Source organism: Gymnodraco acuticeps, unplaced genomic scaffold (genome assembly GCF_902827175.1).
Source record: "Gymnodraco acuticeps unplaced genomic scaffold, fGymAcu1.1, whole genome shotgun sequence".
NCBI classification, from domain to species: Eukaryota; Metazoa; Chordata; class Actinopteri; order Perciformes; family Bathydraconidae; genus Gymnodraco; species Gymnodraco acuticeps.
Window position 1 is genome coordinate 160,710 of NW_022992310.1, and position 71,048 is coordinate 231,757.

Here is a 71,048-nt window from a genome sequence, read left to right on the forward strand (position 1 = left end):
TGCGGTCCATCCCGCCGGAGGGGAAGCGGTCGATTCCTCCAGTGGAGCCGATGCGGTCGAAGCTGGTGGGCATTCTGTCGATGCCGGTGTTGCTCATGCGATCCATTCCCATCGGGGAGCTGAAGTCCAGGCCAGAACCCATGCGATCCAATCCGGAGGGGCCAAGGCGGTCAAATCCAGCCGGGCCCAGGCGGTCCATGCTGGAACTCATGCGGTCCAGGCCGGGTCCGAGCCGGTCCATACTGGGTCCCAGACGATCCATCCCTGAGCCCATGCGGTCGAACCCAGAGCCGATCCTCTCCAGGTCAGACCCGCGCTCCATCCTGTCCATTCCTCCCATGCGCTCCATGCCGCCTCCCATGCGCTCCATGCCGCCTCCCATGCGGTCCATACCAGAACTCATGCGGTCCATACCCTGGGAGTTTCCTTTTAAAAAGAGACCAAAAATGGGAAAAACAGTTCAAATCTACTGTCTGAGCCGAGCATTACACCTGATGATCAGAGGAGCTAGAGGGAATATTTAACAAGATCCTAAAAATAAATACTGACCCATTCCTCTTTCAAACGACTCTCCAAAATTATTGCGAGACATTCCCATATCATTCCGCCCAAACTCCCTCTCAAAAGCACCACCAATCCCACGCTCCATCTCTGACAATGCAAGAGATGAAACCATTAGAAACGACCAGAAAACCGCGAAATAGTTCCACGCTGGTTTGAGAGGGATTAACGCATCCCCTTACCGTTAGCCCGGCCCATCCCGGAAGAACCGAAACGCTCCATGTTGTTCATTCCTCCAAAGTTGTCCATTCCTGGAACAGATGGGAAGTCTTAATGCCAAACGGCAGAAAAACAACGAAAACGATGAAAAGCTGATGCCTTAATGATATACGAGTATGGGAGCTTAAAACAAAAATTATGAATTATACATTTTTCCAAGCTGCTGTAATAATGATGTTAGAGAACATCTTGTTCATGTATCTGAGTACAATTATTTCAGGGGCTTCAATTAAACTATGAATTGTTCTTCAATTATATAAAAAGGTAGCGGTAGTATTGAAAACAATATAGCCCACTCTACTAAAAAATCTTCAGGACATACCTCCCCCACCACTGCCGCCTCCCATACGACCGCCCATGTTGCCAAAGCCCATTCCATCCATTCCTACAAGTGACAAGAGTGATGATTAGCTACTAATTCCAAGGGTATCTTTTATTCAAGGGTTTAACAAAATAAATACGACAGCTAGTTACCTCCAGGGCCCATGTTGCCCATTCCTCCGCCACCTCCTCCTCCTCCTCCTCCTCCTCTATTCAGTTGGGTCGCATCAATGGGCTGGCCATTAGGTCCCAGACCCAGGCCAATGCCACTCAGGCCACCTGGGCAGAGAAAATGCATGTCATTACATTTTTCGCGGAACTAAGGGGATCCAAATGTAGATGTGTAAAATAAACGGCAGAGGTTGGACCACTGTGAAAGGTCATGTGATCACATGTCAACTTTCTAGATAGAAATGTTGCATCGTTTTTTTGTTGATCAAAAATATCAGAATACGGAGCTTTAGCCATCACTCTTTTGTCTGTGTCATGTGATCATTCCCCTCATTGAACAAACAAATGTAATATGTGGCAGAACCAAGGACACTTTTGGGTGTATTGTTAGCACACTTATAACAATATTAATTAACGTACAATATGAAACCCTTGCTAAACTAACCCAGTAAGTATCTCAGGATATGTTTGTGAGGTTAGTTATTTCGACAAGGTGTATTTACTCGATACAAAGCTATATCACAGGTGAAAGTACTTATTAAACTTTCAAGGACAACACGTTTTTAATACTCAACCATTCTATCCTCCATTTAAAACAATGTCTTTATGTTTTTTATCTTAGTGAAGAAAACTATGTTTCTACTTACGGGGAAGAGCAGAAGAAGCTCTCTCAGGTGGTCCAAAATCTTTGGGCAGGGATTTCTCATCCTGACAAAAGCATACAGACAGATTTAGGCTTTATACTTCAATCATAGATAGATATATACTTTCCCAAATTGGGAACTCTTTAATGTGCTTCAATCAAAGTAGATTAGGGGTTCAGGAACATACCAGTTTGACGTGCATCAGTCTGTTGAATAAAAGCTGTCCATTGAACATGGCTGTGATATCATTAAGGAAAAGCCCACCAGACCTTTTGCCACAACGTGATTCTAATGAATAAACATTTCATGCATACACACAGAGATCACAATCCAACATTTTTAGAAAGGATACAGACAGCTTGGACTGCTTCAATGGGCATATCGAATGTGACTGTGCCCATGCCCCTGCTTTTCCCATCCTTGTCCTCCAGGATGTCGGCCCTCACCACGATGCCTGCCATGCTGAAAACCTCCTTCAGCTTCTTCCAGCCCACTTTGTAGTCCAGCTGCAGGGACAAAGGACCATTTAAGAGCGAGTTTTCTTGAAGGCTTCAGTAGAAGCTGCTGGGCTACTGAAGCCTTCAGAGTAAATCGCCAGAACACCGACACCTCCTCATCACTCCCATGTTTTCTTTTGTGTTGCCATAAGTTAGTCTCTCTCCGTTTGTGCGCTGGGCTAATGTTAATGCTAATAATGCGAAGAAAATCAAATGGCGGCTTCAAAAACCTTTTGGGAGCTCTAGCAGGGACTGAAAAGGTTCTCATGAACTAAGTTCCGGATTTTTTTGGTGTGAACGCACATTTTCGGAACTATATCGGAATTATACTGGGAAAAGTACTCCGGTGTGAAAGCGCCTAAGGATGAAAATACAAGGTTTCTCTTCTCGTAATGACGCATCAAAATATTATGTTTATTTTTGGGAAAACTCACATTAGCCACAAAGACAGTGCTGCCAATCCTGCCGGCCTGGAGACCGTGGATGACCTCGTTGGGGATGTTGGGGTTGTTCATCAGGCTAGGAGGAATGTTAACGTTGCCATTTCCTGGTCCTGGGCCCATTCGCTCCATGTTAATGCGATCCATTCCCCCCATTACTCCCATGCCTCCCATGTTGCCCATTCCCCCCATTCCACCATGGCCTCCTGGATGTCCTCCACCTTGAGTCTTGTTGATTTCTCTCTGAGCAATCACACCATCAGGGTCCTACAAATAAAGCAAGAAAATATCAAAGGTTGTAGAAATCTGCAGCTGCCATTTGGATTTGTTTTTCTTGCTTTGACATACTTCTTTCACTTTAAGGGGACGTCCATTGAGATTGTGCTTGTTGACTTTGTCCACGGCTTTCTTCATCAGCTCTTCGGTCCTGAACTCAACAACACTGGAAGGAAAGTAGAGTACATCCCGTCAGAAAAATCTGTAAACTCCTAGAACTTTATTTCTGATTTGTCAATTTAAATCGGATTGTAAAAACATCCATTTTGTTAATCTGAGAAGCACAAACGAACAATTTCAATTAAATACATAAATGGATGGATTACTTACGCGCAACCCTTTTTGATCCAAGACATAGGGACAGGACGCACCCAAAGGAGTAAAGAATGCAAATTAGCAAAGGCAATGGTTGAATAAAATAAATGTTTTGAAAAATAAAGAATTTCATGCACAATAAAAAGTACATCACACAGGCTTACCGTCTTGGCCACAAATCTGTACCATCAAATACATTTTTAAGACTTCACATTTTACACAATACAAACAAGTCTGTTGAATATATAACAATATTTTTCCAACTTCCAAAGGACCGGAAATCCACAGGATTCCCTACGACTAAGATAATGGAGGGAACGATTCCAGAAAGCAGTTCTAGTTTTATTTAACAACCCTGTAACAGCCTTGTAACAACCTCTTCCAGACTAGACTCCTTTAGTTCATGAGGAGCAAATCCAGCAACCAAAGGGATACTGCAATACCACAGGATTGGCTACAAAGAAAGCTGAAGTCCTTTTATAGGAGCATTAACCCTCGGGATGACCTCAAGTCATCGAGTGCCACAGACGACACCGGATAAAACACGCCTGCGGGACGTCAACATCTCACACACTCCACCAGGTTTCTGAAGCTTAACCATTCCCAACAATGAATACAAAGACACCAAAAGGTGACAAACACAGGTTTGTCTAGGATTATTCATGTTTTTATTTGTATGTATTTGCACTTACCCTCGATTTGCCTTCTGTGTCCATTAAGTGTTCCACGTACGTTACCTCACCCACTACAAATCAGATTCCAGAGACGACACACACCAAGGGGAGAGAAGCCGAGAGAACAATGGGGGTTTAGAGCGGAAACACAAGTAGGACGGCTGGTCACAGTGAGCTCAGACGGCCAGTCCTGCGCCTTTCCCCAGCACCTCAGCAGCAGCACAATATGGTACAGGTCTACAAAAGGCAAGCTTGGTTCTTTTCAAAAAAGTGAAGACTTCTTAGCCTGTCCTTGTTGGAATTCTCCTGAAGCACAAGAAGCAATAGACTGAGGACAACAACAGTTGAAATGGCCATCAGCCTTCCTATTTGGATGTAATGCCGCGAACACCACCTTCTACCTAAGATAATTGACCCACTAATTTCAAGTAGGCAACACCTTTTCAATGTCTCCGTCCATTTCATTGCAAACCTGTGCGTACTTTGTCAAATGTCGCCATTTTAAAAACATCAGGTACAATGCATCTTTACAGTCGCCCATCAACTGAGGTCAAAGAGGAACATAAAGCTAGAAAACTAACCATAATCTTAACGAAGGTAAGCTCTTAGGGGAAATTGGTCCTTTTCCTTAAACGCACAATATCAGAATTTTGTTTTGGCGTCGCCCAGTGACGCCTTCTTTCCAGATCTCAGGTCTGTTCAACAAATGGACATCAGTGATCAAACCTCTAGAGACAAGGACAGTGCATAAGAAGTTGCTTCATTTTGTAGACCTGTACCCCAAAGAAATCCCCAACGCATGGCCGTGTTTGGCACAACATCGAGGTCTGCTGAGAAAACATTTGCTTGTCAAGGTCATACCTAAAAGAGAAAATGCAATTTAACTCCACAGTCAGTTGTCACAGAACGAATACCAGGCACTCCTTCTGAAAAAGGGTTGTGCCTTGTACACACATGCTTTAACTTCAAGTAAATGCATATTTATGCATTACTTAAAATACATATTCCACTTTCCAATACCCCATAACTACAAGTACTTGAGAAATGAGTAACAGCACATGTAATCCATGTTCTCAGAGAACTTGAAATTGACTGCATCCAAAATATTATTGTTTTACTTGGCTCCATTTTTTAAAACTTGTTTATAAAACATGAGCTCAGACTTTCACAGTTGATAACATGTCGCAACAGAGCAAATACATTTAGACACAGAAATGTTCTTTCATGGATTTCTGTGAGAACTCTCAATATTCCACTTATGATCCCAACTATTCAATTTCCACGGTAATGGACCGGATTGACACATTACAACTCACTTCACAAAGATCACAAAAGGTTTTAGTAATCTCTGGAGAGATTAAATGTTCAGTCAAACATCCAGGTTTGCAGCTCTTGTGCAAGTCTGCAGCAACTCCTAATTGACGGACAAATGAGGGGAACCTCGTCCAAAACCTTGGTTCCAGATAACTCTTCACAAGATCTCACACCGCATTGTACAACTTAAAGGTTCTGCACAAAATCCCCCAAAAAACCTCAAAGCTGCAGTGGTCAAACGAAATTGATCCTGGATGCTGCCTCTTTAATTATGTCCAAATGGACAGAGTCCACCCCTTATCTAAACACCTTACCTTTCTCTTTCATCAAGTCTTTGAGGGCCTGCCATTTGACGTCGTATGGGATGTTGCTGACGAAAACCCTGTATCGCTTGTTCACGTTTCCATAGGGTTCGAAGCGACCACCTCCACCTCTCTTCTGGGGTCTCTCCTTCCTGCCTGAATTGAGCTCAAGCTTGATTTTTCCATTCACTTCGCTGTATAAAGAGGACAGTAAGATAGTGAGTAAAACAAGCTTTTATACCTGAAAGGTACAGAATTGAGCATGATCAGATTATGGGAGTGAATTCACAAATGAAGGACATAAAAGGGATAAGTACAATATCTGCAGACATAGGTTCTGGTACATGTTTTTTTAAACAGTTTCAAATAAAATGTAAACTACGCGCCACCATTTTGACTTTTGCTGAAAATGAGGCCACTGGTGTTACCAAATCTAACCAATAGAGGGCCAAGGGGGATTATCCTCATCCTGATGTAATAATCCTCTTCAAACTTGATTTTAAAAAGAGATGAAGGATAGTGGAAATAAAACCTAACCGGGCAAATAATTGTATTTTTTAAATCCCATTTCACAATTGCCGGAGTTATAATGATAATCTACAATAGTTTTCTACCGGGACAATTCCTTATCAGCCGCATGGCAAGGCCGCTCTTTGACTAAAGTGGTCCTGGCTCTATAACGTTATTTATTTTACGGCGGTTTATCAAAGTTTAAAGAGTTAACAATAGTTTTTCTTTTAAAAACTGAAGTTATTAGCTAGCTGAATAAATGCTAACGCTTAATTACTGCACGTAGAGTTAAATGGAAATAATCTTCTTCCGGTAAATAGACGGGTCCCAAACACGCCTCCAAACAACGTTGTAACACACATAACGACAAAGTGTAAACGTTTTTAAGTGTATCAAAGTTGAATTTGCTCAAAAAGATGCAATCAAAAAGGAATAGTTTTTATTGAATACTGGAAGTATTTGTAGACCTCCCCGTGGATTTTAATCATTGGGGCTAACAAGCTAGCATTAGCTGCTAGGAGCCAACAAAGGACCCTCGATGAATGGAACTAGTTATTATTGAAAACTGGAACTACGACATGCAAAACAAGTTATTAGCAGAGGCCAAAACAAATGCTAACACTGAATTACAGCACATAGTACATGGGAGGAATTTTCCAGTAAATACACGGGTCGTCAACGTGTGCGTTACACACAAGTAATCACAGTTAGGACTTGTTCAAAGTGCCTAAAATGAATTTGCTAATAAATGTGCAAACCAAAAGGGATAGTTCTTATTTAATACTGGAATAAAGACATCCGTGTGTATCTGAATCACTACGGCTCACTATCTAGCATTAGCTGCTAAGAGCCAACAAAGGACCCTGGATGGATGAACCTGGATAAATCCTGGATGAATTAACTCACCCCGGCGGCGGCTGCTGCTGCTCCGGCGGCGGCAGCTGGACTGCTTTCTCGGTCACCGTAATGATCTCGGCCTGCTCGGTGGACATCTTCTTTTTGCAGTTTGGAGTCTTGTCAAATTAAATAATGTAATAGTAGACTATCGTTGTTGATTTTAACGAGTCAATAACGGTTCACCACTGCGACACCAACAACCGAAAATGGCGGAGAAAGAGCAGTTTGGAATTTAAAAAGATGGAATGGAAGCGTCTTCATCCGATTTTTAACTTTCAAAGTAAGAGTCCTTGCAAATCACAATGGGGATTTTCAGAATAAGAGTGCCCAGAAGCCGACAAATGAACATAATAATGTAATTTGTTTGCGTGTATAAGAACATTTTCTTAGTTTGCTGATTGATAATAATGTGTGTCTCCTTTTTCATAATTTCATTTAAAATGATCCTTATCTAGTTTGCTATTAAACAACAATATAAAAGATACAACTATTATGTACACTACTAGCATTACTGAACATTACATCCTTGAACTGAAGCATAATGTGACTCATTTTAAAACATTTATTAGATATGTTAATATTGTATTTGTTTTATATTCATTGATGTGAGAGACAGATAATCAGAATCCTCTATATTGGTCAAGTATGTGTTCAGAATGTAACTTTTTTGTTTGTGTTTCCCTCAAGGTAATCAGATGTAGACATACAGGTGAAACACAGTCAATCAACCCCAAACAGGAAAACAATGACAATGGCTAGCATCACATTTGTAGCTTAGTTTCCTGAACATGTCATTAGAAAAAACTGGACTTAAGCCTCCGTTGTTTTCTCACTGACTTTTCATTTCCGTTTATTACACAACAATTACCACCTCGTTAGTTCCATAACATGATGAGATGGAATCAAACCACAGACCTTCAGTTTGGTAGACATCTATTTACCCCTTAAGCTAAAGCCACCTGTAGGTTTCATCACAATCTACAGTTAGGATTCTGAATTTAAAGATCTAATCTGACAACAGGGCATGTTTGGTTTTTTCTTTGAGGGAAATAGTTTTGTTGAAGCTGTTGTTGGCCTGTGGGAAAATGTAATCATAATAAATCACTCTGGAAAAGCTGTAGATAGAGCCATAAGAAATGAATGCAACTGATTATTTCATGTTTAATGTTGTTTTTATGGGCAATAATTTAGCTTTGTTAGTTCCAGGTTTAATATGTGCAATGAGTTCATTTCAATAAGTTTTGCAATAAACATTGAACCAGTCCGGCCCTCGACTAGTAGCGATTTTTTTATTTTGGCCCACTGTGTATTTGAGTTTGACACCCCTGGTTTAAACAACCCGGTATCACGGCAAGACGTGAACATGTGACGATTTACCATGCTGGGAGACGTGAACATGTCACGGTTTCGTCCCCTTCAAACGTGACAGCTACACGGTATTGTTAACCCATGTTAACCAGTGGAGAAATAACCGGAAATACCAAGCAAATGCTACCCCGACGTAATGATTTATTTTTTAATAGTCACACTCGATTACAGCGATTTTCTTGTTGCCCCAGCTGGTCGACACCTCTTTTAGCAGAAACAAAGGCTACATTAATGTATTAAATCGATGTTAATCCATGCGTGTGGATGTGGAATTAACGGACGTGACGTTGTGCGATTGAGTTGCCAAGCAACAGCTTCGGTTCATGTTAATTTACAAACTATTCAACTACAACCGTAGTTATATTTAAAAACATGTTAGAAGGCCTCACGAAATACTTTAATGCACATTAAAATGTAAATGTGAAGGAATGTGTGTATAACAAAATACATCGGTCATTAAACGAAACCGGAAACAGACGTAGACAAGATCCTCAGCTCGATGATTGGATGGTTATCCGCAATGCATGCTGTGATTTGGTGTTTATGTGATGTGAAATCTGAAAACGTTTTTTAAAAATACAATAATACTTTATTCCGAGTGTGCTTGCTTTACTCTTTGAAAGTCATCACATAAAGGCATTGTAATACACGGTTCGGCTGCATTAAATATGACATATCTGCCGTAGTTCTCTATGTATAGAGCCCTGCTGAGAAGACTTCTGGACAAACAGGAGAACTGCCGCCAAAACTGAAGATGTGACGTGGATCATAAATATATAAGCAATTATACAACATCTTACATTTATTTTTCACACAATGCGTCTCCTTGCAGTATCAACACTAATTCGGCTGACTTTTATATTTGATCCCATTGGTATATAGGCTGTATTTAAACCATAACCGTGCAGAGCTGATAGAAAGGGACACCTGGTGGTCAAAGCACGTTATTGAATTTTATTATTTTATTATTAGATATTAATAGGATCTCTATAAAGTATATTCATTACTCGTTATTCTCTACTAATAGTTCATTAAAGACTGTATATAATGACTAGTTTGAACATCCCTTTCAAGATTTCAAGATTTTATAAGCTAAGGTTCATTATATATTATACACAACTACTGTGTAGTTATGCAATGAATGAAAAACTTGGGTCGCAGGTTCCTCAACAGTGCATTACAAGACATCTATCAATATGTGTGTATACTCCACCATTAAACTGTCATTCTGCACATTTATTATACTATCTACATACATCTTATAAGAGTATAATACATATGTATAATATCAGTTTAATAATAAACAAATAAGTGCTTAAACATAGTTAACATTGCAGGAAAGCAATATATTAGACGTTAAGTACTTTGTCAGGCTTAATATTTATCTGTAGATACAAATGTCACTGTGTGTGCTGTGTGCTCTGCATGTGTGACCATTAAAGAATCAGAATCAGAATGCCTTTATTAGTTCCACAGAGGGGAAATGTGCAGCATTACAGCAGGAAAGAGCCACAGACAGCTTAGTGTTGCATATCTTACATGCGTTAAAAAAGTACTAAGTTAGAATAAAATAAACAATATGCTAAAAAAGTACTAAGTTATAATATAATAAACAATATGCTAAAAAAAGATAAAAAGTTACATAATTTTCAAAATTACAGATCAAAAACAAAACGGCATATATATTGATTTAGTGGCCAGGTATAAATTACACAGTTATTAATGGCATATATATATATTGCACATATAGCACATATTGCACAAAGTTGGTTTGTATTTAGCAGCAAGGGGTGTTATAGTCTGTGTTGTGGTGTGTGTAGGAGGGTCTACTAGGGGCAGTGCTGGTTGTAAAGTCTGACCGCTGCAGGAAGGAAGGACCTGCGGTTTCAAGAGGGTTTCATCCCTCCATATTCTTCTTAAAGCTTTTTTCTTATTCAAAATAAGACCTTAACCTAAAGTACTCTTTAATGTTTAAATTAAGCCTTATTAGTTTGTCTGTTTTGCACATCCTCCTATTAATATCTAATAATAAAATAATACAATTCAATAACGTGCTTTGACCACCAGGTGTCCCTTTCTATCAGCTCTGCACGGTTATGGTGTAAATACAGCCTATATACCAATTGGATCAAATATAAAAGTCAGCCGAATTAGTGTTGATACTGCAAGGAGACGTATTGTGTGAAAATAAATGTAAGATGTTGTTTAATTGCTGATATATTTATGATCCACGTCACATCTTCGTTTTGGCGGCAGTTCTCCTGTTTGTCTAGAAGTCTTCTCAGCAGTGGCCCATTCCAATAGTCCATTGAGCTTAGGAACCTTCCTAACCAAGTGAAATGACCCGGAAGTACGTCACTGGCAGCCATGATAAGTGCCGTTCCAATTCTCCAAATGAAAGGAAAGGAGGTTTCAAACTTCCTTTATAACCTCCTTTAGCTTAGGAACCACTGGACCTCCCTAACCGAAAGGAGAGGAGAAAATGCTGCCCCACAATGCATTGCAGCCGCAGCATTTGCCGTCACTCAACAGTCGGCCGTTCACTATGGAGGACGGAACATGACTTAAGTATAAATAAATAAATGTATGAAGAAATACAGGAATAAATAAATTACGTACATAAATACAGGAATAAATAAATAAATACGTAAATAAATAAATAAATACAGGAATAAATAAATGACGAAATAAATACAGAAATAAATAAATGTTGAAATGAATACACAAATAAATAAATAAAAGAATAAATGCATAAATAAATATGGAAATAAATACATCAATGTATAAATAAATAAATGTCGAAAATAAAACAGAACACACGTTATTATTATATATCTTTCATTTATTTCTACATTTACGCGACATACATTTATTTATTTATGTATTTATGTGTCCGTATGCTAATGAGGTGGGCGGTCCTAACCTCAGTCTGAAGCAGGATTCGCCAATTGTTGGAGCCAGGCAGAAGCAATAGATTTGTGGCAAGTCACATCATGTCGAGCTGAGCCAAGTCCTCTATACATCGTTCCACACGAAACTGGACATAATCTTTTGGTTCTCCGTTCTCTAAATGGTCCGCTAATGATCGTAAATGATCTCCAATGGCTCTTAAATCAATATCCATAAATAAACCTTACAACTGTGGATAAACCATGGATGTATAAAGATAAGGGCTAAACAGTAAAGCTCCTGCATTCGAATCAGCGCGGTTATCCAGGCGTTAGTAGTAGAGCCCTCTGCCAGAAATGATCACACACTCCTGTAACCAATCCTGCTTCAGACTGAGGTTAGGACCGCCCACCTCATTAGCATACGGACACATAAATACATAAATAAATAAATGTATGTTGCGTAAATGTAGAAATAAATGAAAGATATATAATAACGTGTGTTCTGTTTTATTTTCGACTTTTATTTATTTATTTATACATTGATGTATTTATTTCCATATTTATTTATGCATTTATGTATGCATTTATTCTTTTATTTATTTATTTGTGTATTCATTTCAACATTTATTTATTTCTGTATTTATTTCGTCATTTATTTATTCCTGTATTTATTTATTCCTGTATTTATTTATTAATTTACGTATTTATTTATTTATTCCTGTATTTCTTCATACATTTATTTATTTATACTTAAGTCATGTTCCGTCCTCCATAGTTCACGGACACAAACGATAATGGGAGAAATTATATCATGAAAGTTACGGTGCTTATTACGCATTTTAAACCCTATGTGGTAAGTTACCAAAGTGCTTTGTTTTGAACGTTCATCAGTATTATAATCAAAAAGAGAAATATGAACGTTAGTTTTTACTGAAATGATCAAATAAAGTCAACATTTCACAGTCTTTACTGAGCTGTGTGGGGTTTGTTCAACTTTTAAAAGATGTTTGAATGGTGATATACACAGTGATAGATGTTAAGGACTAACGTTTATAATAAATACATTTGTATTGATTTTAAGATCTTTTAATAGTTCATACAATCATACGTATTGGGATCATTTGTATTAATGTGGACCGGAGGGAGAGGGTGACGAGCATAAGTTTCACTTTCCTTTTTTATTTCAATTCCAACTTTGGTCATGAAGAATCTGTTTCTCTGTTGTCCACGTTCATAAAGCATAAAGCAACAGCATCAGAGCACGGTGCAGAGTCTCTAGATGAGTTACAGTAGTCCCTCGTTCTTATTATACATCCATGTTGTAGTCCGCTGTATAGAAAAATGTAGTTTCCATAGTTTCCCCACAGCAGCAGACGCACATTCATGACGTCCGCTGGCGCATCATAAACACGTCGGATAGTGAAAGTGCATTCGGATTCTCTAAGCACCGCAGTCTCTTCTCCTAAATCCTTTTGAATTCTCCTATCCACTATCCCTTAACCCCGTGACGTTTCACTCAGAGGTCAAGGAATAGGAGATAGGGTTAGAATTTAGGAGCTAATTTTTGGATTATCGGAACGCAACCCTGGGCTCTATAAATAGAGAATTACGGCAGATATGTAATATTTAATGCAGCCGAACGAACCGTGTATTCAAATGCCGTTATGTGATGACTTTCAAAGAGAAAAGCAAGCACACTCGGAATAAAGTATTATTGTATTTTTAAAAAACGTTTTCAGATTTCACATCACATAAACACCAAATCCCAGCATGCATTGCGGATAACCATCCAATCATCGAGCTGAGGATCTTGCCTACGTCTGTTTCCGGTTTCGTTTAATGACCGATGCATTTTGTTATACACACATTCCTTCACATTTACATTTTAATGTGCATTAAAGTATTTCGTGAGGCCTTCTAACATGTTTTTAAATATAACTACGGTTGTAGTTGAATAGTTTGTAAATTAACATGAACCGAAGCTGTTGCTTGGCAACTCAATCGCACAACGTCACGTCCGTTAATTCCACATCCACACGCACGGATTAACATCGATTTAATACATTAATGTAGCATTTGTTTATGCTCAAAGAGGAGTCGACCAGCTGGGGCAACAAGAAAATCACTGTAATCGAGTGTGACTATTAAAAAATAAATCATTACGTCGGGGTAGCATTTGCTTGGTATTTCCGGGTATTTCTCCACTGGTTAACATGGGTTAACAATACCGTGTAGCTGTCACGTGTGAAGGGGACGAAACCGTGACATCTTCACGTCTCCCAGCATGGTAAATCGTCACATGTTCACGTCTTGCCGTGATACCGGGTTGGTTTTTGTAGATATACTACGTCCTACGTTGTGGACCAACGTAGTTATTACACGTTTTTTTGTGAGACTGGGTTGGATCAGAGCCATATAATAGAAGAGTTACGACAACGGAAGTCCAAAAACGGTTATCGTCACGTGGTTCATGTAGAAGAGGATTGTTCCCCGGAAGTTCATGGAGGGCAATGTGAATGCATTGATAACAGGAGATAGAACTACGATTTTTGGTAATTATTAGTGAATAAAGGTTTTGATTTGCAATATTTATACAACAAATCGATATGTGTATGTATTTACATCAATATGTTTTTAAAAATAAAATAGAATTTGCTAATATTAAGTGATATTAGGATTAGTGTGAACAACTAGTTTACATGTTAGGCTAACAGTGCCTTGGTTAAAGATCCTGTTGCTGTTTATTTATAGCTTTGAATTCTTTAAAACCAATATTATCTTCTTAAACCTGTATGGTAGTCAGGAGCATCACTTTCTAATGTTTATTGATATATTTAGAGGGAGGGGATCTAAAGTAATGCTTTAAAATTCAGATTAGATTAATGTCTACCATTTTCTTAAATTCATGGTAGTTTCAGTAATCCCATGGTAATTGAGGACACAAGTTATCTAAATGACTAATGTCATCTTTATGGCTTTCAGAAAGGACAGGAGACCGACAGGTGACTATCAAAGGACTAGCAGCAGCAGCATGATGATGTTAAATGTGTTGTTTTAGGAACATCCATTGCAAATACATGGAATTCAATAAACATTGAATAGCATATCATGCAGTTTGTCTGTGCCTTTTCCTCCTTGTTGTCCTGGTTTGCTGTGCTGCCTCCTAGTCGCCACCATGGTTTGCTGTGCTGCCTGGGGATGCTCCAATCGCTCAGAGAAAGGAGTACGAATGTACAGCTTCCCCACTGACACAGAGCGGAGGAAGCAGGAGCAATTTCACGACCAACAGCAAAAAAATATGTGATTTATATACAAACACTGCATTTGCACTTTTTCACAAAACGAAAACCACACCATTGGGAAAGCTTAATGTTTTGTTTAATACAAAAAACAGGGAAAGGCTTGAAAAACACTGAGAGTTGAGACTCAGGGTGCAGGGTGAGGGTCTCAGTGCAGGTATTCAGGCTCCATTGAATCCCCCTCTGGTTCTTGTGCTGAAAGAGGGATAAACAGACAGGAGAAAGGGTTATACACACACAGCACACCTATTGGATGGGGAATTGCCTTGGGGAGATAAGGTGTGGTCTTTGTTCCCAACTGAAGTTATGGAACTTTATTATTTGTGAGTTTAACAAAGTATGACAAATGGCATCAGTAACATATGTGATATGAATTTCTATAAAGTTGTCTCACATTCTTGGTCATATTGTATATACAGTATGTAATGAGTATAACATGTCCAGTAAGTATAAAGTGTTTCCTAATACTGTGTATTCAACCACTATGGAATATGTATGTGGGCAGACAAAACTGAGTTGTTCTGTGTGTGAAGTAACCTCAAGTCACTCCGCAGGCACATTTTGATGCAGACCAGTTTGTCAAGACAAAAAAGGGCAAGACTAGGCTGAGAGCAGAGGCTATACCCACCATCTTCGTGCATCGCCCTGTGGTCAAAAAGAGAAGGGCCCCTGCACCACGATTCACCCCGGGACCTGTATCTACAAAGCCCATAGCTCATGATCACAGTGATAGTGTGAAAGGTGACACAGGTATAATAAGTATGAACTCTTAGTAACAAAAGTAATATTTCTTATTTTTAAGTGGTATAATATTTTAAATGTTCGAACATTTACAGTGCCATGTCTTCTACTTACATTAGTCTCAAAGATTGAGGGAAGAAGGGAAGGGATCACTGCCATCCACCTGCCAGAGGAGCGCAAACAACAAAAACAAGCAAGGTGTCCCGTCATGTACCTGGAAGTTTGGGTTGGCAAAATGGAGTAAGAGAGGGACTTGAAAAACCTTGGTGGCTGTCTACTCATGTTGTTACAGTTGGCTTGGTTACAGCTCTCAAGTTTTTTTTTGTGCCATTTCCACATCTTTAGAAAATATGAAAAAATTGAAGTGAAATCAACCTCATCTCTGGAGAACAAACTTCGATTTCTCTGTCTTGTGAGTTTGCAGTCTTGCAGTTTTGCTCCTCCACCTGTAACATCACTGCCCCTCCACCTGCCATACAGTAGGTTACTAACAAGATTACTTATATAATACAGTGATAGAATACATGTTTAGTATGCTTACTTGTATAAAACAGTCGTATTAAACTTACCTTGTGTTTTCACACTCACTTAAGTCCCTCTCCCTTTGCCATCAATCCAAAATCAGCTGAGCTGCAACATTATACAGGCAGGTAATAATCAACATAATCACAAGGACACAATATGGCTCTGCTAAAAACACTCACTCTTACACGCACCAAAGTTATATTTATCTAATATTTAACTCCCTCCACCCCCGCATACAATCCCGTTTAGAAGCCCCTCTTCTCTAATTCAACAACGTTGGACCAAATAGACATTAAGAGAACGGAATTTACAATTAAAAGGTTGTTCAACGTCTGTTGCTAACTTGCTTCGGTATCCTAGCTTGATCTGTTATCTGTAAACGTTCCCTAAATCTACTAATTTAGGGATAATCCACTGACATCCTTTAATACACATGTTCAATTGAATCAGATGTACTGATAATATCCGCAATATAAATCTTTAAACTTCTTCTTACCTTTAAAAGTCCGTCACGAACGGTCTATTATGCTGCAACTCCACCGCTCTGCTAGCCTTGGCGCTAACTTCCGGGGAACGATTGAGAGGCTCCACGATCCGCCATTGCTGTAAAAAAGTGGTCCATTGGAGTGAACGGAGATGTCATAACTCTTCTATTATATGGCTCTGGGTTGGATATGCTGATGTTAAATTGTCCCCAACACTTTTTCTAACACGTGACGCCCATGTACAATACATATAATATTTTGGCAAATTTTTGAATACAAAGCTACCTCAACCTGTTAAACCCCGAGCCTGTTTTTCAGGTTTCAGGCTCGAAAATGACATTCCCAGAACAAATGACCATATCTTCCCTTCTAAAAGGGTTAAATTAATAATATTTGTTCTCAAAGTAATGATAAACCTGTGAGTTGGATGCAGAAAAGTCAGAAAAAATATAGATGTTTTCTATTTTAAAGAAAATTCAGATTGAACATGGTAAAAAACTGTAAATTATAGTGTCCGTCCAAAAAATATTTTGTACTTATAGTGAACTAACCTTGGATGATGGGTTAGTAGACTAAAAGCTTTAAGAATCCAAAGTACAACATATAATAAGTACCCTGTATCAAGATTGATGCAAAACAAGTTATATGTGACCTTTTTAGACAGATTTAGCAAAAAAAAACCTCTTCTGGGGGCATTTGGATGGATTTTCCATATCTCTGGCCCCCCTTGCTGGATTTTGACATGTGACATCTCTTTCTGACCGTCAGAGCCAATGGAATCGAGGGGAACTCACACATAGTCCTTATTTGGTAATGTGTGTGTGTTAGACTGCTGCATAGCCAAGACCGGAAGCAGCAGCCACTCTGATGGCTACCATTAGCAGCTAACTTTTGCTCTGCGATTTTTACATAAAAATGGAATTATGGATTATAAATGAAATATTTTTTTTATACAGAGACGTTAAAAACCTATGGATTAACCGATTCAGCCGCGTTTTTTCTCGTTTTAATGCCATTGAACACGTCTTTTGATCAGATTGACAGCTACGGTGAGACGATCTCCCTAGAAGCTCCGTAAAGGTACGTGTTGTGATGTCTGTGTTTGCTTCCCCTGTCGAGAGTTCGGATCACTCAGTGATGATACTATATACCTAAATAATCTGTGGAACCTCAGTTTTAATCGGATATCTTGTATGTGCAGCTACGATAAGTAATAAGGGTACTTTTATCTTGAGTTCTGTGCCAATGTCCGTTTGCATTTTTCGCTAAGGGGTCATTTAGATGCTTCTTATGAGACTTGTGTTTTGTTTTGGTAAAAATGGTTTCTATCGTCAGTTAGCTGAGATGATTTCCTTTAATCTGGTATAACACATTAATAGGTTCTTAAATATTAAGATCCCCTGAGACACTGTGTCGTGAGAAAAAAAAAACAGGGTCCCCGCCGGCGGGGACCTTGGGGTTTAACAGGATTATGCACAGCTTTCGTTACAACACTGCACATGTTCTTATCCAAGTATTATGTCATCTTATACTATATGTAGTTTTTTTGGTACATCTATATATTTCATGTAAATATTTCTCTATAATTTAATGTTAAAATAGTATTAATATATAAATAGTTTACATTTTTGGTCGTTTTTCTTACAATGTATCTTCTTTAACTGTGTTTATTATATTACATTGCATTATAAGCGTCTTTGAGTTTTTAGAAAAGCGCTATATAAGTGTCATGTATTATTATTATTATTACATTTCATTTGGCTGACGCTTTTATGTATGCAGCAGCACCATATACACAAAGAAACATTTCTCGTATGTGTTAACTTACTTGGCAATACACCTGTTTCTGATTCTGCAATTCATCATCACAACCAAATACAATAAACATAAATGCCGTTTTACAAAGGAAAATCTCTATCAAGAACATTCAAACATCAACATTGTCTGAATATTAATTTATTATAACTCCTTTCTCAGCTTCTTATTTGTTTGTTTTTATATTAAGGGCTCAACTTTCTCTTCTTATATATTCCTTTTATGTGTTTATCTTTGTAAAGTAAAATCCTTATTATTTTTTGCCTGTTCTCTGGTCGTCCTGCAGTGCATCATTCCGGCCAGAGAGGGGCAGTAGATCATTTTCACAGAGCCAAACCGGAAGTTGAAAGGACTATGAAAGTCAAACTGTAGCATGGTGAGCGTTTTCACATAACCTACAGGGAAAATGTCTTTGTACACTTTATTCAGGATAGTAACGTTATCCAAAGGTATCGCAAACAACGCCACAACGTCGCTGTGCAGAACGAGCGCTCTGAACAGAATACAGACATGTGGATATGCTAAGAAAGTTGGTGAGTAAAGAAGATAAGTGCCATGTATCTTCAGTATATCTCAATGTTTTCCAATGCATACTGTGAATTAAATGCGGTTACCATACATCGATGTAAAGGACAGGTGTCCAGAGTGGAAAGCATTTAGTGGATAAGTGTTATGTTATTATTTGACGTTACATATCCATATACACCATCTAAATCACATGTGTCTGCTCATGCTATTAAACAATTATTATCAGTGGTTATTATCTTATTATAGAAGTTATTTAAATAAGTACTGTACTGAAGTGTAGCCATGACATACTTCTACTTAACTTGAGTAGTTCCAATATGCAACTAATTAAATTCAAGTCATATAATTCACACTTACCAGTTAATGGATACGTTTTGCATTTAAAAAAACAGATACAAACTCATGATATGCCTATATGATATGATGCAGTACTATACTACTAATCCCACCTAGTAGTATATTTATGTTCGATACTTTTAAGTATATGTTGTTGATAATAATTCAGTGCTTTTTTAAGAAACATTCTGGATTTATGATTTCCACCTGTAATAGTGTTTTTAAAAGTATCTGATGTTACTTAAGGAAAGAATTGGAGTACTTCTTCCACCGATGAATATTATGTACAAAATCTCATTGGCTTTATTTTTCTATTTTCAAACATCTCATATCAATAACCCTGATCGACATGTCACTGTAAAGTAAACATTACCATGTGCTGTTCTTTGCAGTGGCTAAAGTTAAAGGCAAAGGGATGATTAAACCGGATCGGCAAGGTCCCGAGGTTTGTACAGACCCCGTCAGACTCACTACTCATGCAGTAGGGGCCAACATCTTCAAGCAAGGAGAAGACCCCCAGCTGAAACCTCATGACCAATATCCAGAGTGGTGAGGAGGACACACATTTATTTTATTTCTGACACTTCTATTGCTTTCTGTCCGCATCACTTACAGCTAACCTCCTCTCCTTCAGCATTTTGTCAAATTGATGATTTCTCTATTTTCCGAGATATCCAGCAACCTTTTTTTATCGTCCATTCTAACAGGAGATAAAACTATTTAGACCAGACTTAGAAAAAGCGTCACCTTTCCTTTTGTTCTTTCCATCAGGTTGTTCGAGTTGAACCTGGGAGCGCCCAAAAAGCTGAAAGAGATGGAGCCGGACACCTGGGAATACTGGAAGCGCTTGAGGAAGGAGAATATTTGGCGTAATAACAAACTGCAAAAAGGGAAGAAGTTTTAACTCGCACTGGACTGACAGATCACTTCTTCCTGTTCATTGGGTTGCTTCTCTCTGGACTGAATTAACCGACATAGTATACGTTCAGAGCCAGGGTTCCTGAATGCCACTTTAAGTGTGTTGATTCAAATCATGAAGAATCTTTAATGGCACTCTGGTGACAATACCTGAAAGCTATAAAGTACAAAAATACAGGAACTTTCTGAACCAAAGCTGAATAACACAAGAATGGTGACCTTGGAAATTTGAGTGGCTGACGAGGTCCATTTTGGAGTTGTTCTGGAGCATTTACATCTTCTTCAGCAGACACCATTTGTGCAGTTGTGATGACATTTTAATATTCAGTGAAGCTTGTGTTCAATTTCAAAAAGGTAGTTATACATTCTTTGCTTCCAGGATTATGCATTGCATTTAAATAAATTGTATGTATAAAACACATGTATGTTTTTTCAGTGGTTTTTTATTCAAACCTGAAGTGTAATGGCCTGCTCATATTTTGACAACTCATGTTGATAATGTTATTTCGTTTTTTTTGCAAAGCCATTATAAAAATAAAAAGGAAATATCCTGCACATTTTGCCTTTTTTATTCTTTCTTCAATCAACATAGAAAAGACATTTGACAAAACGTGTTTTATATACTTGTGTGTTCTATGCAAAAAAAAAATACTTATTTGTAAAGTAACTAGTAACTTACTGTCCTTATTATGCTTTTTGGGGTTTTCCCTTTCCTGTAGTGTTATCCCAAAGTTTCTCGGCACACTCCTCCCCCCCCCCCCCCCCCCCCCCCCTGCCTGAAATGCATCCATTGGATTCCTTTGTTTACTTCCGTAACATAGTGACATCACTATGTAACACTCACCGATCTATTGGCTTGTGCTCCAGCAAATTGTACGTGATCGGCTAAGGGGCGGGCCATCTCTAAGCGGTTGACCAATCACAACGGAGCCGGCCAGCTAATCAATCAGGGCAGACTCACTGGTCTCTGGTTTCAGACAGAGGGTGAAAAGAGGTGCTGCAGCACAGGCAGTATGAGATAAATAAAGAGCTTTTTGAACATTAAAGCATGGAGACATGTCACAGTAGAGACACAAAATACAAATATGAATTGGACCCCTTTAAATTGTTAATACAATTAACTCCCTTTGGATTGTTGCATTTAAAAGTACTCAAAAGTACACCTTAAATGTGCACTCGAGTATACTACTTGAATAAAGTAGGCCTACTTATGTATTATACTCCACCCAATCAAAGATATGTACTACTCCTCCTTCTTCGTCTTCTGTAGTTAGCTTCAATAATATGATGTTGCTATGACAACGCTATATGCAAATTACAGGGGATGTAAGAAATGAGGAACCGAAATCAGAGGAAGAAAGTCATCAGGGGAACAAAATCTGTCTGAACGAGGGCCATGCAGCAGAAAGGTCTATTTTAATGTAAGGGCGGTCGTTCCTGCTTAACTGGACTTGTTCATCTTTGTCTACTTTCTGGAAAGTCGGTAAGTTTTCTTCACAACTTTGATAAATGATAATAGCGGAAGAAGCTGCACAGTGGCAGTTATTAATCGACGTCACGATGTTTAGTTTGGTGTAAATACACTAAGTAGTATCCTTTTTTTTTTCTTTACTTTTACGTGATTAGTTGTTTTTTTAAGTAGGATTACCATCTCCTTTCGTGGTTTTACAATTATAGGTATTTGTTATTATAACATGAACTTCGATACTTTCACAACCTACAGTTTTCTGGCGTAACCTATGGGTGTAACGTGTACTCGAACGCGACTTAACTATCAAAGCACTGGTTGTTTGACTTGTTTAACCGGTGTGTTAGTGGTGTTTAACGAAGATGGAAGAGGGAAAAAGCATCGGTTCCTTGACTGAACAAGTGCTGAACAGGCTGTCAAAGATGTTGGACAACTCCACCTGCGGATGGAGGCAGCTGGCAAACGCTGTGTCCGAGCAGCCGAAATTCCGCTGCAGGTGAGAGACATTGAAGGCACCACGCAACTTTTCTCTTGACATTACAACTGACGTTTACACTTCATCCTGCTGTGCAGGGAATCTTTTATACAGTTTTTCCTTTTATTTGAGTTTATGGAAGTAATACTCAGTTGTTTTACTTAAGTAAAATAAGTTATAACCTACTATACAATTTACAGTTACAAGTACAAATGCTGCATTCAAACTTTAAATATTATTTTTAGTACTGTATTCATTATGCAGAATGCCTCAGCTCACAATAATATATATAATATTTCTGGTTTATAAACTATTGATCTGTTAATGTGTTTGTGTGCATATACTGCTGGGTTCAGTAAAGTTAACCTAATGATGTATACGCTGATTATATATTGTATGAATAATTTAAATCTGGAAATGAACTAGTAACTAAAGATTTCAAAAATAAATGTAGTGTAAAAAGTGCCATATTATCGTACAATAAGCGTTGTTGCAGGGTGTCTGAGGGGGAGGTTTTCCTTGACTGCTTCTCTGTAACCAAACTTGAACTTGATACTCTTGAAACTCGTTGTGCACATTCCTGCGAGTTTGTTAATTCCTCCCCTGCATTTGGCCCATGAACTGTCCAGACTAACACTGCCCCTTGTACCCCCTGCAGTGAGAGCGAGCTGACCTGCTGCTCCCTCCAGGTGCTGAGCGCTGCAGGCAGCCCGGGACGCACCCTCCTCGCTCGGCTAGCCGATCGCTCCTGCTCCCTGGACTTCCTGCTGCACTGCCTGAGGAAGATAGACCACCAGGAAGCTGTGCACTACCTCACCTACACAGGTAAAGAAGAAGTGACTGGGTGTGCAATACATGTACAATTACATATATTACAATTTTAGGAAATACCTCTTACTATAACATCCTGTGTGCGCATTTTGGTTTATAGCAGTGAAATAACTGGTGCAATAAATAACATTACCTGAGCAAGTTAGATGCTGCGTATCACAGTGCACTGAGATTTTTGACAAATTGTAAAGCACTTACGCATCACTGTACCCTGTATACCAAAGCGATTTTGCCATCACTTACTGTACGGAGGCTCAGTCACTGGTACTTTTTCATTTACAAAGCCATGTTGGATAAACTACCATCTTATATCTGCTCCCTGATCTCTCGGCGAATTGAAAGTACTTATTGCCTGAGATCGCATGCTGTGGTTTTATTAAATGTGCCAAGTGCTAGGACTGTCTTAGGGAAGAAAGCTTTTAGATGTGCAGCTCCACTAACATGGAACAGTCTGCAAAAAGAATGGAAAATTACCAAGCTAGTACCACTACATGTTTTTAAAGCTCGGTTGGATGCTACAAAATCAGATGCTGTTGGTACCTGTACATGTGGTTAGATATGTAAATTGTAATCCCTGTACATGTTGCTGTATGATGTCCTTTTGTTATTCTGTTGTTTATGTTTTTATGTCTTCTTGTGGAACCTACTGCTGCAGGTCTCCCTTGAAAAAGAGATCATTGATCTCAATGGGATTTTACCTGGATAAATAAAGGTTTTGAATTGAATTGAATTAGTGACAGCTTAGGCAAGGCAAGGCAAGTTTATTTATATAGCACTTTTCAACACAAGGCAATTCAAAGTGCTTTACAAAAATGAAAGACATTAAGAGCATAAAACACAATAGAAACATTAAAAAGCAAAGATAATAAAACATGAATAATACAGGTACATGAATAAAAGTTACAGTGCAGTATAAGATGTGAATAGTTCAATTAAAAGTAGCGGCAAAAAGAAAAGTCTTCAGCCTGGATTTAAAAGCAGTAAAAGTTGCAGCGGACCTGCAGGTTTCTGGTAGTTTGTTCCAGATATTTGACAATATCCCTAACCAAATTCTCACATTCCTCTACCCCTAGTCTTCCCGTGAAATTATAGTTCATTTGACACTTTTCTAACCTTTTATATTCCTTTCATCCTTCTCTTGCAATCATTTTGCATCCCCAGACAACAAGTTTTCCCCTGTTTTACTGTTAATAGTGTTTTGGTAACACGGGGTGTTCAGGTAACACTTAAAGACTTTGTTATGGAACGCAAAGCAGAGTAGGGGGCTAGTACACCCTCCTGAGGGTCCGATTGTGGATGTCATGCGAGCATAACATGGTGAAAACAATCAGTCTAAATTAACAATCGGGACGGAAATGTTCGGATTTCCAAAGGGAGGTTCTGTGAATAAATTAAAAATCAAGAACCGAAAGAATTGAACTATTCATATCTTAGACTGCACTGTAACTTTGATCTTTTAATGTTTATTTCATTAGCTTTTCTTTTTAATGACTGCCATTTTCATTTTTCATTTTTCTTTTAATGTTTCTTTTATTATCTCTTAATGTTTTTAAATGCCTTTGTCTGAATGTCTTTCATTTTTGCAAAGCACCTTGAATTGCCTGGGGCTGAAAGGTGCTATATAAATAAACTTAACTTAACTTGCCTTGCCTTGCCTTGCCTTGCCTTGCCTTGCCTTGCCCGAACCCATCTTTGACCTTTAAACCACTTTTATTTTCAATTCCCAGAATTAGGATATTTAAACCTTATCTTGATAAATATACCCCAGACAGCAAGTCATAACATATTTCAATACCTGTCCTCTGTTTCTACTTGTCTCTGTGTGTTTGTGTGAAAATACATGTCGTTTAGCATGTCGAAAAAATGCCAAAAAAACATGATATTTTATGTCGAAATAAGGCACGGTATGGTGTCTAGAAACCAGGCGTGGCATAGTCTGTCGTTAAAAATGACAGCCATAATATAGCATGTCGAAAAAATGCAATGTTTGTCATAACATATTTCGATACCTGTTCTCTGTTTCTCTGTTTCTCTGTGTGTGTGTGTGTGTGTGTGTGTGTGTGTGTGTGTGTGTGGTAGAGGTAGAGCTGATCCAGATCACAGTGCAGCCACAGACCCAGCAGGCCACAGTGGGGGGGCGGGTGGTGTTGACCTGCAGAGCCAGCGGCCCCCCGGGACTCAGCTACCAGTGGTTCAGAGGCAAAGAGGAGGTCAGTTAAACCTTGTGTGATTATTTCATAATTAAGGATACACAATCCTTCTTGTTAATGTAAACAAAATCTGAAATGATTGGTAATCTTATTGCTATCAGCCATGGTAAACATGACATCGATATATCCTGCATCCTTAGTGATTATAAAAAGTAATGATAGAGAGATTTCATATCAAAACCTGAGTCATGTGTTGTCATTGTTTGGCTAAATGTTTAAAAGGTCTCCTATCATGCAAAATGCACTTTTTAATGTCCTTTATAAATAAATATGTGTCACCGGTGTGTCAGAAAATAAAACCCTCTCTCTTTTCCTCCGTACCCAAATCTCTAAAAACGGGGGAACAACGGAGCTGGTCCAGATTTGCATCCGATATGACGTAATATCTGAAATGTGGACCCACGGCCCTATCAGAAACGTCGCTATCAGAAACAATGTGCGACGTGTTTTGGACGTAATATGGTCTTTGTTTACATTAGCAAACATGTTTTAATATATTTTTATATATCTGAGACCCATAATATATGCCTAAAAATAGCATGATAGGAGATCTTTAAATTATCTTATATAGATTATCAAGGTGGAGATGGTAAATATCATTAAGAAATTGTTTATTGTAGATTATTTCCTTGTTTTAGATTTTGGATGGGACAGGCAGTACAGCAGAGCTGGTTCTGTGTCCTTCAGCCCTCGTCCACCAGGGTCCATACATCTGTCGGGTTCACCACAGAGAAAACGTTGTGTTCTCCCAGTGGGCTCATGTTCGCTTCGTCCAGTCTGCAGGTATTAGTCCCGATACCTTTCCTTCTTCTTGTCACTGTCTTTTATTTCTTTTCAAGGCATGTGATTTAATTATCTGGTAAATCTATTCACACCTCAGGGTGCAGCAGCACTTTGTTTCACGGGTCTGTGAGTGGGCTGCATGTCATCGTCCAGCCTAAGTCCAAATCAGTGTCTGAGGGCGACACTCTGCTGCTGGAGTGCAGTGCAGAGGCCAACCCCCCTGCTCAGTACCAGTGGTTCCACAACATGGAGCCCCTAACCCAACACAAGACACAATCTCTCAAAGTAAGTGCATTCACAGATTCTGCTCTTAAAGGTCACCTCTTCTTCATGTCTCTTCTACATCAACATGTGTCCCCTCTTCTTCATGTCTCTTCTACATCAACATGTGTCCCCTCTTCTTCATGTCTCTTCTACATCAACATGTGTCCCCTCTTCTTCATGTCTCTTCTACATCAACATGTGTCCCCTCTTCTTCATGTCTCTTCTACATCAACATGTGTCCCCCTCTTCTTCATGTCTCTTCTTCATCAACATGTGTCCCCTCTTCTTCATGTCTCTTCTACATCAACATGTGTCCCCTCTTCTTCATGTCTCTTCTACATCAACATGTGTCCCCTCTTCTTCATGTCTCTTCTACATCAACATGTGTCCCCTCTTCTTCATGTCTCTTCTACATCAACATGTGTCCCCTCTTCTTCATGTCTCTTCTACATCAACATGTGTCCCCTCTTCTTCATGTCTCTTCTACATCAACATGTGTCCCCTCTTCTTCATGTCTCTTCTACATCAACATGTGGGACAGAGACTCTGAAAGTTTCAGGAACAAAGATTCTCTCTCTTTTTGATCCATTTCTATAAAAACCTGTCTGAAAATGAGCTGATCAGATGTTGGCCACTGTATGATGTCATAACTAATGTTTTGGCTTGAGTAACCATTAGCCAATCACCAACCAAAGTAACCCCCCCCCCCCCCTTATCACCTGAATCTCCTCCTAGAGCACCATTGAGTTCTTTGTAACCAAATATCTCTCAGAGGGGCGTGGGGAGGGGCTCCTTATTTTCATCTAAAGTAACAGACAGAGAATCAGCACTTTTGAAACAGGGCTGAAACAGAGTGGATTATGGGTAATGCTGCAATGATCTGTTTGGTGTTTGGAGCCAAACAGTATAATAGGGGACCTTTAACAGTGACGTTCTCCTGTTTTATCAGAAGCTCTCCGGCTCACTGTCGTCTTTTCTCCTCCTCAGAGACATGTTTTGTATATATCTGAGACCTATAATATATTGATGAAAAACAGTATAATAGGAGACCTTTAAGAAGTACTACTGTACGAATTGCTGTTCAGATCCTTTAGTTAATAGTCAAATTACAAATACAACACTGTTAAAATACTGCACTACAAGGAAAATGCCTGCAATGCCTCAACTCATAAAGGAACAATTAGAAAAACTGTAATCTGAAATGTAACTAAAACTGACAAGTCTAGTACATAATTTCCCTCTGAGATGTGGTGAAGTAGTTGCATAAAACGTACATGTTTATTTGTTTTTATACACTGAACAAAAATATAAATGCAACACTTTTGTTTTTGCTCCCATTTTTCATGAGATGAACTCAAAGATCTAAAACATTTTCTATATACACAAAATAACCATTTCTCTCAAATATTGTTCACAAATCTGAAAAAATCTGTGATAGTGAGCACTTCTCCTTTGCCGAGATAATCCATCCCACCTCACAGGTGTGGCATATCAAGATGCTGATTAGACAGCATGATTATTGCACAGGTGTGCCTTAGGCTGGCCACAATAAAAGGCCACTCTAAAATGTTCAGTTTTATCACACAGCACAATGCCACAGATGTCGCAAGTTTTGAGGGAGCGTGCAATTGGCATGCTGACAGCAGGAACGTCCACCAGAGCTGTTGCCCGTGAACTGAATGTTCATTTCTCTACCATAAGCCGTCTCCAAAGGCGTTTCAGAGAATTTGGCAGTACATCCAACCGGCCTCACAACCGCAGACCACGTGTAACCACACCAGCCCAGGACCTCCACATCCAGCATGTTCACCTCCAAGATCGTCTGAGACCAGCCACTCGGACAGCTGCTGCAACAATCGGTTTGCATAACCAAAGAATTTCTGCACAAACTGTCAGAAACCGTCTCAGGGAAGCTCATCTGCATGCTCGTCGTCCTCATCGGGGTCTCGACCTGACTCCGGTTCGTCGTCGTAACCGACTTGAGTGGGCAAATGCTCACATTCGATGGCGTCTGGCATGTTGGAGAGGTGTTCTCTTCACGGATGTATCCCGGTTTTCACTGTTCAGGGCAGATGGCAGACAGCGTGTGTGGCGTTGTGTGGGTGAGCGGTTTTCTGATGTCAATGTTGTGAATCGAGTGGCCCATGGTGGTGGTGGGGTTATGGTATGGGCAGGCGTATGGTATGGGCAGGCGTATGTTATGGACGACGAACACAGGTGCATTTTATTGATGGCATTGTGAATGCACAGAGATACCGTGACGAGATCCTGAGGCCCATTGTTGTGCCATTCATCCACGACCATCACCTCATGTTGCAGCATGATAATGCACGGCCCCATGTTGCAAGGATCTGTACACAATTCCTGGAGGCTGAAAACATCCCAGTTCTTGCATGGCCAGCATACTCACCGGACATGTCACCCATTGAGCATGTTTGGGATGCTCTGGATCGGCGTATACGACAGCGTGTTCCAGTTCCTGCCAATATCCAGCAACTTGGCACAGCCATTGAAGAGGAGTGGACCAACATTCCACAGGCCACAATCAACAACCTGATCAACTCTATGCGAAGGAGATGTGTTGCACTGCGTGAGGCAAATGGTGGTCACACCAGATACTGACTGGTTTTCGGACCCCCCCAGACCCCCCCAATAAAGCAAAAATGCACGTTTCAGAGTGGCCTTTTATTGTGGCCAGCCTGAGGCACACCTGTGCAATAATCATGCTGTCTAACCAGCATCTTGATATGCCACACCTGTGAAGTGGGATGGATTATCTCGGCAAAGGAGAAGTGCTCACTATCACAGATCTTTTCAGATTTGTAAACAATATTTGAGAGAAATGGTTATTTTGTGTATATAGAAAATGTTTGAGATCTTTGAGTTCATCTCGTGAAAAATGGGAGCAAAAACAAAAGTGTTGCATTTATATTTTTGTTCAGTGTAACATAGGAAAGTAAATAGCTTAGGCAAAACTAAAGAATGTGTAGAGCCTTTAATTAAATTAAACAAAGTTAACTCATGCCATTGTTTGTCTCCATGCAGGGTGTGGTTGATGTTGTGTTTCCTTATATTCCCTGTAGATCCCATGTGTTACCACAGCACAGAGAGGACAGTACAAATGCAAGATGTTCAACCTGTATCACGAGGCGTGGACCGACACAGCAACAGTCACCATTGGTGAGACCCTGATGTATATTTTTACTTTTTAAGTACTTACGATATATGTATGAATAGTCCTACTTTTGACACATAATGGCGCATTTCCACTGGAGGGCCTCGCACGGCTTAGTACGGTATAGTTAGGCCTTAGTAGGCCAGGCTCACTTTATGCTGCGTTTCCATTACAGTTTAGTAGCTGGGGCAGTAACTATAGTAACGCAGTGTAGGCGGAGCCGTGACGTCATCTTCAATGCGAAACACAAAACCAACATCAGCCGTTAGCTGTTAGCCCTCAGAGCTCACAGCTCCTCATATCTGTTCAGAAACTAGACAAAAGTTAAACAAGTACAAACCACAGACTGCCGGTGTCATGGCGAATACAGTCGCTGGTTTATTTATGTCTGTATAGGCCGTTGTTGTGAGTGTGGACGGTCGGAGCATATACTGCGTTAGCTTAGCCGATCTCCATTCAGAAAACACGTATTTTAAAAGGTTTTTCGCCTGCCGTCTGTCTGCAGACTTGTCAAAGCATTAATTCATGGTTTTTACTAACCGGTATCAGTATGTTGTTACTTCGGCATCCTTTTGAACGTGTATTACAATTAAATTACGGTAAAATATGTTCATTTTGTTGTAGTGCCAGCGATTCTCTCACTAGTTTAGCATACTCAGCCCGACTCAGCCCGGTTGTTGGCCCGGAAAGAACCTCGTTTTTGGAGAGCCAGAAAAACTGTGAAAAAGTACCCGCTAGCCGGAACTACGCCTAGTGGAAAAGCAACCAAGAACGGGCCGGGCACGACACGGCACGCTTAAACCGCGCTGTAGTGGAAATGCGCCATAATTATTATAAACATAGATAGACCAGCATTAGGTCTGACAGTGCACATGTAGAGGCTCAATGTCACACTTGATTAAAAAAATGTACTTGAATAACTGAATAACTTCCTGTTTTGCACTTTTATGCAGGCCCCAGTTCCATCACTGAGGCCTCCTGGGTGGAAGTTGATCGGAGTCCAGGTACTATTTATTTTCTGAATAGAATATTTAGAAGAGAACAGAGGAACAGAGGAACTACACTAGAGTTGTTGTTCCTTTTCCCTTTTTCCGCATGTCATCACACTTTGATTCTTATTTTTGTTTGTCCAGGAGTGAAAGGCCTATTATTTCTCTGTGTAAAAGAATGTTATCTAATCATGTTTGCGTGTGTGTGTCCATGTGTGTGTGTAGCATCACGTTTTAACTGCCTGATCAGTTGTGGACTGGGTTAATCTGATCAAAAGAAAGTAATAGTAGATGTGTTTACCAAGCATTGCAGATTAAATTAAAACGAGACATTTCATATTGATGTTGGCCCACACAGGAAGTCCACAGGAAGTCCACAGGTCAACCTATGGAGCAGGAAGTCATCCACTACAACAGATAGTCAATGCGCCAGCTAAACTATTCTCTGGTGAGTTTTGTGAAAACAAATAGACACAGAAGGTCTGAATATGGTATCTTTGGATACAAATCAACCTTATATTCCCCTCTGCAGCCACAGACAAAGTTGCTCTCCTGATTGGCAACATGAACTACCACTACCACACTCAGCTGTGCGCTCCCATCGCTGATGTGCACGAGCTGACCAACCTGCTCAGACAAATGGACTTCAAGGTGGTTTCCCTGCTGGACCTCAACTGGCAGGAAATGCACAGCGCGGTCACAGAGTTCCTCTTGCTGCTCGACAAGGGAGTTTATGGTTTGTCTTTTCACCATCTGGACAATATGTTCACTATGTTCCAAACATGTTTTATATGTGTGTCTGTACTTTTAAACACTGTGGCACAGGCTAAACATCCGCTCTACCCCTATATCATCATTTATGAAATAGGATATACCACTGTTTTTCTAGATAGTGTCACACATCAACTTTATATCTAATATTCACCCTGCAGCAGTTAACGTAAGCTAGTGCTAAATGACCATAGACTGTATAGGAAGTGGACTTTTTGTTGAGGTGTTGAACCTTTGAGTTTTGGCAGGACCATAGTTTACTAAATTAAAACATGCTGTATTGAAGAAGACTTGAAACTAGCAATTGAGACCATTAACCCTCCTGTTGTCTTCGGGTCAAATCTGACCGATTTACTACTTTCATCAATCATAACCTTTTTGTTTTACATTCGATTGCAAATCATTTATAACACACAATGAACATTAACACAAATTTGAAAACATTTTGAAAACACCCATTACTTCATATTTTTAAGCAGTTTCCTTCAACTGTTTCTTTTCGCTTTTCACAAGGTCCTGTATTTTTTGTGAAATGTAGTAACCGGCCAACTTCTCCCTCTCGGTCTCTCCAGCTAACACCAGCTAACACCAGCTAACACCAGCTAACACCAGCTAACACCAGCTAACACCAGCTAACACCTTAAACTGGTCTATGCTGTTTTTTTCAGCAGGGATGTGCCCATCCTCCCACATGGATCAAACCTGGCACACGCAATACATATTCAGTGTCTATTCTTTGTATATTTACTGCAGTTCTTCATGTATACCAGTAGTCTGATACAATATTTACAGTTTTAAAGGGTGTTAAATGAAATTTGGTGATGATTAATGGTTTTTGTGTTAATGTAATAGCAGTTAAAACAGGACTGGTCAAATTTGACCACGAACACCAAAGTAAGGGGTGGGGAAACGAAGACAATAGGAGGGTTAACTCATGTTTACAGTGTTTACTGAGGCGATAAATCCAGTTCCAAGTGAATACTTTTCTCATAGACTTCTATGCATGTCGACATCTTTTTGAAACCAGTGGAGCTGCCCTCTGCTGGATATTATAGAAAATGCAGCTTATGCCACTTCTCCTTTGGCTTTACTTTACAGACCTCTAATGAAATAAAAATAGATGTACATCGTTTTTTTTTACAAAAATATAACATAACAAATATAGTTTACAACTAAATGCTGATTTTCTTTACCAGCAAAAAGCGATAGAATTACAATCTGACCGTGCATCTGTGCCAGTTTAACATAGAGACACATTGAAATTGTGCCAACCCTTCTTTGTCTCTCCTTCAACAGGCTTGCTTTACTTTGCTGGTCATGGTTATGAGAATTTCGGCAACAGTTTCATGGTTCCCATCGATGCACCGGCCTCCTACACATCAGAGCACTGTCTGTGTGTTCAGAATGTACTCACCAGGATGCAGGAGAAAGAGACGGGACTCAATGTTTTGCTGCTGGACATGTGCCGCAAAAGGTACATACATTACCTTTTCAACTTATTGGTTTAATGTACCAGCATTTTTATGTCACATTTAGGTTATATCATCTGCTGCACGTGTTAATGCTTCCAATGCTTTCTTTATTAGAAACCTAAATGATGACATTATTGTACAACCAGGACTGCTCAAGGTGACGGCAAATATAGTGTTTGGATATGCCACGTAAGTTTGTAGATTCTCTTAATTTGATGTTGTATTCATTTCCTTCGTCCAGTTTTTCAGACGATTGAATAAACACATGCCTAAGTTAATCTCCCTGTTTAGGTTAAAAGTGTCACTCATGTGTAGCTTTGTGTGTTTAGATGTGTTGACGCGGAAGCATATGAAGTGAAGAGGGAAGACGTGTCAAATGGCATTTTCATAAGCTTCCTCAAACGGCGAGTGTGTGAAGATGAGAAGGTCACCGTCATGCTAGACAGAGTGGGTGAAGGTATGTGGAGCATGGGATCTTAATGTTGCTGCGCTACGCTATCTACAATGTCTGTGGTGCATGGAAAGTATTTCTACACCTGTCATTTGTTTGTTCAGCATGCACATTTAATGAACATCGCATGCCGGGGAAACTTTTTTTCTTCCTCTGGTGAAATACAACACTTTTTTCAGTGTGTAACAGTTTCTCTGAGGAGGAACTACCGCTGTGAAATAATTGGCAATTTGCCAAACACAGATTCATAAAAGTAAATAAATGCTGCTGTACTACCCTCTGTGGGTTACACATTGGACCACATAACACTCTGGTTAACAGAGCTCTGTTACAGCACTAAAAAGTCCATTCTGTTTACTGTAATATATTTTCTTTGTCCAGACATGGGCCGTTGTCAGATCACACAGGGGAGGCAGGCTCTGGAGCTGCGCAGTAATCTGTCTGAACGACGCTCGCTCACCGACCAGATTCAAATCTCTGAATGCTCTGCTTCACATTCAGCCCGAAACCTGCAGTGGGTTGTCGCTCACGGTACTCGATTCTTCAGTTTGAATATTTAAATATCACAAGAATCTTTGTCATGTTTGTAGGTTAATTCATTTAGGTGTATATGTGTCTTTGATTAAAGTATAACTGAATTCAAATGTCTCTCTTCAGTCCTGCCAAAGAGCCGTTGTCTGGAGTTTGACTGCGGAGTGAAGGTCCAGCTTGGGTTCGCTGCAGAGTTCTCCAACATCATGGTCATCTACACTCGGATACTTGAGAAGCCCAAAGAAATAGTTTCCTGCTGTGCTCATCTTACAGACTTCCCTGATGTTTGTCAGCAGTTATTACATACGAACATTTGAGATTTTTAAACCCTCCTAAGACATTTGTTCTGTACTGACTTTATTCTGTGTTACAGGACGTGGCCATTGATCTGAAGAAGAGTAACCAGGAGACTCTTCTTGAAGCCGGCAGTTTGTTATTGATCAATGATAATCTTCCTTCACCAGAGGTTCCCAGTCTCTACACGCGCATCCGATGCCTGCAGAGACTCAAGGTCAGACACTTGTTAGGAGAAACTTGGAAAATGTTAATATGCCCTCTGGATATAAATAAGTAGTAGGCTTTTTACACCATATTTCATTGAAACATATTTAACTAGTCTACAATTAACAGTATTTAAGTATGTCCAATTGATTTATTTTTCTATTCATAGCGATATATATGTTTCTATCATTGTCTTTTTTGGGTCTCTCCATATATATGTATACACTCATACCACTCTATGTATAAATCCACACAAAATACAGGAAACCTAACCAAAATCTCAAGTAACTAAAGATTTAAAGGTAGGGTAGGTAAGAATGGAGAAACCAGCTCGAGTGCGCTAGAATTTTGAAAGTACACAACCGAAAAAAATCTGCCCCTTCCTTCAGACTTCCTTACAGAGCCCCTCCTCCAACACACACGAACGCACACATGACCAATGAGGGCACGAGATAAGTTTGTGCACAGCTGGAAGGCTGACAGGCAGGTAGGCCATCCAGTTACTTTAGCCGGGCCGGCTCAGATGATTGGTCGTGCTTTTTACAGTACTACGGCTTCCACAGATGACATTCTTTTATGTATTTATTGTCAAATAATTGAATGTATTCATTGCTATCGGGATGTTAAGAGCATTCCATGGAATATAACAAAAAGTGTTTCTGAAGTGAATTACCTACCCCACCTTTAACACATAAAATCCCTCCCCGACCTGACTGAGGGTGATACTCTCAGTTTAGGTACATCTTATATTAGTTTATAAATATCACTAATGAACATTGCAGGAAATTGATTTTACAGACGGTTATTAATGGTATAACCCCTGGTGATTTGATCATTTAGGCAAAGTCTGCATTATAAGCGATATTTCTTACTTTTAAGAGGCCAGATGGCAGCAAATAAACACAGTTGTGATCCATTTTAGAAATACTAAGCTTTAATTGTGTTGAAACGTTCAGAGCAGCATGAAGTCTGCAAAAAGATTGGAAACTGAGCAATTTGGTTCCACTACGTGTTTTTAAAGCTCGGATAGATGCTATGCAATCTGATACTGTTGGTACCTGTAAATGTCGTTAGGTATGTACATTGGAAATCCCAGTATCTATTGTGCTGTTTACACGAGAACGCAAACGGTTGTATCCGCTACTTTTCTCTTTCGTATAGCCCGTTCGTTGTTGTATGATGTCCTTTTTGTTTTTCTGTTGTTTTCTGTTTTTACGTCTTCACGTGGAACTTACTTGCAGCAGGTCTCCCTTGAAAAAGAGATCGATGATCTCAATGGGATTCACCTGGTTAAATAAAGGTTTGAAATGAAACACAAAATAGACAAAAGATAAACATAAAAACAAGGTAGGATTTGTCAAATGAATTGGATATAAACAGCAAATATACACACTTGATAATATTAGTAAAGATCAAAGTAAAAAAATAAAATCATTAAAAAACGATGAAAGAATGCCAGAATTTAGAGCCAACAGACGTTTTTTTAAATATTTTTTTGCTCAAGCTAAAAACACATTTCTCACTTCACTGTCTCCATAGCGTGAGCTCACATTCGCCGTTTGCCTCCAGTACACATATTCCAACATGGATGAGGAAGTTCAGGAGAGGCAAACAGTGTCAGTCGGCAAACCTCTGGTCTCCAAACTCAACCTGCATGAGCCACGAACGCCGAGCACCTCTTCTGCCTCCTCGTCCTTCAGCCTCGACTCCTTCAACGTTCCTGAGGTCTCCTTCTTTACCTCTGTTGGTTCAGCGTCAAATGATTGGTCCTATCAGACACAGACGGCCTCCACCACTCCAGCTTCATTGAGAAGTGCCAATGTGCCAGAGGAGACGGACTGTCATGAATTATTTGACGCGCCTCAACCTCTTGTTGCCAGCAAAAGCTTGCCTCGTACCCAGATAAATGATACAGACTTCAAATTTAGTGACATGTACAACTTTCATTCTCACTAAGCATTATGAAAGCTATGATTTAACCTTTACATATGGGTAATCAGCAGTACAAAACACACACACAGAGAAAAGACAGGGAGGAAAGCCTCTGACGGAAGTTCACCAACTATGCATTATATTTTTTAAATGTTTTATAAAGATTTTTTTATATTAATTTGATACATTATAATCATGCATTAACAAAGTATACACTGCAGATCGAGTCTGATATGTATTCTGTTTGTAAGAAGGAAGAAATAAACCATATTTAAGATGAATTGTGAAGTGTTTATTTAGCGCTTTGTAACTTTTATTACATCCCACATGCATGTCTACACACCAAAAAGACTTTATTGCCATCACTGTATGTTTATTTCAATAGAAGATTATTCATTCATAGGTTCTATAACAACAATAAACAACTCTTAACATACAAGTAGGTAAAGAAAATGACTTATATCATATGTAATAATAATAATATAATGAAGAGTAAGAAAATCAATGAAAGCAGTCAATAATAATACTAATAAGTCTGAAGTCTTCCTAATTTGCTTTAGGGGTCATCACCTAATTTCAGTTCTTCATAACCTCTGAGATGAGACTCAGCATGTTTTCCTTTCAATTCAGCCCTTCTAAATCAGACGGTTAATTTAGTATCAAGTTCTTCAATATTTTTGTTGATAGACAGTCCTGAAAATCCTAGTCCTAGCATATAGCATGTACAGAGAAAAGTCGTTTCAATTGAGCATCTAAAAAGTTGCAGTCATCATGATATACTACTAAACTATTTGTGCATATTGCTTGTTTCCCTCTTTCTGAAACCACATGTATGATATCGCTGCACTATAACTGCACTGCGCATGCGCCGTATTGAAATGGCTCACCACGGCCACCATTTTGCAGTCGTTTTGTAAGCAAGCTGCGTCCATTCGTTCTGCAGCACCAGGAAATAAAGTGTATCAAAAAAGGGATTAATTAAACTTTGAGATAGATATTTTCACGGACGAAACGATGGCTGACCCATCCGCAGACGTGACTCTATCGGAGGGAGCAGAGGTCCGCAGACTGTCGGATCTGAGAGTGATCGATCTGAAGGCCGAGCTGAAGAAACGAAACCTGGACACCACCGGCGTCAAAAGCGTGCTGTCCGAGCGGCTGAAGAAGGTATCCAGACTACTCACTATTTAAACGATTAGGAACTCCATTATATCTAATACACACCAGCCTACAATTCGTTGTTTTGTGAATGAACCCTGTTAATCTTAATTTAAGCTAGGTTAGCTTCACCGGCCCATTGACCTGAATGGTGTGCTAGTTAGCATTAGCTAGCATTTGCGCAAACCAGCTCATTAACTGCTCTTTTTATTTGACTTTTTGTTCTTACTTTAAGCTCCTTCTAATGATATACAGTCTATTCAAGTTTACTCTAGTTTTTATTGGTTTTCGTATTGACATGAAATTATACAAAACAATTGATTAAATTGTGCAAAAGTTAAACATTTTACACAATTCTTAACACCTTCATTATTGAGTGACCACTATAGTTAGTTTTTTTCTTCTGTTTTCTCTACGTAATGCCCTCACTTTTGAATTAAGGTGATACACACTTTTTCTGATGTATTGGAATAATCGTTAAATACATAAAAAAAAATAGCAAAAACAAAACTGCTCCAATCTTTTATTTTAGGTTTTTACACATTTTCCTTCTTATTTGTACAGTCTATTAAAGTGTTGGTTTCCCCATAACCAGGCAATCGAGGAAGAGGGTGGAAACCCTGATGAGATTATTCTTGCTCCAGAGTCGATCCCTAAGAAAGCTACTCCTAACGTCAAACGGTCCTCCAAAGGTAAGGTTTGCATGTTGAACACATGGATGTATAATAAGAACTGGATACAGCGTGGGAGGCGGGGCCTCATTCATTCCTATGAGAGTTGCTCATTAGCGCATGATGATAAAATGGCCCAACTTTTGAGAGAGCGAAACGTCACAGATTACCCGGCATGCCTGAGAAGTACCCGTATGTGTGCTCATAGCGCATGCGCAACTTTAACCAAAATGCTCGTTCACATCAAGCACGTCAATTTGCGTACATTCATGACAGCATGGTAATGATTTGTTATTATGATGGATTTGATATTAACGAGGCGGCAGTTAGCAGCTAGCGGCTAGCTAGTAATTATGCTAATGTACACATCAATCGTTATGTACTTATATTACGCTGTAACAGGATCTAGTGATATCCAAGCAACAGAGCTTCGTTTAGCATGAAAGAATGATTGCACTGTATATATATATAATTATTATATATATACTTATAATAATAAGTAATATTAACTTTATTTAATACAACATTTACGGTACAAGATTTAATCATACAGCCCATGTAGTATGATAATGAATTACAGCAAACTTGTGCAATATATCCATTATTACAGCTCCGTGGGATGGCAGTAAGACGATATGGGTCCGTTCTTATTGTGCATCCATGGGTAAAGATAAACGCAACTCACATTGGTTTCTCATACAGCATCTCTGTAAACTACGTGTATTCACTGTATTTCACTCTCTGCCTTTAACGGCTCGTTGTAGCTCCAATAGCTCCAGCCCCCACCCTCCCTGTGAGCACAGTGTGCTCTGATTGGTCGGGACACGTAACATGAACGTGCCGGGCGGCGCGGTCCCGTGGGTTAGATGCGCGTTCATAATGCCGAGGGAAATAACTCTCAGAATAACGTTATTAGCACATTATTACAACTTGAGGAACGAATGTTTTTAATAAGGGCTATACAAACGTTCATACTGGGTAGTTTATTTAGTTTAAAAAAAATTATCCAACGAGTTACAGACCACTCTTTCCCCATGTAAGTCAATGGGGAAAAAGTGTTTCCGGGCCTGGCAAGCAAACGGAAGTGTAGTACCGCCGTTTGGCCAGCACGAATATTTTCATCTGAGTCCGGCGCACTTCCTGGGGGCTTGGTTGAACACCATTGAACCAGACACTCCTATAACTCTGACATCATAGAGAACCGCAGTGACGCGTCCTAAAACCCGGAAGTAAGTTAGCATTTTTACCACGTCCGGTTCCTTCGATAAAAAGCAATTTCTCCATAGGATTTTGGAAAATAGCTCCAAATAAGGTCTGTGTTTGAGACAAATCACGTTTTGTTCTACGACATTAAATCCATCAGCAGTGACCCCGCTGGTTATTTTTTGAAGAGTTTACGTGTCTGAAAAACGATGGTTGTTACCAAGTGGCTGAATAGGACTACAGAAGTTGTCCAGGCCGTTTTACGTCATTACGCCGAACACGTAAACACTCCTCTAAGTTTGTTAGCCCTGTTCTGCTTGAAAGCAAGTCCCTGCCTCCTGCAAACTGTTCAAACAAACGCTTCAACTTGTTCCATTTAGAATCTGTATGTTTGAATATGGATCTTAAGTTGGCGTGACGTTGAAGCAGCGACCCTGCTGTAGTTCCTTTATAGCATAACGTTAGCATTTTGCTTCTTGCGACTAGATTTATGCTTAGAAAATTATAAAAGTAGGATAGACATGTGGAGATTATCCGGCTGAACAAAACGTGATCCGTCTCTTAAATGTGTTTCAACCACAGACCTTATTTCCAGCTATTTTCCAAAACCCTATGGAGAGATTGCATTGCGTTTTTGTCGAAGGAACCGGAAGGAGTTTACTTCCGGGTTTTAGGACGCGTCACTGCGGTTCTCTATTACCCGCCTTTATTAGTTCCTGTATGAAACTATACTGGAAAGTCCTCTCTGCTTGCCAAGTGACACATGATACTGTGTAGTGGTATTTCATCATCATATCCACAGCAGGGAAGCATGCATTTACAGCATTGAACATCTTGGTTATCCATATAAAAGATAGGTTTTAAAACAGAATGTAAAGTATATGACTGCCTGTACTCATGACTTGCACCATTATGCACATATGTAAACACTAAACACCTTTCATTTGACCCTATAATTTTTTTATTTCTTACACTTCTTTACTTTTGCGATCACCCTTGTTTCTGTTGCATGCTAATATACCTGAAATTCCCTACAGGGATCAATAAAGGTGTCTCTTACAGGGTTCTTACGGTCATTTAAAAACCTGGAAAAGTCATGGAAATTCAAAATGCAGATTCCAGGCCCTGGAAAAGTTTTGGAAAACAATATTTTTCCCAAAGTTTTGGAAAAGTCATGGAAATTGAACTAAAGTTGCATCAAATATAATTTATATTTTAGCTAATCGCCGAAATAGTAATACTATAATGATAATAAATTAAACGTAAAATGGCATTTAACTGACGAGGTATTTTGCTGGTGAGAGATTTGAGTTGCTTTAGCCTGTAGAAGCTAGTAAGCCTATTGGATTTGTTTTAGATAGACACAACATGTTTCAGATGCAGACCTTATTTTCCTGTTCCATGTTAAAATAAACCATTTTCAGTTTTCATTTTTCTGGTCATGGAAAGTTAGGTAAAGGTCATGGAAAAGTCATTGAAAATCATTGGTGAAAAAGTGTATGAACCCTTATCTTATCTAGAGGTAAACTCAAAGTCGAATGGTCCAGATGCAGTTTGTATTTCCGTCGGCTCTGACTTTGCTTTTTGCAGCACAGAGTTATTACAGTTCTGCAACAGAACAATAGTTTTGAAAAACAAATACACAAGGAGGAAGGGAGAAATATGTTCTCTAGCGGTGGTGGCGAAGTCGATAGGGACTTGGCTTGTCAACTTGGAAGGTCACCAGTTCAAGACCAAGTGCTACCGAGGTGTCCCTGAGCAAGGCACCGTTCCTACACTGCTCCCGGGCGCTGTTAAAAATGGCAGCACACTGCTCCTAACACTAGGATGGGTCAAATGCAGAGAAACTATTTCCCCACGGGGATTAATAAAGTATATCAAATCAAATCAAAATATCATCTGAAAGAGCACGTAGTCAAATATAAGCTATTTTTAAAAAGAGACGATTTGAGTCGTCTTTCGAAACTGTCCACTGAGTCAGCAAAGCTAGCATTTAAACGGCAGAGTTTTCTATATTTTTGTGTCAAAGTGGCTTAAAGTAGTTTCCCAAAGGCTTTTGTGTTTTCCTTGGGAAGAGTTAAAAGAACATGTAATGAGTAGTTTCCACGCCAGAGTAAAACATATACTTAAATGAGTAGAATTTCAAAGTTTCCCTGTATTTAATTTCCATTTTCAATCAATGTACAGTGTATATTCTCCTAGGCAGGTCCCACTAGTAGTTTAAGTGCTAAGCATTGTCATTGTCTGCAACAAATGCCCACTATTTAATGAGTTATATTAAGTGGAATTTAGTAGGAGACTGTAAGAGAGCTGTTCTATAAAGGCAATAGTCATTTAGACAAGTTGGTATTGAAGTGCATAATGGTGTAAGGTCTACCAACTGTGCAAATTGTGGTAAATCTGCACTTCTGTGACCCACCGAACATTTCTTTGACACCTGTGAGACATCAAAATGAGCACTTTGACTAAACTAAATCATATTTTCTTCAGATGCAATGCCAGAGAACGATGAACCAGAAGAAAGCACTATGGAGGAAGATTGCAATGTGAGTTTGCTGAACCTATTGTCTCACACTTAAGCAGTTCTATAACGGGGTGCTTTGCAGAATTGAACTCCCTGCATAGTTTTTCGATATTGCTGTTCAGCGTTCTTTATAGACTTCAGCAAATGTCTTTCTTTCTTTTAAGGAGGAGCATCAGGATGATCATGAGAACATGCAGGAAATGGACATCCTCGACATGAGCATTCTGGATGACACGGAGAATGACAACGGGATACCAGCCAAGGACGATGAGGAGGAAACCGTGAATTCACCCTGTGACGACGACGCACTGTTGAAAGACGAAAATGAAAACAAGATCTTGGAGTCAGAAGATGAAGCAAAAGCTCCAGAGGTGAGAAATCATACAAGAACAAACTTGTCAACTAATTCTGATATTCTGTCCGTCTAACTGGCAGGTTTTTTTTAATGTGACCGCATTTGTTTGAGCAGATGGAGGCATCCGAGATGTTAGAGGAGAAGGAGGAATTACTGACTAACTCATCAATCACTATGGTATGTTCCCTCACAAATATCTTCCAGCATGTGAAGCTTGGGAATCTTAAGGTGAACCACATTTCACAAACTGTCACATTAATTACAGGGTGTCTGCGGGGTCTTAAAAAGTAGTAAAAGTTGATGAATCAATTTAGCGAAAATTAAGGCTATTAAAAAGTATTAAACGGCATTTTCCAAGGTATTACATTTTGTAGCTTATGGCACATTTAGCCCCGTTTAAGCGTCCCTAAGCGTCCTCGCTCAGGCTGCCTCGCTGGCCCTCCGAGGCCGTGGCGCATTTCCATTACAGTTTAGGACCTGGGGTAGCAACGCAGTGTAGGCGGGGCGATCGGCTTCACATTTCGAGTTATTCCGTCGAGCTCCCGCTGGATTTGATCATCCCCAATGAGATGTAGGAACGTCGTCACCTCCTCGGTGCTTTTCTTTGACGTTGCCATTTTTGTAGCTCCTACGTTTACCAAAATGCTGTGTATAAAAATGCTGCAAGCTTGCTTCTAGATATATATGCGACGCTAGGGATGATCTCGAGCGCGATCTTGTGACGATTCTCTCTGACCAATCAGCAGTCGAGTGTTGACGTCACTAGTTCAGCCCTGGCCCTGGTCTGAGGGAACCACGATTTTATGAGGCCGGAAAAAGAGGGAAAAAGTACCCGCTAGCCGGTGCTACGCTATATGGAAAGGCCACCAAAAACTGGCCTGTCCTTTTGAGGACGATTAAGGACGCTTAAACGGGGCTACCCGCTGCAGTGGAAATGCGCCATTATAGTCAATGTGAGGTAAAGTGTGTCGCCAAGGTAACCGGTTAGAACTCCAAGTGGCGATGAGGTCTTAAAATGTATGGAAAGGGTCTTAAAAAAGGTCTTGAAAGGAATTACATTTGACTTCAGGATTCCTGCATAAACCCTGAATTAAGACATCATTCTCTTCTTTTAGGCGGAGGATCCAGATGCAGATGACGTGAAAGAAGTAACAGGTACTGTAAGAAAGGGTTTGAGAAAAAAAAGGTGGCGGCATCTTTTTACAGTGTGGAGCTTGGAATGCAAACACTTTGTTTTGTTAGGGGGAGAGACTGGAAGCCCAAAGGGGATTGCTGGCTTTGTGTGGAAATGTGGTTAACCATAACTTATACATATTACTGGTCAAATTGATTTAAGATGCCGGTTATCTTCTTGCACTATAAAAATCAAGTGTGGTTAACAACTTGATGCACATTGACAGCAATTAAACATGGTCAGGGAGGTGTGACCGCAGTCTTTCTAGGTTTGCCACATGAAGACAAAGACAAAGAAGATCCACCAAGACTCACTTTTTAAAGACATGGACTCAGAAATCAGCTGGATATGAACTTGCTGGACTTGAGCTAAAGTTGTTGTCATTACGAATGGACACTGGTTACGTCAAAGGTCGAAAGAAGACGGGACTGCAGCGAGAATCTGCTGCCGCACTGCTGATCTTGTGGCTTTCTTCAGCACTGAACTCTTTGTCTGCTTTGCATCAGGTGAACACTGTGGTGAAAAATGAGTGGCACCAGTTGCTCAGTTGTCCTCCAGCCTTTTGGGTTCTCTTCCAGTCTCTCGTTAGGGTCTGCTTCATCGTTTTAATTCATAGTTTCTAAGGCACAGGCCAGTGGTCATGCCGTTCCTAATCCAGGCCTTGCCAGTTCCTCGTTAACCATTGCTGTGTTTCAGAAGTGATTAAACTCTGTGCCATTCTATTCCTGTTAAATCCGTAGAAAATGAAAAAGTAGCCGGGTCTTGTTTATCTGAGCCGCTTAACGAAGATCAGCACCAGAGCCCCGAGACGATCCCCGAAGAAGAGCAAGCTGCCGCGGCCGGAGGGGAAGACAATGTGTCCGACACCGGAGACAAGTCCGAGCAGGCCGCCTCTGGAGACGTGGAGACCGTCCGGGATGTTGTGGAGACCGCCCGGGATGTTGTGGAGACCGTCCGGGATGTTGTCGAGACCGTCCGGGATGTTGTCGAGACCATCCGGGATGTTGTCGAGACGGACGCCTTAGAGGTTGGGGACACAGAGAAAGCCCCAGAAGAGACATTTGACTCTGAAAACAAAAGCACGCAGGCTGTTAGTGATAGCGTACAGGGCACTGTGGGAGAAACTGTTGATACAGAAATGGGGGCTAAGGAGGGTGAGGAGGAGGATGAGAAGACAGAAGAGAAAGCTGCCGCGGATTCAGCGTCCACAGTGAAAGAGTCCTCTTCTGTAGAGGGCGATGATCCGAAAAAGAGGTTTGTTGCTTTATGTCTACTAGAAACCAAAATGGCTATCTCTGTTGCATTGGCTCCTTTGTGCTAGCAAAATTTGGATTGCTCTTTTTGGAGGTAAAAAAAAAAACGTTCTGTGCATTTGTCCGTTTTCATTTGTGATTCTTTACACTCACCGATCTGACTTTATTACCCATTAACAAGTAAAGTATTGGGATTGCCAAATCCATTTATGCACTGTTAAATCCCTGCTCTATGGATCATGATGGGCTGATCACTGTCAGTTTGTATTACACCATAAAACACAACTATAAACATCTGTATGAGGAGAGATGGCGGGGACCCTCACTGCTGTTTACTTATTGCTTTTTTTCTTTGCCTCTAGCTCTGAGGAGAAAGATTCCAAGACTGAGACAAAAGACGAGACAGGTGAGTGTTTTGAGTAGAGCTGCACTGCTACCACAATTATAATCATGTTGAATGAGATAATATAATTGCTCATACATAGGGCCAAAATATTATTTTATATTCTGCCCTTTTTAATTTGATAAACATAGCACTGCTTTCCCTTGCATTTTGTGCTGCATTTTTACAATGTGTTTTTCTGCTAAATGAGACCTTTCTAGACGCAACATTTTAATACAATTGACCCAAATTAAATCAACAGAGCACAGGGGGTCCGCGGGGTCTTAAAAAGTATTAAAAGTTGATAAATCAATTTTAGCGAAATGCACAAAATGCACTTTGTGATGTCTTTTATACATCAATGTGTCCCCGGTGCGTCGGGGAACTCACGCAGCGTCAGAAAATAAAACCCTCTCTCTTTTCCTCCGTACACAAATATTTTAAAAACGGGTGTACAACGAGCGGATGCAGATTTGCTGCCGACATGACGTCAAATTGGCAGCAGACCCACAGAGAGTTGCTATCAGAAACAATGCCTGACGTGTTTTGGACGTAATCTCGTCTTTGTTTACATTAGCAAGCATCGCTAACACTCAGAGCTAACCTGTACTGGAGAGCACGTGTTTAGAAAGCAGGACATAAAAAAAGGAACTCACCTTGTGATAAACCCGCAAGAGAAAAAGCATTTGAGCTCCATACTGTTTCAGAGATAATCCTTGACGTGGTTTAAACAGGATGGCGTTTTATCACAGCAGAATTTAACTTTATCTCCGGTAGAATTCTGATCAGGCATTAGCTCCGGCTCCTCTTCTTTCTTTTTTTCAAGCTAAGGACCCAAAATCTGCATTTCTCTAACAGGGCTGCAACAGAGGGGTTTGAGCAGTATGAGGCATGGCTACAATGGGGGATCTGTTTGGGATTTTAAGCAAAAAACTTCACAGACATGTTTTGTATAGGTATGGCCCTACAATATATGTTTCCAATATAGAATAATAGGTCCACTTTAAGCCTATTAAAAAGTATTAAAGGGCATTTTCCAAGGTATTACATTTTGTAGCTTGTTTTCAATAAGTATATAAATGGTCCAAAGAGGTTGTATTCTACAGTCTGCCTGAATGTAATCATGGCGTAGGTGTGTAGTGTGATTCTGTGTAGTTTATTGATGGCATCCCGTTGGGTTTGACGTCATCTGAACAGGACATCGCACGCTCACTGCTTGTTAGCGCGGAGGTCCGTTTACGCCGGTTGTTAAACAACATCGTTATGGGGAAATGCAAGTCTGCGTCCAAATGGTTGGAAGATAAGGAGGAAGGACAATCAATACTGTATATAGTCAATGTGAGGTAAAGTGTGTCGCCAAGGTAACCGGCTAGAACTCCAAGTGGAGATGAGGTCTTAAAATGTATGGAAAGGGTCTTAAAAGGTTTTACATTTGACTTCAGGATTCCTGCATTTACCCTGTGCTCATGTATTTGTTGTATATCTGTTTGTAGCCGCTGGAAGTGCTGCAGCTAGCAGTAGCAGAAATCTGTGGGTCAGCGGTCTTTCTTCCACTACTAGAGCGACTGATCTGAAGACTCTTTTCAGCAAATATGGCAAGGTAAGTCCAAGCAAACTATTCCTTACCATACCAATTTACACATCACTTTTAATCTATCTAAAATGTGAGGATTTCTTATTTGTTCCTCCTTGTCTTCCCGTTTTCCTGCAGGTTGTTGGAGCGAAGGTGGTGACGAATGCTAAGAGTCCCGGGGCTCGCTGCTATGGTTTTGTCACCATGTCTTCCACTGAGGAGGCCTCAAAGTGCATCGAGCACCTCCACAGGACCGAGCTGCACGGCAGGATGATCTCTGTGGAGCGGGTCAGTGTCAGGAGGAAGACTCTTGATTATAATATTATATTTATATCATTGAGAATCTAGATCAGCGGTTCCCAACCTTTTTCAACTCGGCACCCATTTAAGAATCTAACACATTCAACCATAAACAATACGGAGGCTAAATAAAGTTCTGATTGGTCAATTCAGAACATGTGACACGTTGTTAATCCAGTAGAACAGACCGCTGTCAAGGACTGTAATGACCGTTGCTAAGGAGGATCAAGAAAGAGAAAGGAAAAGAGGTTAAAATAAAAAATCTTAATAATGAAATGTTTCCACACAAATCATAATGTTTTGCAAATGATTTGGTGGCCTAGATGTTTATTTATTGTAGGGTGCTGCTCTCCAAAACAGCCTGTTAAAGTTTTTCCATAATTAAAATATCGCCTTCGAGTCTGTTAGAGAAGTGGATTGTTAGATTTTATAATGTGTCCTTGTTAACATTTTGAATATCCTTAGGTCATCAGCTGCCTACACAAGACTCATTGTTCACGTTTATTGTATGATACGATTAGTGTGTAATTGAATCTGTTCATTCACCTTCTGAGTTAACTTGTTACTATTTTAATCTTTTAGGCAAAGAATGAGCCTGCGGGGAAGAAGCCAGCGGACAAGAACGACCCCAAGAAGTCTGGCAGTGACAGGAGACACTCCTCTGACTCCAAGTAAGACCGCGTACAAGCTGCTGCATCTTTAAGTGTACTCTATTACCAAATATTCCCCCCTGCCAGCTTGGTATTTTGGTCCTGTGTGCTTTTAAATATCACATGTGCATACATTTTTAGCCGGTGGTAACCTACAACCACAGCATTAAGAAGTGTGAAAATCAACTTTATTGGAGAGTGAACCATATATTTAATTGTCGTTTGTTAGAGCATTGATAAATCTCACACTGTTCATATTCTCTCTAGAACCGAGGGGAAGGACGGTCAAGTTGAGGGACAAGGAGAAGATGCCAAAGGTAAGAAATCTGCAATATTGTAACTTCGAAGTAACCCTGAAAAATGTGTCGCCTCTCCAAAACCTTCATTCATATTTTCAATATCAATTGTGTTTGTTTGACAGGGCGAAACGAGAGGACTGTAATTATGGACAAGTCCAAAGGAGAGCCTGTCATCAGTCTGAAAACCAAGAGTAAAGAACGAGTAAGGAAACACTTCCTCACACAATGGCCCTGAAATACAGAACCTCCGATTCATATCTGCTGGACAGATTTGAGTTTGACTTCTTAAAAAACGTTTCCTTTCTACTTGTCTTTTCTGCAGAGCTCAAAGAGTCGGGACCGCAAGTCGGCGAGTAAGGAGACGAAAGAAATCCTGTCGTTCGACCAGATCAAGGAGCAGAGAGAGAGGGAGCGACAGAGGCAGCGAGAGAGGGAGATCAGAGAGGTGGAGAGACGCAGAACGTAAGGGTCCTTTAACTAACATTATTCACTTATAAAGATCGTTCGAAATATGTGGAGTTTATTTTGTACATAATCGTCTTTCACCGGATTCAAATGTCTCATATAATTAGGATTTGGTGTATATACCGTGCAACAATAGTAATGCGTCCAAAAGGGTTTTCACTGCTTTAGCTAATGTCGTTTATCCAGCTGCCGCACCAGGATACTTGGAGACTGAAGTTGAACAGAGCTGGAAAAAGATGGAGAAGAACTCCGGTTACGTAATCACCAGACATTTGCACTAGTTTATTTTGACAGTTTCTTAAAAGAAAAATTGGCAAAACAAGTCTTGGGATATACTCAAAATACGATAATACCTTAAGGTCAGATCAAGTCTGAAATGTGACTTGCATCACAGCAGCTCCATGTGTGACATCAACGTGGGTTACAAAGTAACGCGTTACTGTAATAATATTACTTTTGTCGGTAACGGAGTAGTGTAACGCGCTACTTTTATAATTCAGTAATCTCACTACAGTTACTAGCATTGCCCCGACACGCGTTACTTCGTTACTTACTAAAATCAGTCATAATCAAACCTCAACACACACCTGCAAAGAACACATGCTAAAGTGAAGCTAACGCACAGCTATTTGTTTATATCACGTAGTCTGTTCTTCTTCTCTGTCTTCCGGTTGTTGCCTGTTTTGAATGACGAATACACACTACCGCCGCCTGCTGGTAAGGAGAGTTATTGCCACTCACGCATGCGCAGTTCGTACGTGCTCGGCTGAAGTCTTTGCGGTATGTTCCAGTGCAACACATGGCCAACACGCAGGAGAACACGCCGACGCAACAGCGTGAGCAGAGATAGACTGTGCAAACTATACAGATATCAGGAGACAGAGGACAGCCACGGTCAGATAGGAAAACATTCAGGATCTGGATCAGTCTGATGCGACAATGGAAACTGAACTAAAGAGAACATTTGAAACTTTAGCAGTCTGCGTGATCTGCCTGCAGGGAGGGGCGGGCCGGCCCTGCGAGTAAAGTAACGAGTAAAGTAACGATGTAGAGAGTAACGAAGTAGTGTAATATATTACTTTTTTTTTTAGTAACGACCCCATCTCTGGTGGTGACGTCACGTTGTGTCACGTGACTTGAATTTTGAATTGCGCCGTCCCTTATAGATACTATCTCTTAACGTCTCCCTGCCGACAGGGACACCCCTCCTTGCCTGGTCCTTGGAAGATGCGGCGGTGTTTGTTTTTTTCCGGCACAGGAACACACAGCGAAAAGAATCCCACCAGACTCCTCTGATGTCCTTTTTCCTTTTCGTCATTTCAAGCGATAAAAACTCGATCTTCTCTCGAATGATTTATTTTTTTGGACGCCCTCGGCTCGAGTTCAGGGCGTTCCGAGCTGAATAAAAGCGTCAAATGACAGCAAGACGCCCCCTGGCGGAAACGCTGCTGAAGCACAAAGGATGCTTCAGTCTGACTTTATTGAATCTCCCATTAGATGGTAGCAGTTCATATTCGCTGTTCAGAACAGGGTTTGGGTCAGAGATGAAATAACAAATGCGTCTGATATATACTTCAAAAACATGCATGTATTATATAATATTACACGTCTCCTTTCAGCGATCGGGACCGTGACACCCGTCCGGACCGCGAGCGCGAGAGGATCCGTCTGTTCCGAGAGAAAGAGGAGAGGAAACACTTGCTCCGGAAGAGAGACTATCTGGAGGTACTGTCAGATCACTGATTTATTTATTTGCTGTTCTCCTGTCATAACTGTCCATTTTCTCATCATCAGCCTTACTTTCTCTCGAGTTTCAGGTTGATAAACTCACTGAACGGTTTAACCCTCAGGTTGAGAAGCAGCGCCTGGACGCAGAGCGCATGGAGCGTCAGTTCCTGGAGCGAGAGAGGCTTCGCATCGAGTACGAGAGGCGGCGCGAGCAGGAGCGCATCATGAGGGAGAGGGACGAGCTGCGACGACAGCAGGAGCAGCTGCGCTACGAGCAGGACCGCCGCTCCCTCAAGAGACCCTACGACATCGACAGCAGGTACATTGTGGCGGCACACTCATTCTTAAAGGCTTATATGTGTCACATTGTGGAGCTGCAGAGTAATCCCAGTTTACAATATCATGAATCATGCAATCAGTCAAAAATAATTAGTTATTTTTCCCTATTGTTAAGCAAGGCAAGTTTATTTATATAGCACCTTTCAACCCAAGGTCATTCAAAGTGCTTTACAAAAATGAAAGACATTAAGAAACGTATCATGAAATGGCATTTAAAAACACATTTAAAAGTAAAGAGAATAAAACATAAACAACAAAGGGACATGAATAAAAGTTACAGTGCCGTGTGAGATATGAAAAGTCTTCAGCCTGGATTTAAAAGTAGTGACCCCTGGACTCCTACTTGAAAGACTACGGAGGGATAGGGTCTGCTAAATGTGTTTTTTTATTTTGGGGATTGACTGGATGCTCTGACCGGTCCACTTCCTGTTGCTATGCAACGCCTCGCGTCGAAAATAGACTTGCATCCTATTTTGAGCGGAGCCCAGCGCCGAGACGCTTCTGAGCCGTAACGCGTATTCTGGTGGAATAGCACCCATTGACTAGAGTGGCCGCGATCTTTGCGAGCGGCGACGGACCCGGGAATCTAGGGGTTGGTGAGGACTCGCCCTAAGATATGATATAATATAACACATTTCCGATAATAAGGTTTGGAGCTTCACTACTGTATGTACTGTTTATATTAAATCCTTTATTTGTCGCAAAATAAGGAACATTTTTGTACATTGATACATACAACAAGGGCACAGTGCAGATGTAAGGCATAAATAGTAGGTTAGTATATTTAATAGAAGCGGCAAACACGTGTTATAAATCAAATAAGTATTCTATCCTAGTGAAAATAGCAGCATGATAAGTTTCCCTGCTCCTCTCACAGGAAGGAGGACTGGCCTGAGAAGCGCATTGCTCTGGACGACCGCTACAGCCGCTCGGAGTTCGGCCGTCAGGACCGTTATCAGGACTTTGACCACAGAGACCGGGGCCGTTACCAAGAAGACACGGTGCTGGAGAGGCGGGACAACCCTCGCAGCACCGCGGACAGAGATGGTCAGGTAAGAAGTGTCGAAACCCGTCTCTCTCTAAAGTTTAGATGCACTACGGTTGAAGACATATTTCACCCCTAAGACTCTGTCTCTTCTCATCCCTGTGACCTATTTTTTTTTGTTGACAAAATGCAGTTTTTCTCTCATGCTTCTTTGAGGAACAATCAATCTAAAACCTATTTTTATTTGATTGAATGCAGTCAAAACATCATATTTATCCAGCCGTATGTTCACTACTTTTGTAAACCAATGTTTTTACATAGTTTTGCTTTAAAACATGACTTGTATTTACTTCGGTTCATCAAGAATTGTTATACTTAACTTCCCTTGGCGGCATGAAAGAAAATTGTTTCTACGCAACATTTAAAAAAAAATATTTTTGAGTTTTGTGGATGAAGTATTCTTTTCTAAAAGTGTGTGTGTGTGTGTGTGTGTGTGTGTGTGTGTGTGTGTGTGTGTGTGTGTGTGTGTGTGTGTGTGTGTGTGTGTGTGTGTGTGTGTGTGTGTGTGTGTGTGTGTGTGTGTGTGTGTGTGTGTGTGTGTGTGTGTGTGTGTTTTATTTTGTTCAGACTGCTGATAGATGGGAATATAACTGACTGTTGGGTTAGACCCTCCTAATTTCGTTAAACTCAGTTTGCATTATGTAATGACAATAAAGTAATCTAATATGTAATAAGTGATTTCTAACCTTCCCGTGTTTCTTCGTTCAGCACTTCTCAGACCGACACGGCAGAGAGGGCCGAGACTCCTGGAGCGGAGGTTTTGATAAACGCATCAACCCCAGGTGAGACTCGGACTGAGCTGCCACTACATTTAACACGAAGCCGTGTCCCGCGCTGACATCTTCATCATTGGTTACAATTATTTTGTCTTTTAGAGAGGGAGGTCGAGACTGGGACTCTAGCAGGAAGGGGGATGGAGACAGAACATGGCAAAGTATGCTTGATTTTTGTTTTGTGTGTGATGACTGTACTACTAGTTACTTATGTTAGGGTAGGAGCGCTTCCTTTCATCAAATAAAGTTAGTTTGAACTACATTTATGTAACTCTAATAGCTACATTCTATCTTGTGCATATAAAAACACAAGATATGCTTTTGTGACAGTACTGTTCTCTCTGATTATTAATACCTATTTAGACAAAATACCAAGACATATCCAAAGCAAAAAATACGATTAAAATGCCTTTTTGTTTTCTTGGCAAAGACCTTGAAAACAAACAGTTTTTTGTTTTTACAGCTGACATGACTTTGCCATAAAAATAAAGGCATTGTTTTTGTTTTTAAAAGATCTTGCCATTTGGTGACTACTTCATGCATGGGCTGCTTTTTCTTGGTATGATTGGGAATCTACAGTTTAGTTTATTGAAATTGTACATTGACGATAAAGGTTTCCATACATGACCTGTAATGTACATTTTGAAGAATAGTAGTTTGCCTTCCTAGGATAAGAGTGGAGGATGACGAGTATAGGAGCAGGCAGAAGGAAAGTGGTGCAACATGTCCATACACTTTAGATTGAATTCTACTGAAAGGCTTTATAGACGGATGTTTAACTCTCTGTTCTAACCATCTGATGTTTTGCTTTTTTCTCCAGGTAGAGACGGAGCCATCCCGGGCCAGAGCCACGTCGCACGGGGAGGAATGGCCAGGTGAGCAAAGGAGTTATACCTCATTTTGGATGTTATCAATCAATAGCAAGCACTCTAATTGTTAGAACGGCGACATAAGTACTACCATTTTTACTGAAGTAAAATTGTAAAGCACTGGAATGTAGAACAAATAATTACACAATGAGATTTCCGTTAAATAATCATCTCTAAAATGGATTTAATTACTTGGTGGATGAAGAGAAATTATGAAAAATAGAAAATGTCATCCTCTTACTACACTGCTACTGTAAAAAAGAAAGAAAAAGACAACACTTGTGCCACATTATGACAATATACAAAACCTAACAAGATATCTAGTCTGGTATCAGGAGTTCGATATATTGCCCTGCCATAATGTTGGCTTTGTAGTAAATATGAGCTCCTCAAAATTGTATTTCATGAAAAAAGGTAGTAAATGTCCTTCATTACATTCCCCTCCTGGAACAGTGTATTGATTGTGTCTTCTTCTGTGGTTTTATTCCAGCAGCCGCGGCAGCTACATGAACACGGGCACATCTCAGTCTCTGTCCGGTGCTCTGAACCGACAGAACCAGCTGATGCAGGGGGGGGGGCTGCAGGGGGGGGCGTTCGGACGCCGCTATTGATATAAAAAAAGTGGGACTGTTTCACGAGGTCACACCTGGAACCATGTGACACTCTTGTTTTGTACATTTAAAAAAAAAAAAAAAAAAAAAATCAGGAATTCTTTTTTGACCCGATTCCAAGCAATTTTTCATGGAGACTTAATTTTCTCTTTTCTTTTTTGTGTGATGTAGGGCTCGCTTGCCTTGTATTTATCATCCAGTCCAACCTGAAGTGTGTGTGTGTGACACCGTCTACGTGCTGTTTAAGTAAATTGTCCTGAATTCAGACGTTTTGTAGACCTCTGGGTTGACAGACCTCTGTTTGTGTCCGAGGCAATGTGGAAGATTTTTTTTTAAACACAAATGTTTGGTGTTGCTGAATAAAATGTTTTTAGAGTAAAGTCACATTCAGAATTTTTCAATCTGTGCTTTCTTTTGTTCTTTGGTTTGTGTGACTGTTGGATGATGAACACAATCTATTGATTAAGATCTGTTATAAAGTCTACTATGGACGATGTCTCACACCACTGTTTCTGTAACGGAAGTGTTATTTTTTTGGGATAAAAGTATAATGTTTTGTCTGTTGGGTTCATTTTAATGCCAGCTGCTGGTGACGAGTGTAAAAAAACACAGGGTAAACTTGGCTCTCATCAATAAAAGATTTGTCATCTTTTTGGAGTGTTGCTTCTTCAACAAATCATCCCTGACTCAGATTTATTTATACAAGTATTATTGCAGAGTATGAGTAAATGAATATAAACAGGTTATAGATGTAATGCTAGACTTATATTGAGCTGACGAAAGGAGAAGCAATCACTTATGAGTTTTTGAGAGAAAAAGTGAGTTTTAAGTGTTGATTTAAAAACCCCCAGAGTCTGGGCCGACCTCACATGGAGGGGCAAAGTATTCCAGAGCCTAGGGCCAGCCGCTGCGAAAGCTCGATGCCCTCGGGTTTAAAGCCTGGTTTTAGGCACTATCAACAGCAGCTGATCAGCCGACTTTAAGGCTCTGCCTGGGGTGTAGCGATGGAGGAGTTCGGCTATATAGGCAGAAGCCAGCCCATTTAGGGCTTTAAAAGGAGTTTAAAATCTATTCTGAACTGAACTGGAAGCCAGTGCAATGAAGCCAGAATTTATTCAGTTCATCTATTAATCAACTGTCACAAAAAAACAGTAAATGGGGCAGCTTTAGCCAACATTAGGCGCTTTCACACCAAGTAGCCTACTTTGTTCATCAGAACTCTTAAATTCTGATGAACTAAAGAGCAGATCGCGTTCACACCGGAATAAATCCCTGAGGGTGGATTAGGCAAATTATCCCGCCCCTACATTTTGCCGCCTCTGTTGCCTAGCAACCAGTTCTTTTGAAGACAGAAAGGATGGAGAACGATTTTGCCAGAGAAGTGACTTTGCTGCTGTTAATTATGTTCATGGAATATGTGGTTCCAAGAACAAAGTACAGGCGAGTCCTGTACTTTAGATTAAGAGAAGACCATTTCCAGGTAAGAAAAAGATCGTTTAAGCCCTTTACTTTATTGTTAATATTGGTTCATAAAACTATTGTCAAGTATGCCAACTGTAGTTCATATGGCTAATCCCATTTCATTTTGACAATATAATACATGTTTAAAATGTCATTACTAAGATTCATAATGTGGAATAACTTCAGCTATGTATCTATATTATATATAATGTGGAACTAACCCACCAAAATACATGATTGGTCCCATCTCACCATGTTCAAATCACATATCAAAACTCCACTCTTCATAACTGCTTTATTGTCAATAAAGTTGTGTTTTATGTATTAAAAGTGGGTTGCTTTAATGAGGTCTTGTGAATTTTGACTAAAGTCTTGAGTATGTTAAAACGCTATACAAATAATATGTATTATTTTAGATACAACATATATTATATACACAGACAAATAAGCAATTTACACAGAATTCTCTATTACCCTTTTTCCTCCACCTTTTCTTATAGCCAAGACCCCTGTACTGCAGGATAAATCTGACCGTCCCGTTATTTCATGACCAGGACACACGGCCAGATTTTCGGCTGAACAGGGAGTCCCTGAACGCGCTGCTGGAACTCCTGGGTCAGGAACGGAGACACGGATGGGGTGCCTTCAGGATGATGAAGACCCGCTTTCAGAGCATCTTCCTCAAAGCGCTGGAGGTGCACCACACCTTCGTTCCTCAAGTAAGTATTCACTCAACAGGATTTTGTATAATACTGAAAAACTGTTGAATGACATAACATGACTTATTTTCCAGGGTTATAACAGATTGCCACTTTTGCTATTTCAGATCATTACAGCATGTGCTGTAATGCACAATATCTGCATCGGGGGCCGGTGACATCATGGCCCCTGATGCAGATATTGTTGAGGACGTGGCGGAGGATGAGTTGGAGGCAGTCAGTGGTGCCCCTTGGCGGGACCAACTGTGCAGAGGTGTCTGCCCTGGAGGAGGTTCCCATGGATCACCAATATATAAAAGGTATTTAAACAATTGTAGAGCAGAGACATTTGTTGAAAATCATTTAGCAAATGTGTCTTTATTCATCTTTTGTTATTCTCTTTTTCTGAAAACATCTTAGTAACATGGCAGCCGTCGATTGCGTCCGCCCTGCAAACCCACGCAATGGACAATTCGGTGGACAGTGGAGAGAAGTAGCTCTGGAGACCTCCCAAGAGGATGCCCCACCATCAGAGGACACCAGGGTCCTAAGTGTGGCAGCCCATCCAGGTCCAGTAGCACCACCTGGGACTCCCTGCTCAGCCTGAATGTATATAGTTCAACTGTTGTGTTTTAACTTTTATGCTGTTGTGTTATATATATGTAGTTAATAAAAAATAGAAATCATTGTTTTCAGTTGATTACATTATTTATTGTTGTGATAAACATTTATTTGTCCACAATTTTCTCCAGTATGGAAAACAGTCGGTCCATCGTCTCCCTATTCTCTTGGGCTCTCCTCTCCTCTGCCTCTCTCTGGTACCTCATATCCTCTCTCATGAGTTCCAGTAGCTCATCTCTCCCTTTCCTCTTTCTCCCCTGTGATGGCCCTGGCTGGCTTTCTGCATCCGCCACCTCCTCCTCCACTTCCTGGTCACCCACTGCTGCACTTGGCTGTGGTGTGTCCTCTGGGATGGAGGAAATTAGGACAGGAGGTCTGATGGAGGGCCTCTGTCCTAATACCTCATCCATTTGGACAAACCACGGCCAAGATGCAGCGGTGGGTTTCCCACTGACTCCCTCTCCCTCTCCTGGGTACTTGCAATCCTAAGGCAGAGTAAAACAATCATGGCAGTAAAAGAACAGCAGCAGCTAAACTAATGTCAGCAAATGTGTTTAATTAATTTGACACACACACACACACACACTTTATACTTCTTCTTAAGGTTGTCCCACTTTTTCTTCGCTTGCAGTGGAGTCACCTTCCCCTGTAGGCCCATTTCTTCCAAAATCCTCCTACTCACATAAATAATAGAAGAAGAAATTAACTAATATGAACAATACCTAAAAAATGCTAAATTTGGAAAAACTGACACTGCAAGACACACATAAATAATTTATAAAACATTGGGTATTGCTGCATTTAATTGTTGTTTTCTTGGGAGGGGTTTTTATAAAATGAGGGATAATTGATAAGAGTAGGAATGATACAATTTGTATATCGTGCCTTACCTCCATCCAAGGATGGCCGTGAAGAGGGTGTCATTTCCCCCCCTCAGCTTTATAAAAAGCTCCATCTGTTCTTTGCTCCCTAAAACAAAACCAATTGTAAGCAGATGAAAAGCTACCCCTTTGAGTTTAATTTTTGTGTCGTTAAGTATTTGAGTGGGATGAAACACTTTACTCACATTTAAAAACGAAATCACTCGCAACAGCCTCGGTTGGGACGGTTGACGCCATTTTTTTTAAAGACGTAACTCGTCACAAGCGCGCATTGCATCCTGGGATATGCTAGGCCGCGGAGGATACATCAGATGTATCCTTCAAATTGGGGAAAAGTAGGCCGCATTTGTGGGTGTCACTACCCGATCTGCAGTGCGCATGTGCGAGATGGTCCGCCATAATGGACAACTCCGGACGGCATCCCAAGTAGGACACTTGACATAGTGGCTTTTGGCAAATTACAAAAAGAAAACGCGAGAGAGATGAGTTATTGTTATTACAACGTGACTTCACTATTATTTAACAACTCTTTTTATTGGGTTCTTTTATTTGGGGTTAAGTACATTGTCAGAATAAGTGAGAAATGGATTTAACTTCTGTTAGACAGCTATATGCCATACATTTTTGCATACATTCACAGTACATATTTATTCAGTATGATAGCTGTCTACCAGAAGTTAAATTCATTTCTCACTTATTCTGACAATGTACTTAACCCAGAGCGGCAGATCGGGTAGTGAGTAGTGACAGGCCATGTCACTACCCGATCTGCCGCTCTGCCCTATCTGCAGTGCAGATAACACCCGGGCCGTTTCTCAATCTCGAGGATACTGGCTTCCAAGCCAATATTTCAAGGATGCTACGTCATCGAGTGCCGCCGAAGGACTGTTCCAATCTCCAGCATACTTGGAATTAAACCGAGGCCGCGTCCTTGGTTTGGGGGAAATGTTGAGGCTGCACATGGGTAGACTTTGCGTCCTTAAAATCCCCACAATGCTTTGCGCACGGACCAATATCAAAAACCCTTGCGGAGAATGGCTGAACCGACGCAGCACACATTTAAATGTAAGTGTGTTGTGGTGTGGAACATGTGTTGGTAAATATGTTACTTTGTTTGTTATCACCAAAAGTGTGTTCCGTGAAAGTAAAGCAAGTTCATAATTAGATAGACATCGTGAGGTATTTATTTTCGGTACAGTTTATGTTGAAACCGTTAGAGAGAGTGGCACACTTGTTAGCCTGTTCCATTCTTCTTCGTTCTCCGAAGCCGTAGCTTGGAAGTATACTTGCTTCGTTTCTGAAGGAAGTGACTTGGAAGTACGCGACTACCAAGCCAGCATCCTCGCGATTGAGAAACACCCCCGGGGTAAAGCTGCTCCAGAGCCACTATTTCAAGCACACTAGTACTGTTCCAATGTCCAGCATACTTGGAAATCTACCGAGCCCGGCGTACTTCGTTTGGAGAAATTTCAAGGCTGCACATGTGCAAAGCATTGTGGGGATTTTATCCCCACAATGCTTTGCGCACGGACCAATTTCCCCAAATCTGTGGCGGAAAATGTAAGGCGGGGCCTCTCATAAGACGCACACCTGCACACTTGCTCGCCTGTTCCACTCTTTGTTTTCCGAATGCCAGGAAGTATTCTTGCCTCGCTTCTGAAGCAAGACGCTCGGAAGACATGTGCTACCAAGCAAGCGTACTCGAGATTGAGAAACACCCATGGGTATACTGCCACCCGAAGTCCCTTGGCCGGAAGTCCCCGGAGTTGGGGACTGGCTTCAGTAGAAGCTGCTGGGACTCCCAGCAGCTTCTACTGAAGCCTTCCGAGTAAATCGCCAGAACGCCGACACCTCATCTCCACGGCTCCCATGCCTCTCTGCGTTGGTGCGCTGGGCTAATGCTAATGCAAGGAAAATAAAATGGTGGCTTCACAAAACTTTTTGGGAGTTTTACGGGGCGTTGTTTGCGATCCGCCCAGCCAATCAGACATAGGAACCTTTTTCTCCCACGGAAGTCCCTGCTCTCTAGCAGGGACTGAAAAGGGGTGAAAAGGTTCTCATGAACTAAATTGTAGTTCCGGATTTTTTTGGTGTGAACCTTTATATACAGTATATGGTGTGAACCTTTATATACAGTATATGGTGTGAATCTTTATATATACAGTATATGGTGTGAACCTTTATATATACAGTATATGGTGTGAACCTTTATATATATAGTATATGGTGTGAACGCATATTTTCTGAACTATATCGGAACTATACTGGGAAAAGTACTCCGGTGTGATAGCGCCTATTGCTCATTTTCAGTTGTTGTCTCCGGCCAGATGATAATAGACACCCTTAAAATCACAATATATCAACAGCATTTGTTATAAAGAAAGGACGAAAGACAAGTAGATACAGGCGAAAGGATAAAAGAGAACAATAAAATGCAAACAACACACGTTACTACATACATGTCACATATAGCACATCACAATCACATGACAGAAACGAAGGGCAACATCCATGATCACAACATATAACACACACGCCATATCCAACACAGACTAGTGTGTGCAGTGTTTCAACAATGGTTTCCAAAATGAGGAGAATTGTTGCTGTCTGATAATAGATTTAATCCACATAAAAGCGAGTCTCATTTTGACTTAAATGTAATAATGAAACAACCCTTTTGATTACTTAGAATTTACCAACATACAGCGAGCATTTCCCCACAGACTGCTTTTCCAAATGTGAGAGTTTCTCAACGTGGAGGTCCTTTGAGGTCAGATGGGTTTCAGATGACTTTTAGACCTCCAGCCTGCTCTGAAGAAAGTAGGTTAGAAGTTAAAGGCTGCAAAGGAAACCCCAGTGGGAGTGGGGGGGCGGGTGGCGGGCTGCAAGGACAATGTCACAAACAGTATCGCGTAAAACTCTCCTTGCAGAATATCTCTTGGGTGTTTGGTTGCAACAGAAAATGATCTTGGCCTCACGGTATCACTGTGACCTCTGACCCCTCAGGTTACGAGTTCAGCGACTGTCAGTGTTAGCTTAGCGATGAGTTCCAGATATACTCCAGCTTCCTTGTTTCTTATCTATTACCGGATCCAAGTTCCTTTTCTGCAAACATAGTGCCTTTATTCCCTCAAATGCTGTCCTCCCTCGGTACACTGCAGGTTATGAGTCATGATGAGGATGACTCATGTTTGAACACTACCAAAGAAGTACTCTACGCAGGATGGAAACTATTGGATGTTTTTCGTTTTAAATCACATAAAAAAACGTATTAAACTGTGATTTTTTTTTATAGTTGAATGCTTCTGCTGCACACTTCATGCACATTTTATACATTTACTATAATTGCGGATACATCCATCAATCAATCAATCAATCAATCAATCAATCAATCAATGTTTATTTATATAGCACAATATCACAAATGTTACATTTGTCTCTGGACTTCACAGTGTGTACAGAATATCAGTATGACAATACGACACCCTCTGTCCTTAGACCCTCACATCGTACGAGGAAAAACTTCCGGAGAAAACCCACAGTTTAAAGGGAACCTGGGAGAAACCTCAGGGAGAGCAACAGAGGAGGGATCCCTCTCCCAGGACGGACAGACGTGCAATAGATGCCGTGTGTAAATCGAAGAGATAATACATTTACAACAGGTAGACCAAATGTTTGGAAATGCATGTGTCTGTAATAAGAAGATGAATTCACGAGGATGTCCACAATCCTGTGGGAGCCATCAGGGAAGTAGTATGATGAGAGTCAGGCAGGACCGCAGAGACTGGTTCAGCCACGACTCGAAGTCCAGGACTCAGATCCAGAACTCAGGATAGAGGATCCGGGACACAGGAGCGCAGCAACAGGATCAGCCTCGACTCAGGATCCCGGCGTAGATATACCAAAAAGACATTTGGGGGAAGCTGGGTTATTCGGAATATGAGAGTGCACAGGTTGAGACAGAGAAGGCAGAAGGCAGAAGTAAGGTGTCCCCGACAGTCTAAGTCATAGCAGCTAAACTAACGTGTCTACGTATGCACTCCCTTGGGATAGGTTGAGGGATAAGGGGTATTGTGAATAAACTTTAAACCAATAAAATGCTGTGTAACGTCCATAGATGTTCCTCTGTGCCTCTTTTTGTCTGTATATACACTTTAAAAAAAATGTTTCCCTGCCTTTTACATTGTTTTGTAATATTGCATATGAGCTTCCAGCTGCTGTTGAAACTCAGTTTTCTCGATAGCACCTCACAACAGCTCCGATATCTATATATTTGTTTGTTTATAACTCTAGGGAAGCCTTGTGCTGGTTATCTTGTGTTTGTTGAGCCTCTCCCTTCTCCTCATTTCTTTTAGATAGATCCGTGAGCCTGTTTAGCAGACACGTGCACAGATAGACCTCAAAGGGGGCTTGAGCACCTGCCCTTTTGCCCTCTTTTGAGAATTTCTATTAAAAAAATCAATGAAATTGTCTAACATAAAGCAAAATAAGAACCCAAAACCTGTGTCCAATACACAACAAAATGTCACTCCAGGAATAGATTTATGTAAAAGTAACAAAAATCTACGTCGTGCCCCTTCTTTTAATTTGCCCCTGTTGAATTTCATTTTCTAATTGTGTGTATTATTTGGGCCTTGGAGACCCTGACACCTTTTCATGCTTCTGTTTCTGTAATATTTATTGAATCCTCCCTTAAAAATGTAGTCACACAATATATTTCATTAATTTTCAAACAGCTTTTGAAGCCTTTCCTGTTCAGGTTGTTCCTTTTTTTGGCTAATTTTGGCAGAACTCTTTATGTTACTTCTGTTGTCCTCTCGACAAAAGTGAAGGCAGTTACATGTTAGAGATTGTCTGACAGGTTACAGGTGGTCTTCAGGTTTTCCCAGTACCTCCTAACAGATGCATGAAGCAGATGTCAGCATGTGTTTGCTCATAAATCCCTTTCTCCCTAATTTAGCGGTTTCACGTTGAAAAATAAAATCAACACAAGTCTTAATATCAGTTCATGAACCTTAATGAATGTCAAATCCTACACATTTTTCTTCTGTCCTTTTACTTTTTGTCCACTAGAGGGTGTTATGTAACCACTAATAGAAGCCAGAACAGGTTCTTTACGTGGATTTTATGACCATTGCAGATTTAGAGTAGACTATTCAAGCAACCTGAGGACTCACGGTAAACACACAGTCACTGTAAAGTATATTTACTCATGTAATGTACTTAAATACAATTTTGAGGTACTTGTACTTTACACAAGTGTCTCTATTTTCTGCTATTTCATCTTTGAAATATTGTCCTTTTTACTCCACCTCACTTATTTGATAACTTACTTTGCAGTTATTAATAAAAATATTGCAACAAAATATAATCAACTCATAAATGACTCATAGATTAAAGACTCACCTTTAACAACTGCAAAGCAAACATGAATTGATACCTTACTTTTGGTGTATTTTTAAGGAAATTCATGTGACGGGGAGGCTGTGGCTCAGTGGGTAGTGTGCTGGACTTCGATTCAGGGGATAGCAAGTTCGAGTCCCACTGCAGTCCGCATGTCGTTGTGTCCATGGGCAAGACACTTCACCCCAAATTGCCCACAGTACTGAAGTCGCTTTGGATAAAAGCATCTAACAAATGACATGTAATGTAATGTAATGTGACGGGAGCCAGCTCTTAAAAGGCTTGTTAGATCACTTTGTAGGCAGCATACAAAGGCAGCTTTAAAAAAAAAAAAACGTTGTGGGTGAGAGGGTGTCGGGGTTAACATCATGACATGCGCTGCAGAAAGTCCTCCAGATACGGCTTCAATCACCCTGACCGAGAGAGGAGCACACAGGAAGGTCGGCATGACACACACACACTTTGGCAGGTATATGTGTGTGCAAGCACCCACAGTGAGGTCAAGGCAAAAGGAATGCAAACATACATACACACACACACACACACACACACACACACACAGTTGATCCTCAGCGTCACCCCCGTGCTGTGTCACAAAATTCACCCAGATTCCTCCTGGCTTTGAGGAATGCATGTTTATTTTTTCTGTCTTTCCACTGAGGTCCCCCCCCCCAGCCTTCCAAGCTTAATTCCTGCTGCTTTATATATGTTTTAGTACATTAATAAGAGAGGTAATCACAGGGTTTATCTGTAATACATCTATTGTTGTTGTGTGACGTGTGCAGGTTTGTCAGGTGAGGCGTTGACAGCAGGTGCCGGCGCCCAGTCTACGTCCTGAAGCAGACAGATATCCCACATTCTCATCATACCACTCAGCAGGTTTTCAGCAACATCCTGTGCCGAGTGTCATCACCGCCATCAGTTCAAACTCTGAATCAGAGGCAGTGAAAGTGAGGCGCTGCAGGTTGTGAGGTTTGTGTTGCAGAAAGCTCCTCTCATGTGTTCGTCTGCAGGGCTCCAGACCTGAGGGCTCCACAGGTGGATCCACCAGGAGCTTCCTCTGACAGCTGAGGGAAAACAAAGCTGAGACAATATCCGTGTTGTGTTTCAACAGAGCTGGAGCTTGGAGAAGCAGCAGGGAGGAGAAGAAGGCCTGCAGAGAATCAGAGCTGTGGGCCAGAGAAATGCAGAAAGAGAGATAAATCTAAATGTGGAATCTGATTTTCTTTTGTCGGCCTGCCCTGTTTCAAGCATCTTTTAGTCCAATAATGGCCACAGTGTCATGTAGTCCTGATATGATAAAAAACACAACACATTAGGCCTATATTAAGGCTTTAAATATATATATGTTCTACATATGCAGTGTTCCTTTTAAATACCTGAAAACAGACAATGATGTAAGACACTCTTATCAAAACTCATATACATATCTTAAGAATATATTTGTATATTTCTGTAAACATTTAGAGGAATGTCTGGTCATTAATTTAAAGGGGACATTTAGGCCCATTTTATGTTCACACTTGTGTTTTGGGATTCCACAAGAAGATGCTCCAATGTTCAAAAAACATCATACTGTCTGTCTGAATAAACCTGTGTTCACCCTCGGTCTGAGACTCTCCATTTGAGTGCCTGTCTCTTTAAGCTCCACTTCCAAAATAAACAGTCTGGGATTATTAGATTTCAATTTTCTTTGAAAAGGTGTTCCCCGAGCCACGGGTGGAGACACTCTGATGGGGACGATATATTCTAATGAGCCTGCATGTGAGTCATGAAGCTGGATCACCTGTCTCCTCCTTTCTTCAGTCTATGGTTCAAACAGATGTTTTCTGACCGAGGCAGCAAACAGTTTCTTATGTCACAGTTTGGATATTGGTCAGCACTACAGAAACCCGATTGAGCACACACGTTCACATTATTAATAATCATTTTAAGGGAATGAGGTAACCCCAAAGACACATAACATAACGTAATACCGTAAATATAAAGTTAAGGGTGAAGCCGAGGTCTGCTGACAGATCGATGATCCTGAGCTTCTCACAGTCATTTGTGCAGAGTGTGAGGAGGGGAGTGATGCAAAGTGTTCATTCTGCCAAAGACAGTGAGCTCAGACAGCAGCCAGACGGATGAAAAGAGAGCGAAGGCCAAACCCTGAGCCAAGACGAGTCAGACAGACACCTCTGAGGTCAAGAGGGATGCTTCACATTGTGAGAAAAGTCACCAAATGTTCTGTTTTTGACCCGAAAAATTATCTTTGATGGTCCTCTCAATCTCACTTCCTATGTCTATATCAGTATTTTTTATTCTATGTTATTAATGTTATCTTTGAAATGTATTCTAAAATGGAGCAACTGTCTCAAATATAATTTCTCCCTTGATGGTGGTCTGGTTCTTTTTTTTTTTAAATGTCTGGTTGCACAACTACCTCATATATGAATTTGCTAATTGAAATTGTAACAGTAAATTACTCACTGCCCAGTATTTGATTTAGAATAATAAATGTAATTATTAGTGGTAATATCAATTTTATTATTATCATTATTATAATATTTATTATTTAATTAAACTAATATTAATACTTAATATTGACTTCTACTATAATAGAAATATATATTAATAAAATATATTAAAAAATGATATTAATATAAATCAAAATAAATAAAAACATAACAAATGTTTTATTATCCTTATAATATTATTAGAAATATAAAATTATTAATAATGTAAAAAAAGAATAATAATAATACAAAAACATATTAATACATTTTATTTGTAGAGCTTTTTTCAAAGCAAATCAGAATCAGAAACAGGTTTGGTAGGTTCACTCGTATGAGGAATTTGACTTGGTGTCTAATGCCCTACAGGTTTAATGATCCATAAAACATCACACAATGTGAAAAACGCATTGAAAGTTGTGAAAATTAAACAAATGTGAATTGAACATTTCCTCCTCCTCCTCTCCGCTCCTCGAACCAGACTCTAGCAGCGTGTGCAGCAGCTGAAATCAAACTGTGATGAAACCTTTCTTTCCTCTGAGTTGGGACACCAGTTGAGAAAGTGTGGTGAGACTGATCTGGGGTCTGTGCAGCTTGCTCAGCGTCTCCCTCTCAGCAGCAGACCAGCTGTCTCTGGGTCTGAAACACAGGACTCATTCAGGCTGCTATCCGCTGCATTCCTCTCAGAACACGCAGACACACATCAACATCAACACACATGTGCAGCAAACGCCCTTATGTAATGCAACGTACCGGCATGAGGGGGGGGGGAACTCGATGTACATCTCAGCACACACACACACACACACACACACACACACACACACACACACACACACACACACACACACACACACACACACACACACACACACACACACACACACACACACACACACACACACACACACACACACACACACACACACACACACACACACACACACACACACACACACACACACACACACACACACACACACACACGTGTGTGTTCTGCCATGTGATATGTGATCTCTGTTCTGTATCTATGACTGATTGTCCTACATTTTGTATGTGTATTATTTCGATGCCCAAGACAAATGTCTCCTAAGGGAGACAATAAAGCTCTATTCAGTGTTTCTCAAACTTTTTCAAACCAAGGACCACTTAACCAATAAAAAAACACTCGCGGACCACCTAACTCCACAAATATCCAAAAACACATCGTTTTTTACAAATCGCCTGAAAATGGTACAAACAAGTGGCAGCATGTGTGATGAAGGCGTTTATCGGGGCTATATCATGCAATCGAAAGTGGAACTTAAGCTCGCTCCATTGCGGAGATATTCCCACGAGAGTGCGGAAAACTTAAATAAATAAATTTATTTAAAATGTGAAATGTTACCAATATACTCACGGACCACTAGGGGGCGCTCACGGACCACCAGTGGTCCACGGACCACACTTTGAGAAGCACACAAATGCATATCAATGTCAGGACTCTGTGTGCTCTTACATCCACGAGAACAGACGCACAGGGAACACAGCAACAGATGCTCTGAAGTCAAACAATTATTTCAATTTGGTTATTCTCTCTTTACCTACGTTCATTTATTTCCTCATTGCTCTGATCACTCATTTTTAAACTACTTGCTACTCCTGAGTTCATTAAAAGATGGTATCTATTATTATACCTTGTAACCAGTGGTGGCTGGTGGAAAATATTTTTGGTGGGGCTTTTGATATAGTGAGTAAACATTTTTTTTTTGGGAGAAATGACCCCTTAAATTAGGACTTCTGGTGATGTAATGGCGCGTTTCCAGTGCAGCGCGGAGCTCTCTTTAAGGCTGCGTTCAGACCGGACGCGATACGAATATTCGCTTCGCTCTAAACGCTCCTATCGCATCGCTCTAGTCGCTCGAGTTTCACCGCGGCTGCCAGCTGTGTTTACTCGCATCATTCAAACAAGACGCGCTGGCTCGGGAGCTACAACTACAACAAAATGAACATATTTTACCGTGATTAAATTGTAATACACGTTTCTAAATTATGCCGACGTAACAACATACTGATACCGGTTATAGTCAGGTTCACTATATACTTTTGTGGGATTTTTGTGGGGATTTGCAATACTATACATTTTTGGAAAGGATATTGTATAAGGATTCAGAAAATCCATGTTTCCATTTGCCCAGGTGTTTATATGGCGGCCATATTGCATTTCCAAAATGTCCGCCGTAAAATGTAGGTTTTGTAATATCTTGACTTCTAAATAAGCTAGAACATTGATTTGAACTGCTAAACCCACATTTTCAGGATCAAGGAATCCAATGGGGCCAACAATAATTAGGTAGAACTCACTAAATTGCATGTTAACATAACTTTTATTGAGGACTTAACAGATAATTGACACTGATTAAACTGAGTTTAAAATTGTGAACTTCAGTATCATCATGACATGCACATTTTGTGACCACAGAAAATAAGCAACTTTCTTCATTAGACATCTAAATGTATACACATCTATGCATCATCATCACTATCATCATCAACACTTTCAAATCAAGTTTGATTTATAAAGCACATTTATAAACGATAAACTTTCATCCATCACAGCATGGGAATCATCGTCGTTCTGGCACTGGCTACTGCACTGACACATATCAGTACAGGCTAAGTCATTAGCTCTGCAGGAACATCTTCCAGAAGAACAGTTAGATTTACATCTGCATTGGACCATCTCAATGTTGGCCTTTGGGGCTGGGAGGACCTCTGTGGTTGTTGGTTTCATGCCATCCGAGTCTCTGAAGTACCCATTGTGCAGGGGGGTCCAGCTGCGGGTCCTGCAGAGCAATGGCTGCCTGTGCCCATACCTTGGTTTGGACATGGACCCTCAAGATATGCTGCTTCAGAGCTCCAAGTGTTGGAGGGAGCTTGTCACTCTGCCCTATGTTTGAAGAAGAGATGCCATCGTAGTTCAGGGATTGTCTTTATGTTGATACCCTTTGTTGGGGAATATTTTCCAAGGCCCATAACTTTGACCCAGTTTATCAGTTCAAACTGTCCTGACTGAGCACACGTACCTCGTAACCTTGGCTGCTGTGCTCTCAGTGTTCTGTCTCCCTGTTCCTGCCTGTTGGCGTCAGCTGATAGAGGTGTTATGATTCTATGTTCCTGCCTGTTGGCGTCAGCTGATAAAGGTGTTATGATTTTATCTTGTTATGCAGCATGTTGATGATGCTCTCGGAACTAGCTAAATACATGGGTCTGTGGTAGAGTTCTTGAGAATTGACGTGGCAACTCTACCGTGCAGTCAGATCGTGGCTGCTGTGACTTGTGATGTGAATTCTCCGGCCGAAGCTCCAAATAAACCGTGTTTGAGATCAAAGCACCTGCTCTTCCCGTGTCTCTTTCCTGAGTCGGTGACTCCCACTGCATTGCTGCTACACAGAAGTTTCCCTTACACCCTTGAGTGAGTATGCTGGACATACAAAGGAAGCCAGTGTGGACAGCATTCCTTCCGCCACTTCTGCTTCATCCAAAAGCATCTGCAGAGCATTGATAATATCTTCCTCTGCTTTTAAATAGATCTGTAGCCAGGTTGCCTTGCCTATACGGGAGAACCTGCCTGTGTTGTCGGCCCCAGTGAATGCATGGAAAGCTGGCAATTCCTTTGCTCTTTCTTTACCTAGAGCTCTCCATAGTGCACAACACCAGAAGCCATTGAAATCGATGTGTTCTTCAGCAAGAGATCATAGTTTGCTGTGACTAGCACTAGAATGTCTGTATCTGGTGACAAGAACATCAACTGTGCATCAGCTGGGTTTCAGTGTGATGCCAGCACAGCCTGGTGGATCAGCAGCGTGTCTGCTTCTTCGTGGTTAATTTCTTCAAAGAGCAGGTCTTTGTTGCTCCTAGTGTTCCCAGAAGCTGACGTGATGATCAGCTTGGAGGATCTCCTGTTGTATTCTAGAATTTTGGCTGCAAGATAGTCAGTCAGATCGGCATTCGTCTGGTCATGAGAGAGGAACCTGCTCAGTGGGATGTGTTTGATGTTGGTGTCATCTCTGACTTGGTACTGGATAGGTCTCTGGTTGCACTCTTCAGAGAATCTGTCCTGTATGTGTCGAACACAAGGATGATTTCATCATAATCTCTTGTTAGTGACATCAGTCTGTAATTGAAGCAGCCACTCAGATCCTTGACTGTCACTACAGTGGCTGGTTTTTTGTTCAGCCTCTGCACAAGCACCATGCCGTTCACCAGTGCAATCTTTCGACTTGGCTGATCAGTAGATGTGGTGTCTGTGAATCCTGTATCCATTGCATCTTGGTGGGTAGTACTTCCAGCTTCCCAGGTCTGAGGGTGATTGATCCTCAAGTCATGCATGTCTGCGATGTATCTTGGCCAGAGTCTCTTGTACTTGATGCGATCTATGGCAAAGAACAGCTTGCTCAGTGCTTCTCCAGCCTGCAGATGGAGTTCAAGGTCAGCATTCCGAGTTGCTGCTACGAAGAACAGGATTGTTTCCACCCGATGTAGGTAGCTCATCATGGCCTTGAACATCGCATGCTGGGATTTTTGTTCCTCCCATTCTTGGAATGCTGTGATGACTTCAGCAGTGGCTTCCAGGAGGGCCCTGTTGACTTGCTTCACAGATTCAGCCTTGATGTCTTTACCCTCCGAGCAGGCAGCTTCTACTCCCTCTGTTGCCTTCAGGCACACATATTTCAGTTGTGGGTTGTCCTTGAAGAACTCCTCCAAAGCCATTTCATAGAGTGCTACATACGAGTAGATGTAGGCATGGAGAGCTTGCTTTTAGGCCCCGGCCACACGAGGACGAAAACGGCTAAACACATAGGATTAACGCAAACGCAAAAAAGCTTCCGTCCACACGCAATATTCACCGGATAGTGTCTGTCCACACGAGACAGCTCCGTTTAGCTCCAAGCTGCAGTACATATGCAGGAGCCTGTACGTGGCGCTTTAACTTCCTCCACAAAAGCAGCGAAGAAGCATGGTTGTCATGGTTGCCCTTCTGTTTATTCTCCGCGGTGGGGGCCGAGGGAACCGGGCAGAGTTTTTCGCCAGTCAACGTGTATTAAAGTTTAAACCTTCCGGACAAAATTATAAAAGTGCCGGTCAAAGGTCTTCTTTGTTATTTATTGAGCTTTAAAACAAATGAATAACGACTCTATATAATATAATAATAAAATACACGGAGCCTCTCTTTTTCCTCCCTCTCTTCGGACAGCGCCAGTGTCTGTTTCATGCAGCAGCTGATCCAGTAATGAGTGACCCGGCCGACAGTAAAAATAAACATATTGTAATGGCAATTTCCTTTTCCTATGTCCTATATATTTTTGCCGTTACTTTCACAGAAGGGTTGAAAAGTGATCCAGACGCAGACACAAACAGATGATTTTCCGGTCCTTAGTTGTGGTTTACGATGATGTTTATTCGTCTTTACATACCAGGGTTAATTTAGCGTTCTAGTGATTCTATGAGCATCTGCCGGGCTGGTGGAATCGGTATGCTCTTCTCCTTCTGTGTCCTCCCTCCTCCTGTCACCTATGACCTCCTTATATACACCCGGTGCAGCTAAACCCCGCCACCCAGTGTTCATAAATAATATTGCACTATACATATAACTCAAATAAACTGACACACCAACATCACCCACATAATGGCTCCTACACACCGGCCCCTAATTGGCTTTAGTATGAGAAAAAAGACAATTACCAATAAATAATAAAGGAGCTATACAAAAGGTGTGTATGTGTTAGCATGTAATTCTTAAAGAATGTTTAGTTTATTTTCTTCTCCCTTATTTTAAGGGTCATCAGTCTTTGCTGTTCTTAGGTTGAAGCAGTCGTGTTGCCATCCCTCCAGCGCTGAGAGAACCTGTGGGTTATATTTTCACCCAATTCCAAGCCTCTCCTTATAGGGCTCCTGCATTGATGAGTCAGTCACTTCTTCAGGTCTGTCACTTGGGTTCAGCCGGTGCCCTGCTACCATAGCAGCAACATCGCAGATGAGCTGCTTGGTAACGTGTTTGTTGTTGGGCAAGCTGGCATGTTCTTGTCTGAATGGCAAGTCTAGGCAGTAGTGTCCATCTGACATCTTCACTTTCTCGGCCACAGGCTTGGCTTCTTCCTCAGGCACTACGTCAGATTTGTGTAACTCGACATCTGCTGTGAAGTCAGGCATGCTGTGACAGGAGTCTGAAGTCGGC

General features: G+C 40.7%; 4 protein-coding genes across 19 annotated transcripts in view; 3 read left to right on the forward strand and 1 right to left on the reverse strand.

Moving 5' to 3' along the window:
• Positions 1–7,414, reverse strand: part of hnrnpm (heterogeneous nuclear ribonucleoprotein M) — an 8,406-nt gene extending 992 nt beyond the window's left edge. Inside the window, exons 1-14 of one of the 9 annotated variants that reach the window (XM_034208225.1) lie at positions 7,151–7,414; positions 5,747–5,928; positions 4,137–4,189; positions 3,460–3,467; positions 3,202–3,295; positions 2,848–3,120; positions 2,269–2,422; positions 2,104–2,153; positions 1,920–1,980; positions 1,255–1,380; positions 1,103–1,165; positions 744–812; positions 550–651; positions 1–426 (exon numbers count right to left, since the gene is read on the reverse strand). The exon at positions 1–426 is cut by the window's left edge and continues 191 nt beyond it. In XM_034208225.1, the coding sequence (XP_034064116.1) occupies positions 1–426; positions 550–651; positions 744–812; positions 1,103–1,165; positions 1,255–1,380; positions 1,920–1,980; positions 2,104–2,153; positions 2,269–2,422; positions 2,848–3,120; positions 3,202–3,295; positions 3,460–3,467; positions 4,137–4,189; positions 5,747–5,928; positions 7,151–7,236 (1,747 nt within the window). In that variant the 5' untranslated portion in view covers positions 7,237–7,414. Of the gene's footprint in view, positions 427–549; positions 652–743; positions 831–1,102; positions 1,166–1,254; positions 1,381–1,919; positions 1,981–2,103; positions 2,154–2,268; positions 2,423–2,847; positions 3,121–3,201; positions 3,296–3,459; positions 3,468–4,136; positions 4,190–5,746; positions 5,929–7,150 lie in introns of those variants that run through there. The other 8 variants (XM_034208224.1, XM_034208228.1, XM_034208227.1 and 5 more) reach the window with 8 other exon arrangements.
• Positions 7,415–18,552: 11,138 nt separating this feature from the next.
• mrpl54 (mitochondrial ribosomal protein L54) lies at positions 18,553–20,604 on the forward strand. Its single transcript, XM_034208245.1, has 3 exons — positions 18,553–18,798; positions 19,522–19,678; positions 19,901–20,604. The coding sequence occupies exons 1-3, from the start codon at positions 18,672–18,674 to the stop codon at positions 20,031–20,033; spliced, it is 417 nt and encodes a 138-aa protein (XP_034064136.1). The 5' UTR covers positions 18,553–18,671; the 3' UTR covers positions 20,034–20,604.
• Positions 20,605–21,384: 780 nt separating this feature from the next.
• Positions 21,385–36,181, forward strand: malt2 (MALT paracaspase 2). Of its 2 annotated transcripts, XM_034208213.1 has the most exons (17): positions 21,385–21,530; positions 21,863–22,011; positions 22,649–22,815; positions 24,901–25,031; positions 25,670–25,814; positions 25,912–26,099; positions 29,162–29,258; positions 30,207–30,257; positions 30,601–30,690; positions 30,775–30,978; positions 32,310–32,487; positions 32,600–32,674; positions 32,815–32,942; positions 33,318–33,467; positions 33,594–33,751; positions 33,841–33,978; positions 35,508–36,181. In XM_034208213.1, exons 2-17 carry the CDS (start codon positions 21,878–21,880, stop codon positions 35,922–35,924), a joined length of 2,451 nt encoding a protein of 816 aa, XP_034064104.1. In that variant the 5' UTR covers positions 21,385–21,530; positions 21,863–21,877; the 3' UTR covers positions 35,925–36,181. The 2 variants fall into 2 exon arrangements, with proteins under 2 accessions (XP_034064104.1, XP_034064105.1); XM_034208214.1 differs by lacking the exons at positions 21,385–21,530; positions 21,863–22,011; positions 22,649–22,815; positions 24,901–25,031 and adding an exon at positions 25,396–25,467.
• Positions 36,182–36,767: 586 nt separating this feature from the next.
• safb (scaffold attachment factor B) lies at positions 36,768–53,925 on the forward strand. Of its 7 annotated transcripts, none has more exons than XM_034208234.1 (21): positions 36,768–37,067; positions 37,654–37,750; positions 41,423–41,478; positions 41,621–41,827; positions 41,926–41,988; positions 42,927–42,966; positions 43,726–44,239; positions 44,601–44,644; positions 46,114–46,220; positions 46,332–46,481; positions 47,076–47,164; positions 47,411–47,460; positions 47,565–47,644; positions 47,765–47,904; positions 49,527–49,632; positions 49,725–49,954; positions 50,852–51,026; positions 51,728–51,801; positions 51,895–51,953; positions 52,613–52,667; positions 53,152–53,925. In XM_034208234.1, exons 1-21 carry the CDS (start codon positions 36,915–36,917, stop codon positions 53,270–53,272), a joined length of 2,610 nt encoding a protein of 869 aa, XP_034064125.1. In that variant the 5' UTR covers positions 36,768–36,914; the 3' UTR covers positions 53,273–53,925. The 7 variants fall into 7 exon arrangements, 5 of the variants coding, with proteins under 5 accessions (XP_034064125.1, XP_034064128.1, XP_034064126.1 ...); XM_034208237.1 differs by having other exon boundaries at positions 49,758–49,954; XM_034208235.1 differs by having other exon boundaries at positions 53,155–53,924.
• Positions 53,926–71,048: the final 17,123 nt, after the last annotated feature.

What these genes read in the sequence shown, in the direction of transcription:
- safb (XM_034208234.1), top strand. Translation starts at nt 36,915, where the DNA reads ATGGCTGACCCATCCGCAGACGTGACTCTATCGGAGGGAGCAGAGGTC. An exon ending in GGATGATCTCTGTGGAGCGG is followed by an intron (nt 46,482 to 47,075) that starts GTCAGTGTCAGG and finishes TTAATCTTTTAG; the next exon opens with GCAAAGAATGAGCCTGCGGG. An exon ending in GCACGGGGAGGAATGGCCAG is followed by an intron (nt 52,668 to 53,151) that starts GTGAGCAAAGGA and finishes GTTTTATTCCAG; the next exon opens with CAGCCGCGGCAGCTACATGA.
- malt2 (XM_034208213.1), top strand. Translation starts at nt 21,878, where the DNA reads ATGGAAGAGGGAAAAAGCATCGGTTCCTTGACTGAACAAGTGCTGAAC. An exon ending in TCGCTTCGTCCAGTCTGCAG is followed by an intron (nt 25,815 to 25,911) that starts GTATTAGTCCCG and finishes TTCACACCTCAG; the next exon opens with GGTGCAGCAGCACTTTGTTT. An exon ending in CACAGCAACAGTCACCATTG is followed by an intron (nt 29,259 to 30,206) that starts GTGAGACCCTGA and finishes ACTTTTATGCAG; the next exon opens with GCCCCAGTTCCATCACTGAG.
- mrpl54 (XM_034208245.1), top strand. Translation starts at nt 18,672, where the DNA reads ATGTCTTTGTACACTTTATTCAGGATAGTAACGTTATCCAAAGGTATC. An exon ending in TGGATATGCTAAGAAAGTTG is followed by an intron (nt 18,799 to 19,521) that starts GTGAGTAAAGAA and finishes TGTTCTTTGCAG; the next exon opens with TGGCTAAAGTTAAAGGCAAA. An exon ending in CATGACCAATATCCAGAGTG is followed by an intron (nt 19,679 to 19,900) that starts GTGAGGAGGACA and finishes TCTTTCCATCAG; the next exon opens with GTTGTTCGAGTTGAACCTGG.